The following is a 72,089-nucleotide window of genomic DNA, read 5'->3' on the forward strand; positions in this document are numbered from 1 at the left end:
TTTGTACTTTTGTTCTTGTTTATAAATGTTCCTTTGTGTTGTCTACTTGTAGACAATGCTGCATTGAGATCTCCTTTTTGGTATCTTCCATGTTGACTCAAAAAGGCATTTGTTTGTTATCCTGTGTGCTCTTCCTCCACTATGTTCATAGTTCCACTACCTTTAATGGATGGGGTCAATTAAATACAATTATTCTTGATATAAGTTATCTATCACAAGTGCATTATTGACCCCAAAGTTAATGTATCCCTTATGTTCTTTCTTCTATATGCTTTGTGTCCATTATCCTTTGATTTGCGTTTTCTGGTGGGGCATCTTCTTGTGGTAATGTGCTTGTATTTTGGATGCATGCTACCTTAAAGCTATTTCTCTCAATAAGGTATACCCAATAACTTTAACATGGGGGCATACACCACTCAATTTTACACTTTATGAACACTCCAATGATGTCTTTGCAATTTAATTCAATATTTAAGTTACTTTAAAAATTTAGCCTTTTTCTTTTGAATTTGGTATTTCAAAATATTTCTTTCTATGATTCATAGTAAACACAAAGATTACTAGGCTAGTGTAGTCATGCTCTTTCTCCTTTAGATGTTGTATGATTTATCTTGATATCATAGTAGTAATATCCTAAAGTCAATGGGGGTTTTTTTTGTGTCTTGTCTCTTTGGTATCTTGGTGAAAGTTTTTCAATGCAACTTTGTACTTTACAATGAGTATGGGTGTAGTCTCACACTTGCACTAGACTAGGGGCTAAATGTAGTGTTGTAAATTATATTTGCATACATTTTTTTCCTCACCTATACCTCACCTTGGCCTTTTATTTTTTAGTCTTTGATGTCTACCTTGATTCTTCTCACACCTTCCAAAATCTATATTTTTGACCCCCTTCCTAACTGTTATTCAAATCTGAGTCTCGTTTAACAAGATGAGGCCATTGGGAACACTCGGTTCCTAGCTCTGGACTAGCATTACCCTACTACCTTGGTCCTCCTAATCAAAACCTGAATTTGGTAACATCAACAGTCGTACTTCAAATGGATGGGAATTTAGGTCCTATGTTGGCTTGATCCATGAATTCAAATAATTTTTGGATAGTTAAGTATAAAAGGAGGCCTACCCCTCTCATTTGAAGTTTGAGATGCATGGATGTCTTTCAATTACACTCTAGTGAAATTCAATTCAAGTGAGCAATCAATCAATAATTTCTTATGCATTGAAGGAGAAGTCATGTCAAGTTCAAGTGTTTAAGATGATATCCATGATAAACCTTTGGCACGAGGCTTCTTGCAATCTTTATCAAGGTGTCAACTTCAATTACAAGGATTCAAATTTAGATCTCGCTTTTCCCTCATAAGGAAAGTATTATATTGCAATCCAATTTAATTTAATTTTAATTATCATTTTAGTTTCAATATTAATTACTAAACTGGGTTTTGACCCAAGGAAAACCCCTATTGATGTCAGTTTTCTCTCTCTCTCTCTCTCTATCTCTCTCTCTCTCTCTATCTCTCTCTCTCTCTCTCTCTCTCTCTCTCTCTCTCTCTCTCTCTCTATGTGTGCAGGGAATTGATTCTAGTAGTGTGATCAAAGATTTCAATAGAATAGATCATGATGAATAGTTTAAGCTTTTACAAACATGAAAATTGAAGGACTAGGTAGAACCACCACCTTAGTCTTGATTTTTTTGTTTGACCTTATGATAGTTGATCCTATTCATCTCTCTAATCAAGAAAAGATCCTACTTTCCCACTCAGAAGTTGCTAGACCAGGTCACCCTTCCCTCCTAGTCCTGATAGTTTGGCCTGAATTTTCAGCTACGAGTTATGATTTATTTTCCCTATTTACATTTTCTCTATGGATTTATGTGAAGTATGAAATATTTTTTTATTATTGTTTTTCTCTAATTATCTATTCTTTTTCCCAAGAACATCACAATTCAAATTCAACTTCAACTTTATAAAAGGGGAAACGACAAATAGGAAACTCCAATCAACATCATAGCCCTCTTCTCTAATTAAATTATGGATAGACCTATAAGGTTTCAATCCAATTTTAAATGTAAGGTTGATCTTGTGAAATTGGTGGTCTTACTATCCTAATTAGTGAAACCTGAATTCCAAACTTTACCTTTATAGTATCTACCAATAAAAAAGAAGTTTCTTTTTTCTTAAGACCTTGTTCGTAATATAGGAAATTAATTAAATTAACTAGTGGCCAATGAAAATGTTGAAAGAATACATCTACCCATTGTTTAAAATTAACAATTGAATAAATTGGAATGGAGAAAAGCGAGTCCAAAAACATTTCTTTTAAAGATCGAGGGAAAATATTTGCATGAAGCTTTTGGCTATAAGAGAATTCACTACATAAATTAGATTTTTTTTGCATTAGTGCGGAGGTAACCATGTCCATAATATTTCTCCAAATAAGGAACCTCAATATATTGTGGAAGTGGGGTGAAAAGGATATGAATGGAAAGTGGCCTACCTACTAAATATGTAAGGATAGTGGATTCAAGTATTGGGTTACTCTAGCCATTTATTTTAGTAAAGATGAAATATTTTGCAACAAGTGATTTATGGTGGCTTCAATGGATGCATTAGATTGTGAAGGGTGACTAGAAGGTGTAGTACGATACTTGTAGGTCAAACATTATGGTTTATGGATGGAGGAAATGGTTGAGAAATGAAGGGGATATTGGTTGAAGGTGGAATATAAGCATATTGATTGGTAGGATTCTCACCACTAACATCAATGAAATAACCGTTTTGTGTAGCCATAGGCATGATAGAATATGTGTATGTAGGAACATTCACTATTTATGTAAGAAAAGGCATAGATATCTCAACTTGGGTTGGAGAAGTCAAATGTCCAAGAACTTCCACTCTAACTATCCAATTTCATAGTGTTGTTATTCATCATGTGAGCTATATTGGTGTATACAACATCTACACCATGCTCATCAATGATGATGTTACTATGAGAAGGAAGTTGATTTAGTGGTGGACAGATGAGAAAAACTAGCATATTCTCATCAAATCTATTCCTTCCTAATAACACAATAGTAGATATAATTGTATCCAATAGTTTTTTGATGCAGGGACTTCGCGGGGTCATAACTTTTGACTCGGTTGTCTGATTGGGCTGAAATTTTATGTGGAAGTAAATATTGAGGAGTTGATTAGATTTCCAATTAAACCTAGTTCGGTAGAGCCTCCAAAAATTCAAATTTTCAGGGCCAGATTCCTTCATCTAAGGCCTTAAAATTGGCTTTTACTTTCTTTTTCATTTTTTTAGAAAGATAGTTTTTTAGTTAATTTTGAGCTCGTAATATTTTGAGATTAGAAAGTTGGTTTTTTTGTGTCTTAGCAATTTTCGGATTTTGTAAAAATCTGCCCAAAAAGGAAATTTTTGGTGATTGTTTAAAATAGGGAGTTTTTCATTGTAATGGCAGAATGGTTGGAGTTGCATAAGAATAATGAAGAACATTTGATCTAGACTTGTGTTTATATTGATTATTCTTTGTTATATTGGTTATGTTGTAACTAGCTACATCATCAAGTATTAGAGCAGAAAGATGGTTGGGAGAGGAAGAGGAAGAGGTCTTGCTCCAATGTATAGAGACGTGAAAAACCTCCAAAGGCAGGCTGCAGAGCTCATGAATATAATGGAAAATTAGAGACTGAGGCAAAGGGAAGAGAGTTCTGATGAAGGTTCAGATGAAGGAGATATAGTGTAGTCTGAAGAGTTTGAAGAAGAGCTAGTAAATCATGGAAATTTTGAAGAGAGGATACTTAGGGCATTAGAAGGGAAGAATTAAGGAATTAAAGTTGAAGTTTCAGAATATGCAGGTATTCTTAAACCAAAGGAGTTGATTGATTAGTTGAATGAGATGGAGAATTTTTTGGAGTGGAAATTTATGACAGAGGAAAAAAAAGTTAATTTTGCATGCACTAAGTTAAAGGGTCATGCAATGATCTGGTGGGATCATCTACAAAAGGAGCGAACAAGGAAAATAAAAGAGAATATCAAAACCTGGAGTAAGATGGAGAAGAAATTAAGAGAAAAGTTTTTGCCTTTAGACTATGCACAAACTGTGTTTTGCAGATTTCAAAATATGAAGCAAAACTTATCTATTGTACAAGATTACATAGATGAATTTTACCAGTTGTCCATTCGGGTTGAGCATCAAGAATCTGATCAAAAAATGGCTGCTAGGTATGTAAATGGATTAAAGTTTTCAATTCAGGATGAATTAAGCATGCACCGGATCGACAGTATGGAAGAGGCCTATCAGCTAACTCTAAAGGCAGAAGAAAAGAAAAACTGACAGTATTTTCAAAGGAATAGAGGAGGAAGAAGGGGTACTTCATCTCCTTCACGTGGTGGTTCAAGTTATGGTAGGGGAGATTCATCCCAAGGAGTAGAGAAGCAAGATGATACCCGCCCAGAGTCCTCTAATATACAACAATAACGAGGGTTTCAAAGAGGAAGAGGTTATGGTGGTAGTACAGGATGGGAAATCCAAAGGAGACCATTCACTTGTTTTAGGTGTGGGGAAGAAGGCCACAGAGCATTTGAGTGCTCAAACTTTAACTTGCAAGATAGAAATCAAGGAGGACCATCTAGGGTAATTTTAGCTAAATCTAAAAATGATGGAGCATATTTAAATGTTCTCCCAGACATAGGAGAAAATGTCATGATAAGGAGAACCTTGATAATCCCAGAGAAGGAGAAAACACAGATTCAAAGCTCTGATGACTCATGGATTCAAAGCAATATTTTTTGAACTAGATGCACCTCACAAGGAAAGGTATGTCAAGTTATTATTGATAGCGGTAATTGTGAGAATATGGTTTCCATACAGATGGTAGATAAATTGAATTTACAGTGTGAGAAACATCCTCACCCTTACCGTATTGCATGGTTTAAGAAGGGGAATGCTGTTACTATTGATAAGAGGTGCCTGATCAAGTTTTCTATAGGCAAAACTTACAAAGATGAGGTCTAGTGTGATGTCATCCCAATGGATGCATGTCATGTATTATTGGGGAGGCCTTGGCAATATGACAGAAAGGTCATGCATGGTGGGGAAATGAATACATATACATTTTGGAAGGAGGGATCAAAAGTCATCTTATTACCCCTTAAGGATGTAGGGGAAGCTAAGAATATGTTGTCTGAAAGAGAGCTTGCTAAGGATATGAAGGTGATAGGATTCTGTTATGCAATAATGGTACAAAAGGAGGAAGGAGGAGGGATACCAATACCTACTGAAGTAGAAAAGGTAATCAAAGAATATAGTGATGTTATAGCTGATGAGCTACCTGATGGTCTTCTACCAAAGCGAGATATTCAACATCATCTTGATCTAATTCCGGGAGAATATTTACCTAATTAGGAAGCATATAGGATGAGCCCTACACAACATGCAAAACTCAACAAGTAGGTGATTGAGCTTATGAAGAAAGGTGTTGTGCAAGAAAGCATAAGTCCATGTGTTGTACCAACATTCTTAACACCAAAGAAAGATGATACATGGAGGATGTGCACAAATAGCCATGCAATCAATATAATTACCATCAAATATCGGTTCCCTATGCCTCACTTGGATGACATGATGGATGTTCTTGTAGGGGCCCAGTATTTCAGTAAAATTGATTTGAGAAGTGCATATCACCAAATTCGGATCCAAGAAGGGGATGAATGGAAGAATGCTTTCAAGAGTAGAGATGGATTATATGAGTGGATGGTGATACCATTTGGGTTGTCTAATGCACCTAGTACCTTCATGCGATTGATGAATACGGTGCTTCTACCTTACATTGGTAAGTTGGTTGTAGTTTATTTTGATGACATTTTAATTTTTAGCAAGAGGAAAGAGGAGCACTTGTAGCATTTGCGGATCATATTGGATGTGTTGAGGAAAGAGAAACTTTATGCAAACCTAAAAAAGTGAAGTTTTATGCAAGAGAGTCTGGTGTTTTTGGGATTTATTGTTTCTGCAGAAGGTATCAAAATGGATTTAGAGAAGGTTAGAGTAATTATGGAATGGCCTAGTCCTAAGAGCATAATAGAGGTAAGAAGTTTTCATGGTCTGGGCACATTTCATTGAAAGTTTATTCAAAATTTTAGCAGTATTGTTGCACCCATAACAAATTGTACCAAAGGAAAGGAATTCATGTGGACCAATGAGCCTGAAGAAAGTTTCAAGTTTCTAAAGAAGAAGGTAATTGAAGCTCCCATATTAGCATTACCAAACTTTGAAAAAGTGTTTGAAGTTGATTGTGATACCTCACATGTAGGTATTGGAGTTGTTCTTAGCCAATCAGGTAAACTGATCACCTTTTTTAGTGAAAATTTGAATGAGGCAAGGAAGAACTATTCCACATATAATCTAGAGTTTTATGCACTTCTGCAAGCCTTGCGACACTGGAGGAATTATTTAGTGCCAAAGGAGTTTGTCTTGTTCACAAACCACATTGCATTAAAATATTTGAACACACAAAATAAGTTGAGTAGTAGACATGCGAAATGGATTTCATTCATACAAGGCTATACATTTGTTTTGAAACACAAAACAGGAAATAAAAACCAAGGTGCAGATGCATTGAGTAGACGTGTTGTGCTTCTAACAACAATGGAGAATGAGGTAGTTGGTTTTGATGCAATCAAAGATTTGTATGAGTCTGACAATGACTTCTGAGAGATTGTGGAACAATTGAAGAACCCAATAGCTGGACATATGTCTAATATTCAAGGTGAATACTTTATACAAGATGTCTATCTCTTCAAAGGGAAACAATTATGCATTCCAGTTGGTTCCATGAGGGAGAATATCATCAGGGAATTTCATAGTAGTGGTTTGGCTGGACATTTTGGCAAGGATAAGACAATAGCCTTAATCGAAGATAAATACTACTAGCCAAAGATGAAACAAGATGTAACTAGATATGTGGCAAGGTGTAGGATCTGTCAGGTTGCTAAAGGACACTCACAGAATACAGAGTTGTACATGCCACTTCTTGTACCTCTAGAACCATGGACAGATTTGAGCATGGACTTTGTTTTGGGATTGCCAAATACACAATGACGTAATGATTCTATTTTTGTGGTTTTTGACAGATTCAGTAAAATGGTTCATTTTATTGCTTGTAAAATAACTAGTAATGAAACATGAGTGGCCAAATTATTTTTATCAGAAGTTGTTAGGTTGCATGGTGTACCAAAAACCATTGTCTCTGATAGAGATACAAAGTTCTTAAGTCATTTTTGGTGAACTTTATGGAAGAAGATGGGGACTAAGTTGTAGTTTAGCAATGCCTATCACCCTCAAACTGATGGGAAAACAGAGGTAGTCAATCGTAGTTTGGGAAACCTGTTAAGGTGCATTGTTGGAGAGAAGCCCAAGCAGTGGAATTTGGCATTGCCCCAAGGAGAGTTTTCTTACAATAGCTCAGTGAAGAGATCTACAAGTAAATCCCCATTTCAAATTGTTTATGGTAGGAATCCTAAGGGTGTTCTAGATTTGGTGCAGTTGCCCCTTGGCGAAAGAATCAGTGATGATGCAGTAGAATTTGCAGAACACCTTCACCAATTGTAGGAAGAGGTGAGACAGAAGTTGCAGGAAAGTAATGTGAAGTACAAATCTATAGTCAATGTTGGTTGATGACATCAAGTCTTTAAGGAAGGTGATCTAGTGATAGTTTATCTGCGGAAAGAGAGGTTTCCTACAGGCACATACCACAAGTTAAAATATAAGAAAGTTGGTCCTTGCAAGGTTCTCAAGAAGATTAATGACAATGCTTATCAGGTTGATTTACCACCTGCTCTTGATATCTCTCCTGTATTTAATATTTCTGATCTATACACATTTCATGGTGATATTCATGATGATGGCAGTTAGGAGGAAGGAGATTGGCAACAGACACTCCCTAGTAAGAAACGGGAGAAGATTGCACAGATTCTCGACAAGAAGACTGTTCGCACTTAGCAAGGAGAATACCATAGATACTTGGCATAGTGGGGTGGATTAGCACTAGTAGAGATAACATGGATTATAGAGTGGGAATTGAAGTAGTTGGATCAAGTTCAGTGGCAGCTATTTGAGGACACCCACTTGCAAGAGTTGCATTCTTTTCAACCAGAGGAGAATGATGTAGGGACTTCGTGAGGTCATAACTTTTGATTCGGTTGTCCAATTGGGCTAAAATTCTACATGGACGTAGATCTTGAGGAGTTGATTGGATTGCCAACCAAACCTAGTTTGGTAGGGCCTCCAAAAATTCAAATTTTCAGGGCCGGATTCCTTCATCTAAGGCCTCAAAATTGGCTTTTAATTTATTTTTCGGTTTTTTAGTTAATTTTGAGCTCGTAATCTTTTTGAGATTAGAAAGTTGGTTTTTTGTGTCATAGGAATGTTTTTTATATTTCAAGAAGATTTCATGATTTTTGGGATAGATTTGAAAATTTTCCTAAATGGCAATTTTTGGATTTTGTAAAAATCTACCCAAAAAGGAAATTTTTGGTGATTGTTTAAAATAGGGACTTTTTCATTATAATGGTAGAATGGTTGGAGTTGTAGAAGAATAATGAAGAACATTTGATCTAGACTTGTGTTTATTTTGATTATTCTTTGTTATATTGGTTATGTATTTTAATATAAAAATTGTTCAACACCAACTATTGGAAATTGTGCTAATATAAAGCTTCACATAAAATAAGGAAATAGACTAGTATGAAATTGTATTATTGCATATTCTAATCTGATCCATTTCTCTTCAACTATCAGAGGTTCAAATTTGGGCCTAGTTCAAATAGTAGATATTTTAGGAAATTGTACTAGATATTAAACCTTCTATAGTAAAGAGAAAAGTTACTAAACTAAAATACAAGTATAAATTTTACAACTAGAAAAATAAAAGATATTTAATATTTAAATAGTCAATTTGTCAAATATTATTTTAAAATGAATGAAATTTGAATATGTTTAAGTTAAAAAATACAAATAAAAATTAAAAAAACATGTCAAATGAGAACAAAATATAAGTCTATCTCTTTAGGTCATTATCCAAAGCTATTCCAAAAGAGAAAATGAAGGGACTAAAGAATGTGTTAGTTACATAACATATCTTTGTTTTTAAAACAATCACATTATCTTTTCCTTTTTATTATTTAAAAAATGTGATTAAGTTGTAGAACATAAAACATGACCGTGTCGTTGATTCAATATTATGCTCATTTATTCTATTTGAAATTATGATTATTGCATTTTTATTTAATAAGACATAAAATTCATTATGAGACTATTCATTAGTTTTTTATGTCTTCAAATTGGCTCTTTATGAAATCTTAATTATTATAAAGTTGAAAGATAAGTAATTATTTTTTTATTCTTAAAGAAGCATAAATAGAACTCTTTGTGTTAATGATCATTTTTAGATTCTTTTCTTTAACTTCAATTTTACATACACAAACAAATTTGTTGTAAATTATATTTTTTCTCGTTATTTTAGAAATAATGTTTTTCATATGAAAAAAAGAGTCGGAAAAGAAATATATATAATGATTTATGAACAATTATATATAAATCCGTTAAGTATTCTGACTTATCTCTATTTATATGGTCAACTTTCACATCTCACATATTATTCTGAAATTGTTGTTATATATCTATTTCTACCCACCAATTTTAAATATATTTAATATAATCATTTTTCAAATTATAAAAAATATTTTTCATACCATTTACACACATAGCCATGTCAATTAACAACATTCCATTGATGACATTATTACGGTAATGAAGTTTATCAGGTGGTACATATCTTAGACAAAATGATGCACGAAGAACCACCAAAGACGTGCTAAATAGTAATATAACTTAGAATCACTCACCACAGAGACAACCAGTACATTCAGTGCTTGAGCATTTATATACAGCATACACAATTAAAAGGTGTATATATAATAGGAAGCACATAAATTTCTATGTTTATTTAGCATCATCATGGAAAACATTATACACTGATCTGTTGGAGTTAATATATTCGTCATATTCCTTGCTTATTTAGAGGATTATATGAAATCACATTAAGACATAGATGATTTCAGATAAATCACTAAACAAGTGAAAACTTAAAATATTCCATTTGAACATAGGCCATTCCCATCTACATAGAGAAACCTTAACTACAACATAAGAACTGTATAGAGAAAACACTATAATATGCATCCAAACATACACAATAGAGCAATAGACAAAATGGAAGTCTGTATACCCATTTATTGCTGATAATATAAAGCAAGTAATAGTGCGTGCGCTAAGGCTGCTTGTTTTTCACTTTGCGGGTGGAGGAAATGGAATGAAGGGAAAAGGGCGGGGAGAAGACGAAGTGCGTGGGAAGGTGAAAAAAGGAGGACGAGAAGGAGACGAAGTGCGTGGGAAGGTGAAAAAAGGAGGACGAGAAGGAGACAAAGTGCGTGGGAGGGTGAAAAAAGGAGGACGAGAAGGAGGAGCCTACAAAAGATGACGGCTTTTCTGTATATCTCTCGCACACACACAGGCGCTGAACTCCATCACCAACAAAACAGTAGCTAACACTAAAAAAGCCCGGTGAGAAAACATTTTAACTACAACTAAAACAAATTACAGAATCGTCAAAACTAGACAGTTTTGCTTTGGAGAAAATGTATGAGAGGTGGGTCTCATATATAATACCCTAAAAAGTGGAAACCTTTACTTTCTGCCAACTCATTTGCATGAATGAATAGAATGGCAGTGGGCTCAAAGGACAAATTTGTCTGGATTTCCATATTGTCCAGCTCATGCGTTACAAATTTGGTGATGTTACCTTAACCAGCTTCAAAAGCCATGTAACATGAAATAATCATTGTCATTAAAATTGAAGTTACAATGAGTAAGTGTGATTGGAAGAGACGAGGTCGCTGTCTTTGAGGTTCAATTAGATGTGCTCAGAGTGGCCTTTAACACCGGGTGACAGTTGTTATAGGCCCCTAAATGTATGTAGTTTGGTGAAAGATATTAAGTTTCTTAATCGAAGTAATATGATTTCGAATTGCTACCTATATTCCTTTCAGCTATATCAAAAACATGATTTTGACTTGCAACCTATTTTACTTTCGGCTATTTTTCTTCGTACCTTTTATTCTTCCAATTCTTTTGTATAATATATTAAAAATATGATTTTGACTTGACAAAAATGATTCGACTGACTAGTCTCTCCACACATACAGAAAGCACCTAAAGTTTTGGTTTATATTTTTATTTTTTAACTTTGTAATAAATATTATTTATTTAATTTTGTCAAGATAAAAATAGTTTAATATTCAAGTAAAAGGGGAGAGTGGTAGAGAGGCATATTTATATAGTTTAATTACACAATGTCTAAACATAAAACTAAGTTCAATCAAAGTGTGAGAAGGTAATATGATTCTAAAAGAACGGGATATTTATCATCTAGTTTTCCGCAAACATTACCAATGTTGACATAATCATTTGACTCCAAGCTAGTGAGTGGACCTTATTTTTCAAGAGGATTGCCCATGAGCTACCAAGTGGATAATTGAGGGATAGTACAACTAGTCATGGTAACTTGTGTAATTCAACCCACAAAAATATATTCCCTCCCACAAAAAGAGGAAGAGGAATCAACTCTCAAACATTGCTCATTTTTATTGTACCCTGAAGACTAGCTAAATCTACTCTTATGCCCACATTAAGGAGAGGATGGTTACAAAGGACTCTAGCAATAGTATAGGGTGTATTCCCCGAATAATATGATAGCTCCTAGATGAGAAACCTCAAATGCAAATTTACAATGGTCCATTTGGATCCACATAAGAACATCAGAATAGATCGTCACTTTATAGTAAAGACACAAAATTGTGTCACACTTCTGGCCTTGATATCAAATGCACCAAACAAAGTACGCTAATTTAGGTACCATAATTGCACTCTAAATATACTATAATTTATGATTCTAAGTGCCAACAGAAGATTGAAATCAGCACTGACCATAGAGAGATAAGGGAAAGCCACTAATAAATGTTAAGAGGTCTTTAATTGTAAAAGTATGTTTAGGTACCTAGTACCTTTCAACTCAACCCCAATTTTCTCAATCAAAAGAATGGGGGCCCCCTTTTCCTCTTTTGACCTTGATTTTTTATCTCCTTTTATTTTCTTTCATTCTTTATTTCCTTCTTTTTCTACCCTCTTTCTCATTTCTTCTGACCCATTTCAGGAATTCAAGGATTCATGTTAGTTGTTGCTTGTTCCCTTCTAAGAGCCCTCATTTAGGGATCAAGCATGGGGGTATCAATGCCCTCATTTAGGGATCAAGCATGGAGGGTATTATGTGCATGTACCTCCATGTGCATGCAATACCCTTGACTCCCAATAGTGGCTAGGCTCGTTACCTACCACTTGAAATGTATTTAATGCACTCAAGTTCTATAAAGATGTCTAGTTTGAAGGAGGGACAAAAACCCCTCATTTTTTCCAGAGATACTCAAAGGTATCTTTTGCTAGTACCTTGGGAAAGATGTATGCAAACTGATACTTTGTAGGCACATATCCCAATTTGACTTCTTTCACTGCAACCTTCTCTCTTAAGAAATGATGTTGAATAGATATATGTTTATTCCCTAAGCGCATTAGGAAAGAAGCCCTAATTTAATATAATCCTTTCTATACACATATTCCAATCTGACTTCTTTCTCTCTTAAGAAATGATGCTGAATAGATATTTGTTTATTCCTTGGGTGCATTAGTGGATTCTTTAAAATATTAATTAGGCATGTATTGCCACACATAATAGGAATTGCAACATCACATGTCACCTTGTTATCTCTAAGAGATTCCTTTATCCACATGACTTTAGTGCAATAAGATGTTTTTGCAATATACTTTTCCTTTGTAGTAGATAACGATATTGAATCCTATTTTTTTCTCAACCAAAGACCAATATGTCTCCCAACAAAAGTGCACCACCACTTGTACTTCTTCTATCACAAGCACATCGAACTGAATTAGTATTTGTGTATGATTTGAAAATAAAATCATCATTCTTCTTGCACTACAAAATCAATAGTCCCTCTCAAATATGTAAATATCATTTTCATTGCTTGATCATGTGACTACTTTGGATTAGCTTGATATCTGGAAACTAAATAGACAACATGAATAATATCTTGTCTTGAAGAAATCAAATATAGTAATCCTCCAATCATAGACCTATACTATTTTTGACCAACTTCTAAAGATCCATCATCCTTAGCTTGCAACTAGTAATCATAGGGGTTCCAATTGGTTTGGAATTCTCAATACCAAATTTTCTTAGCATGTCCTTGATACTTGGTCTAAGAAATGAAAATACCATCTTCTGACTGAGTCACTTGAAGACCAAGGAAAAATGATAATTCACCAATCATTGACATCCCAAATTCTTTATTCATTTCTTCTACAAATCTCTTACAAACACTATCATCTCCTCCAAAAATGATATCATTAACCTATGCAACAACTATTAATAGTTTATCACCCTTTACTTAATAATAAAGATTACTATCTATTGTACCTCTCTTAAAATTATGTTGGGATAAATACTTATCCAATATTTTGTGATGGTGAAAATTATGGTTTTACCAATTAAGGTAATAAAACCACCAATATTTCTTAAAAGACCATCACATTGAAAGAGGGATGGACCTGCTAGATCTAAGCTTAATCCTTTTGGGAAAAAGTCTTAAATTTTGATTAGGTTCACTTCATTATGGCTTAATCCTCTTTCTAAATTGAATTGTGAAAATATTGATATTAGGGTAAATAGGTGATTATTGAAGAAATTGAGCATAAAGAGCGAGCTAAAACCATCATATGGAGACAATAACCTGGATTTGGGCTAAAGAAGATGTTTAGAATCTGTTCCCAAAAGTTTAGCTTGATTCCTTGAGACCAGGTAGTATCAATTCACCATGGTCCTTTAAGTTTGTCACCATCAAAAGGTGAACTTATTTATCACTATGAATATTGTCAATCCTCCTAAATGCAACTTTGTACTTGTTTCCTACACACAAAATAAAAATGGGAAATTGTTGGGAATAGGGATTCACCTAAGTCAAGCCCCGATTTAGGAATTATCCTCAAGTGAATGAATTAATGCAAATACTAAGATAAATGCTAGAAAGATATATCTTAGATCTGCAATTACTGATGATAATGCTTTGCTCTTTGAATGTAATCATACATGTCATAAGATATTGCATGAACATGACAAAACCCTTATCATACACACATGTTTGCATTAAAATTGACATGAATTTTCTCCACAATGGTTGAATGATGAATATACAACTTTGAAGATCTCTGAAAATGCTCGATGATGAATGCTTAATGGATGCATGAGTGATTTAGGTAGATAATTAATGGAGAATTATATCTAAAATGAATTGATTAATGTCTTTATATAGGGGGTTGTAGGTAAATTGCCAATTAGGCCAACCTCCAACAGTCATACAAAGCACTGAAGATCAAATCTTATCGTTGAGACAAATCCCCAACCCCATTTCAAATTAGGTCCTACTTAAGTAAGACTAGTGTTTCAGTGTGTCGTCATCCAGACCAGGACATTCCATGCACTAGTCTTGCCTCAATCAGGACCAAAACAAAGATAAAAGAGGGAGGGTATCCCATTATAAGATCCACAAAAGGTTGTTTGTGACCTCAAAGTTGGAGAATTAGCACAAACAAACCCAAAAAGGTGATGAGAATAGAATGCTAAAGTGGGGGCACAAAGATGAGGTGCAAATTGGCCCAGTGACAATTTTCGATGCTACATTTAGATTCCACTATAATGGGAGTATGAGCCTATGCTGGTGAAAATATTAGGGTTTCCACCATTAGATGTGTAGACACCTATATTATCTTGTCTAATTAAATAAATATTTTTATTTATTTAATTATTTAAGCCTAATTCTTCTATTAATTAAATAAATCTTTATTTATTTAATTAATTCATTAATCCTCTTCTAAGCCTTATTTCTCATTTAAATAAATAATTTTATTTATTTGAATTGTCCTAAATAAATATTTCATTTATTTAATTGATCCCACTTCCTCTATCAATTAAATAAATCTTTATTTATTTAATTAATTCATTAGCCTTTTCTACCCATGACACATGTCATTCATCTCTTAATTCCTACACTACCTACCCTCTCATTATTTTCTTATTTCTTCTACCTACCCTCTAGTCCTAGCTGACCATCTATCTTTTACACCTCTTAATATTGTCCCTCCATTTCTTATAGTGTCTTCTATATAAGGAGATACTTCCTTCATTATCAACCCTCAACTACACTTTCACACTTTCATATGTGATCAAGCCTACCTGCAACCACATTTCTGTTCTTTGTTGAGCTCTTGTGCACACATAAAATCTGAGAGCAAATATATCAAGCAAGATCAATGGAGATAGGAAGAATGGAGATTCAAACCCTACTGGACATGTGATGGTATAATCTTTGTGATTTTGTTGATTTGCATTGTCTTAGGTAATCTTCATATGTTATGGTGGATCTTTGTTGTTGTTAGACTAGGGTTTCGTGGTTGAATTCATTTAGTCTTTCAATATTGTTGTTTCCATTTTTACCATAAACATTTTGGCATGCCCATCCCCTGTATCCTCTGCTACTTACCTGCCTGCCCTCAATGTTGTCTCAGCCTCCATGTAGCATTGAATAGCCCAATCTCTCTCTCGCTCAGTTTCCCTCAGCTATATCCTAAGCATAGCCCCATCCCTCTCTAAGTCATGAATCTCATCTGCCTATCCCTAGTAGATCTCTCGTAAGGATAATAGCTCATCCTCCTCCTCTCCTCCCTCCTCCCCCTATCCCTGTTGCTGCTCCTATGGCTATCCCTATCCTTGTCCCTATCCCTATCAGGGAACCTGTGTTCTTGGCACCTGTAAAGGCAATCCACCTCTACCCCTGACTACATGAGCCTTCCTCTCCTATCCTCCATCTCTCCTCTGAGCCACTCTCCTCTCTGCTAGTCCACCTCACGTCCATCATCTACCTCTGCCTCCACCATCCCCACTATCATCTCCATCCTCTCCACCGCCACCCTCTATCGGCTCCTCTGGATCTGTCAACCATGGAAATGAATGCTCTGCCTAATATGCACTATACTTCGCATCCATCCCTACATCCTCCACATCTGCCCAAATATCCCAAGGAATGGGAACCATCTCCAGCATCTATGTCACCGACTGATCATAAGACAATAGCGGACCTAAATGAGCCCGATCCCTCACTGTCTGCACATACATCCCTTACCCCTGTGGCATTTGTTATATACTATTGAACTGCTTTCATACTCTTTCAATCAACTGCCACTCAATAACATATGGTATCCGCCCAATCAAATACCTACTCCTGAACAAATATGAAAGCTCGACTGCATCATCCTCCCACTCCTCACAATCTTGATAAGGCCTCCATACTACATTGTCTACCTCATCGATCACTTAGCGCCAATACTCCAGCCTCCCAATCCATGGCTGAGAAGTAATCATATCATACAGATGCACTTAACAGTGCCCATGTCCCCTGCATCTAAAGTGTATCAGTCGTGTAACGGAAAGATGCTCATATGCCCATACCTGCAATAATGTCACTCTGCATCCCAATCCTACTAATCCATGATACACAAACTGATGTAGATCATAATACAAGTGTGCCAACAGACACAAACCCCATGAGAACCTAGTGTGCTTTTTCTCCAATATCTCTAATGTCCTCCCCCACCCCACAACCAACCCTCATGTCACCCTATCCGAATAGTGGAACCCACTGATCACTCTTGCCAGCACTAGATGTAGTGACAATCCTATCATTGTCATGGTATCCCAAGCCACATGTCTTGCCCTCATCTCCAGTCCTAGATCCTGAAACACTTGTCTTAGTGCATCCCTATCTCCCTCTCGATCATAAGGAACAAACTCCCCAACAATTGGTATCCTTAGTATTCTGAATACATCCTCCAAGGTGATTGTCATCTCACCCATCAACAAATGAAACATGCATGTCTTTGAGTGCCATCTCTCAGCTAATGTAGTCAGCAATCCCATATTCACTCGAAACTCAAGAATATACATAATGTATCGCAAGTTGATGGCTTCCACTGCCACTCTATCCTCAAATGTCAGCTCTACTCATAATCCCTTAGTCGAAGGGTATCTCTCATGTGACTCTAGCATAGATATGTCCTCCTGCAGTCAAGCAAGTCAACTGTCAATCCTAGTGGTACTCCCTATTCATCACAAAGTGCTACTTTTTTATCCTAGTTCTTATATCTATCATATGGAACTCTATCCTAGTAGTGCTCCCTGTTCATCACAAAGCACTACTTTTATCTTATCTTTTAGGGCACCTAATTGAGTGTATCCTCTTGAGAAGCTTATCCACTTGATAATGTATGTTCTATCACAGAATTATCAATTTTAGCCTAATCTAATTGACAACGTATGTTCTATCACGAAATTATCTATTTTTATGGTACTCGCTATTCATCACAAAGTGCCTCGCTCTATCCTACCCTAGGGACTTTGCTTGAGTGTATCCTCTTGAGTAGTTTCCTAATTCACAATGTATGTTCTATCACAGAATTCTCAATCCCAACCCTATCTGTTATCCTAGTCTTCCCTAGAGGACCTGCTTGAGTGTATCCTCTCAGAAGCTTATCTAATCAACAACATATGTTTATCAGAGAACTATTGATTCGACCTTGAAGACATAAACACTCTTTTACGACACAAACACGCTTACATACTTTATAGGCATTTCTGCATTTCACAGACGTGCTTGCAACATACAAACGTGCCTCTGTTCTGCACAGATGTGCCTGCGTTGCATAGATGCCCCTGTATTTCACAAACTCATGTGCATTTGACATAGACGCTTTTAGAACCATAGACGTGGTTACATTTTATGCAGATGTGCCTAACACCAATGCAGATGCATCTTTCCATCTTTTGACCCGCTTGACATTTTTTGCGACATACCTAATGTGCATTTATTGACCTACCTAACATGAATTTATGACAACAATTAATGCAACAAGGTACAAGAAGGTTTTGTGGTATTCACTGGCTCTCCTGCATCTCCTGGCCTCTGATATCGATGAACGCGATCGAATCTATGCACCAATGCCATCGCTGTGAATTGTTGACTGCTCTGTGCTCTCCATGCACTCTGATCTCTTAGGTGTGTGGATTAAAATGAGGATGTTTTCCCTCATAGTATATCTTATAGACTACCCTAGCTCTAGTCTCCTGAGTCAATCTTCTTTATCACGTGACTTTGTCACTTTATCCTATCTTGTTAGTCGTTTCTAGCGTTTCTTTCTTATCGAGAGGTTGTCTATGATCATTTTAGAAATTTTTATCCAATCTCTCGAGGAAGCATATCATTCCCATCTCGGGGAAACTTTATATCAATTTATCTTATCTTCTTTGAAACAACGCGACAAGCTACATTGTCTCAAAGAGGGGCAAAATGTAGACACCTAAAATTGTCCTGTCTAATTAAATAATTTTTTTTATTTATTTAATTATTTAAGCCTAGTTCTTCTATTAATTAAATAAATCTTTATTTATTTAATTAATTCATTAATCCTCTTCTAAGTCTTATTTCTCATTTAAATAAATACTTTTATTTATTTAAATTGTCCTATTTCTAAATTAAATAAATATTTAATTGATCTCACTTCCTCTATTAATTAAATAAATCTTTAGTTATTTAATTAATTCATTATCCTTTTCTACCCATGACACATGTCATTCATCTCTTAATTCCTACACTACCTACCCTCTCATTATTTTCTTATTTCTTCTACCTACCCTCTAATCCTAGTCGACCATCTATCTTTTACGCCTCTTAATCTTATCCCTCCATTTCTTACAGTGTCTTCTATATAAGGAGATACTTCCTTCATTATCAACCCTCAACTACGCTTTCAAACTTTCATATGCAATCAAGCCTACTTGCAACCACAATTCCATTCTTTGTTGAGCTCTTGTGCACACATAAAATTTGAGAGAAAATATACCAAGCAAGATCAATGGAGATAGGAAGAATGGAGATTCAAACCCTAGTGAACATGTGATGGTATAAATTTTGTGATTTTTTTTATTTGCATTGTCTTAGGTAATCTTCATATGTTATGGTGGATCTTTGTTGTTCTTAGGCTAGGGTTTCGTGGTTGAATTCATTTAGTCTTTCAATATTGGTGTTTCCATTTTTACCATAAACAAGATGTATTAATACCACCAATATGTTTCTTAGGGACTAATCACATTAAAGAGGGGTGACCCTAATAGATCTAGCATAAAATCATCAAGGATAGGGCTAAGAATTCTTATTAGATTCACAGGATCAGAAATTCATACCCTCTTTTTAGTTGAATTTTTGAAATTCTGAAATTAGGGCAAATGTGTTAAAATTCAGGTAAAAATGCATGAACTCTGAGCTACGATTTCTAAACGGAGATACGAACCTGGATCTAAGTAATATATGAGTAGTCAGTTCTATTCCCATAAGGTTGTCCTAAAATGTTGGAGCCAGAACACCCGTTGCTTTGGTCCTCTACACTTTTCAACATCCAAAGCGGAACCTGTTTGTGTTTGTGAATAATGTCAATCCTAGGAATCACAACTTTGTGTTGGCATTTTGATGATGTTTGTACATAGTTGTGATTGTCATTCATGGACACACACTTATTTTTTGTATGAGTTATTGTCAACCGGTAGTATGTGATGTATTGTTCAAACTAGTATTATATGCCAATGTATGCATAGTCTTTGTTTGTAGAAGACTATCGGTGTTTGCAAAAGGAGATTACTAGTCAAAGCATGACTGAGGAACTCAAGTGGTACAGGGACTTCAAGCGGTACAAGGACCCCAAGTGGCAGACAATCTTTTTTAGATCGAAATACTATGTTCAAGTTTACCATTTTTTGTTTGTAAACCGGTAATTGGTATACTTTGTTTTGTTAGCCGACAAACTTGTAAAGTGTGATGAGTTATCATCTACTGACATTGGTGTACTGATTCTATGGTGTGTTATAAATTGTGTCTAGATGCACTGTACCTAGGAAATTCTAGTATAATCTCATTGGACCGACATGAAATCAGATTCCTATATGAGGACATCATGTCTATGGTTTTGAGTGTGTTGTGTTTGAAGATTAGGTTTCTACAAAAGTATCTTGTGATAAAGATTGAATGTGTGAAGGACAGAAGACTGAAGTAATGCTGTAATGCATTAACAGAGAGCAATCAAGGATCTAACTAAGCATTTTGTGCTACTTTATAGATCACTTACTTGTTGATTACTAATCTCTTCGACAAGTCAGAAAGCCTTAATCGAGTAGGCTCAGTTAAGCTTGTTCTAAATTCTCTAACAAGGTGGTTCAGAGTTGTGGATCTGAAATCCTTTAACAGGGTAGTCATTAATAGGACTTATCTCCTAACAAAGATCAAGATTCCTAACATGATCTGTTCTGGTGAAGAAAATTGTAGGGCCTTAACCGGTCTGACCTTAACTAGTTTGGTTGCTATTCTATAGATAGTAGACTTGTGAGTTTTACTCACCATGTTTTTTCCCATTAGGGTTTCCACATCAAAATATCTCGTGTTATGGTGATTGTGTTATTGTGGGTGAATTCTTTATTTGTTATTTGGCTTGTTGACATATTAACTAGTTTGTTATTGAAAGGGATATACTGGTCTATAGTAAAATTGCTTAAGTGCTTGATAAGGTTATTGGGTATAATAATTCACCCCCCACTCTTAGTATTCATCAATGATTGGTATCAAATGCCAACCTTTCTTTAAGTCTAACCGCTTCAAAGGAGATATGGGGGAATATAGCATGAGGGAACTCACTCACCATCTGGCTGAATCTGATAGAGCCTATGATGAACTTAAGGTCAAGTATAAATCCTCTTTATCAAAAAGAAGAGAACTTGCTAAGCAAATGCTGGAAATTACTGAAAACAGCTCTTTTGATGAAGTAGACATGGATGCCCTAGTCGAAGAAGTTGAGAAACTGAATGAGTCCAAAAATAACCTGAGGAAGGAGCTACAAGGACTGACTATGAGGATGAGTCAGGAATTGGAAAACCAAAGAAAAGTTGAGGATCTAGTGAAGGACAAAGAGCACGAGATCTTTAAGTTGAATCAAGAAATTGATACCATTATTGCTTATCTACAATAAGGTGAGGAAGAGAAAGAAGAAATGCAAGCAAAATTCAGTGCAACCATCTCTTAGAATGAAACCCTAACGAAGACCAATGAAGATCTTTTCAAAGAACTTGCTGAGATGAAGGAGATACTTGCAAAGTTCAACCTGAGCTCTACAAAACTAGACCAACAACTGGAATCAATGAATCCATCAAGGAATACCAATGGACTTGGTTTCTCTGCACATGAGAAAGGTGAATCCTCTGGAACCAAGATTGATGCACCAAAAGAGCAACTAGTACCTGAGAACAATGGCAAAAGCAAAGGTATGTCAAAGTTCAAACCTATATACTTTAATTGTCATAAGGAAGGACATACTGCCAATGTATGTAGGAGAAAGACATAATAATTTCCCTTACATGCAAAACAATGTGTATGACCACAAGGCTAGAACTGGTAGATTTAATGGTCATTGTTATGCTTACAACAAGTTTGGGCATAGATCTTTTGAGTGCAGATCGGTTATGAACAACCCTGGAGTTTATACATCGAGATCAAAAGGAGTTGTCCAAGAACCTCTTATGAACCAAAACCCAGACCGGTATAGAACCTATGACCAATGGTCAAATGCTTATGGAGCGACAAACAGTTGGTGTGAAAACTGTGTGATCTATCATGGTAGTGGTCACACTGCTGCAACATGTAGGAGAAAGAATGGAAAGGTGAACACTAGACCATGGAGAGCACCTAGTATGGTATGCTATCATTGTCAAAAACCAGGACATCTTGCCAGAGAATGCAGACTGAGACAGAATCCATCGAAAGACAAACCGGTTGACCCAAAAGGCAAAGGAAAGATCAATGTTGAAACTGTTCAAGAAGATATGAATAAAACTTGGTAAAATAAATCTGAAGAGAAGCCACAAGATGTACCAATTTCCTCACCCTGTGTGGAGACCCCTGAATTGGCAAATTGAGCTTTGAAAAGCTTAAGGGGGAACATATCGGTAACAATGTTTTGGACCCCTAGAGTATATTAGTAAAGTGCTTTTATTAGTATTGGTTACCTGTAAAGCGGAAAAATCAAACCCTAGTCATTCTCCCCTCCCCAACTCCGAGGAGAGAGAAGGGAGAGTCACTAGGGTTGATGGTTTTCACTTAAGAGGGACTTTACATTCAAAAGAGGGGTTGAAACCCACAAGATCCAATCCCACGCAATGCAAGATTGGATTCTATATGAGTTTCAAGGGTTGTGATAGCAAGGATACCCTCTTTTGTACAGAATGTAGATAGAAAGATTGAACTAGGAATGCATGCAAAGTAGGAAAGATTCACTTATAAACAGAGATAGGAATATGATATGAAGCTACGGACCTGGAATTAGCAGTAAAATAGCAAAACGGCGCTGTTCTGCAAATTTGAGTGAAAGTTGACGGGACGATGGCGCCCAGCGTGCACACGGTCCTCCGAAAAATCCGCGAAACGAAGGGGGATCTGTTCGTCTCTGCACAAGGATTCCAGATCTTCAATTTCAGCCGCGTACCTGCAACCTACACACAGAAAAGCGAAGACGATTGGGGGGTTAGGGATTAGGGGTTTGCCCTTAGGTCAAACCCCAGTTTTGGAATTAACCAAGAAATGAGAAATGCTGTAAATGTAATGTAAAACAAGTACTAATACCTTGTTGTAAGGATGTTTGTATCCTTATATGCGAAGGTATAGATGTTGTTGTTTGTTGTATGTTGTATGTTGTAGCATGTAATAAGTGATCTCCTCTTCAATGGTTGAATCCTTGTCTTGAATGCAACACTTAGCCTTGAATGGAGACTTAGAATGATCAATTGCTTGAAGGAATGCTTGAATACTTGAATGCTTGAATGTCGTTTCCACGTCTTGTACACATATGTCCTTTCTCTTTTTTCGACCTCCAAAATGGGAGAGGAAAAGTAGTTTTTATACTTGCCAATTAGGGTTAAAAGACTGATTTTCTCGACCTTAGGCCGACCAGGAAATGTTATTTTCCAATTTGCAAACAAAAAGGCCCGAAGTCCCATAGGAGACCGAGCCCAAAATAGGGCCAGGGACTAGGGCGCTGGGCGCCCTGGTCTTGAAGGACCAAGGTGCTAGGTGCTCTGGTCCCACCTCCCAGGACAACGGGGTGCAAGGAGGATCAGGCCAGGGTGCTGGAAAAATGCAGTTTTTGGTGTCATGAGCAAGTTTCGGGGTCTCCATTTAGGTTCAGTGTTGTGTCGCCATCGTGAAGACCCAAATGCGGTTGAAATTGCAAGTGTCGCCATTTTATGATGCTACATTTAGCCCCCACTTTAGCGGGAGTATAAGCGTACGTTCATACTTCCGGTAAAGTACAAGAAAACAACATTGAAAAACTTTCACCACGTCAAGGAGGCAAGATACACCAAGCCCCCAGTGGAATAAGGATCTTACGACTTCGATTGACAAAGTAAAAGGGAAGATCACGAGGGAGAACCATGACTTTCAGTAGTAAGGTTCCCTCACTATGAGTCATGCAAGAAAGATATAAAAATTTTTCAAGGCAAGGCTAAATATGTCAAGAAATTTTCAAGTATCTTGAAAAGATATGAACGGGATGTATGCCCCCCTACGTTAAAGCGATCGCACACGCCTCGTCCGGGGTGATTGCTTTAAGGTAGTGATACATATAAGAAATGAGAAGGAGCACGTTATCACAAGGATTTAGCCCCCAAGTGTGAGATAAGCCCAAGGATAATAGACACAAAACACAAAGCACAAGGTGACTTCGCTTTCCTTGGGGTCAGTATGTCGTATGATAATTCATGTATATCATATGTATGTATGCATAATTGTTCTTCATTCCCCCATCAAGGAAGGTCACCTAGAAGAAGGGAACACATGTGTCTTTTGAGTCAACATGAGAGAGATCGAGAGATCTCAATGCTTTGCATCGTCCTCAAGTAGACAACACTAAGGACAACAAATAGAAGAATGAGAGTAACATATAGAAGAAGTAACAAAAGAGAGGAGGAGAGAATCTGCTATGCTAATGAAACTAGTGTAGCACGTCATCTACCCCCCGATCTTGCTGATCAATGTTTCGGGAAGGTAGGGAACACGCTAGAGGAGGAACATCCAACACAGCAGATGGAGCTATCACAAGATCCAAACAAGGGCTATGTTCATATCCCAAGCCGTGGTGTTCTTGTCTGGGAGCTAGGATAAGTGCTTTAGAAAATGCGTTAGATAAATGGTTATCAACATCAACATATTCATATTCACTATTAGAATGAACAGGAGTAACATTTGCATCATGAATAACATTTTCATCTATATCATCATCAAGATTTATAAAAATAGGATCTTTAACTCGCACGGGATCAAGACCATCATGCATCTTATGTTTAGGAGATTTCGGCTCAATCGTCGGCTGAGGAGAAAATGGAATAATGCTTGTTGAAGGTGTTTTTGGGGATTGCAAAGTTTGAGAAGCAGCTACCTGAGCTCTAAGACGATGCTTTCGTCGGCGTTCACATGCAGAATGATTTCATCTAGTCTTAGTAGGAAGTTGAGAAGATTGAGGAGGAGGAATGTTCTCATCCTTATCACTTGGGTGTTTAGGTTGTGGTCTCTTAGGTTGAACAATAGGAGAAGAGGAAGGTCTCTTCTCTCCATAAGAGGAAGGAGGAGGAACTGCTCCATATAAAGGAGGAATATTTGGTTTAGGAAGGAGACCAAGTCCATCATGATGAGGAGGTATAGGTCTACTCTTAGGAAGTTTATTAGATATAGGCATAGTCACATCCATAGGAATGGGTTGGGAATCTTCTTGAGGAAAGACATTAGTTTTATCTTTCAATGGAAGAACTTCCTTCTCAAGAATGATAGGAATGTCAAGTTTGGGTGTTCTAGGTTCACTTAGAGATAGGATCATATCTTTTTTCCACTTTTGATAAGATTTGAAAAGATGATCACTTCGCAGAGGAAGAGATTGGAATTGTTTAGGCCAAAAATAATCAATAGAAACGCTAGAGGTTCTTTCAGCTAGTTTAAAGAGACTATGATTGACAGTAACAACTTCACCATTATGGGGAAATTTCAAACACTTGTGAATAGGAGAAGCAATAGCTTTCATGGAAGATAGCCAAGGATAGCCAAGCTTCACACGAAATTGTTCGGAAGATGGAATAATAGCAAAGTTCACATCAAGGGATTTGTTACGGACCTCAATAGGTAATGTAATAGAACCAATTGCAGGAGAAGAAAATGCATCAAATAATTTCACAATCACATTTGTTTTGTCATAGATCACTTGATTCAATTGCAAAGTAAAAAGAATTTTTTTAGTAATGACATTAACCATACAAGAAGGATCAATAAGCACTCCACGGCAAGGTGTGTTCTTTAATTTTGCAACTATATATAAAGGACCATCAGGTGCCCTGATAGTTTCACTGGAATCAAATGTGATGGAAGGTTCTTTAGGGATTTTCTGTTGCTCCACAAAATTAATCACATTCGGAGTCATAGACACGAGATCATCAGGTGAGATAGAGGAATCAGTAGTATCAATCGCATTAGAGGTATGAGAAGGCAATGGATCAGTAAAAATATGAAGATTTTGGTTAGGAAGAGCTACAGATTTGTTGCCTTTATCATTCACACCAGAAATAGAGATAGTATTATTATCAATCAAATCTTGAATTTTCCCCTTTAAAGCAAAACATTTTTCAGTATCATGCCCAGGTTGACAATGAAATTGACAAAAAGATTTGTTATCAAAATAGGGTGAATTAATCTTTGCAGGATCAATTTTCCTTATAGGAGGAAGAGTAAGCACATTTTGTTCCAATAACTCATTCATAATACTATGCAATGATTCATTCAAAGGAGTAGACTTTCTTTCTTTCTTGAAAAACTTAGAAATAGGAGACACACCTGATGCTGTATTCACATTGTTGTTGATGATGTTTTCATTGAATTTAATGGACTCTCTGTTCGATTTAAACTTCCCAAATGGTTGTTGACTACTATCACCCTTATCACTCGGAGCCATAGGATGTGATTGTTCCATTTGACTCATAGTCAGTTGATAATTGTGAAGAGTTGCGCACAACTGTTGGAAAGAAGTAAACTCAGAAAACAGGAGTTTTTCTCTAATGTCTTTTTGTAAATTAGAAATAAAGATTCTTTGAATATCATTGTCAGGCACTGGAAAAGAAATTTGAGCATACAAATGCTTATATCTACCAATGAAATCAGTCACTTTTTCTTTAACACCTTGTTTACAATGCATTAAATCAATCAAAGTAACTTTAGGACTTATATTGTTTTGAAATTGTTGAATGAAAGCATTTGCAAGTTGTTCGAAAGAAGTAATAGAATAGGAAGGCAACGAGCAATACCATTGTAGGGCTTTGTCTCTTAATGTTTTAGTAAACAGTTTTGTAAGCAACCTTTGGTCATAAGCAAAATCAGTACATATTGTTTGAAAGGTCTTAACATGTGTTAGAGGATCACCCTTACCATTATAAAGCTCCAAATGCAGAATTTCAACATGTTTAGGGGGGATAGCTCGAACAATGTCAAGAAAAAGTGGACTCGCAACATCAAATGTGGGCACACTAAACTTAGATTGATTCATAGAGGCAATTTGTTGCTGTAAAGAAGAGACAGTTTGTGCAAGATTGTTAATGGTCACTTCAGTCGAAGAGTTCATATATATTAGACGTGTTAGATTGTGATGGAGGTGTTATGTTACTGAAAGAAGGTAGAGAGTAAGGTGGTGGGACACTATGATAGTTAGTCATAGGAGATGATTGGACAGGAGGAACACTACAAGGAGGAATGGAATGGTTAAATGAATTGCCCCCTTGCGTCATGTTCATTTGTGGTGATATAATAGGCACACTTATTGAAGGAATGAATGAAGAAATCGGATTGAATGAAGGAAGAGGGTTGATTGGAGAAGAAGGATTGCCCCCATGACTGGTGATCATAGGCGGAATGTCTTGTATTGAAGTAGTCATTATGTTTGATGTAAAAGTAGGTATACTAGCAATAGGAGTCGTCAAAGGAATAGAACGATTGTCTTGAGTAGGAGGTTGTGTATAACCTAAGGTTTCAGCACAACTCTGCATAGGCATCACATTCGAATCCACAATGTGTGCAATACCATGAAAAATATCAATTCCATTCTTATCACTTTGAAGCATACGTTTTAGACCCTCAATTAAAGGAAGAGCTCGACTATCAGGGTATTCTTGAGACATCCACTGTCGAAAATCATCAAATTGGTTATCCAATTTTGAAAGTTGTTCTACAGAAACCTCATGGAGAGCTTCTTCATCATTAAGAGGATTAGAGGAATTACCCATGTCCTCGTTAAAAAGACCATTCAAATTAGGTTTCATCTCCTCAGTAATTAAACCTTGGAAGGACTTAATTCTAAGGCTTCGTCTAACGGGAATAGTGTAAGTAGGGCTTATTGTTGTAAAACTCATGCACTAAAGAAAGAGAGAAGATTTTGAATTTTAGAGGTAGCAAATTTCAGTAAAACCAACCAATCTTCTAGATTTAAGCTGTTAAATACAATCAGGACAATCTCCCGAAGTTTCGGAAAAAATGTCCGGGACCGTGGCGCTCGGAGTGCACACGGTCCTCGCAAATTTTTTTGAAATTTGTAGGGATGAAAGTTATGATGATTTTACAGCTAACCTAAAAAAATTGAGTGATTTTACGATCTATAGATAGGCCAAATTAAAGTTGCAATTTCAAAATTGAACCCTACCAAGATTGTCGAAAAATGCAAAATTTGAATTTTGAAAAAGAGAGGGAAACTAAAATTTTGAATTTTATGATTTTAGAGGGAATACCAAAAGCAATGCAAGTTTTGAAATTTGAAGGTTGACTCAATTTCACGCAAAATTCAATTTTGAAAGCGGAAATCAAAGTTGTTGTAATTAAGCACTTAATTTCAAAAGTCACAAATTGCAAAAATTTGAATAAAGCATTGAAATTTCGAATGAATGCTAACACACTTTTCAGATTTAGGACAGTAAGAAACACAATTTTGATATGAATTTTAATTTCAAAAATTTTTGAATGATTAGAAGCCTCAATCCAAGCAATCGCTAGACCAACTTTAACTATAATTTTGAAGGTGTTAAAATTGATAAAATCAGCCAAAATTCTGGATTTTAGCAGAAAAATACAGTAAGATCTAGCTCCCGAAATTTCAGAAAAAATGTCGGGGACGATGGCGCTCGGAGTGCACACGGTCCTCGCAACTTTTTTCCAAATTTTCAGGGATGAAAGATATTATGATTTTATTGCGGAATCCAAAGTTACAGCTGATTTGGAAATGTTTTGATCAGTGAAATTGTCGGACAAAGGTTGAATCAAGAGGGTTTCAAAAATTAGGGTTTTGACACTTAACCACTTAATTTTCAAAATTAATGCACAAATATGAATTGACAATTTGTAATAGAAGGGTAGATCTGAAACAAGCATTTAACAATTAAACATTTCACAAGTTTAATTACTTAAAAAGAAAATTTAGGGTTTTTATGCAATTAACCTCTAAAATTTTGCAAAAGATCAAACATGGAAATGTAATCAAGGAATCCAATTTTCAGATCTAACTATGAATAATCAGAAAGGATGTTCACATCAGGTTCACCAAAATGTAAAGCGGAAAAATCGAACCCTAGTTGTTCTCCCCTCCCCAACTCCGAGGAGAGAGAAGGGAGAGTCACTAGGGTTGATGGTTTTCACTTAAGAGGGACTTTACATTCAAAAGAGGGGTTGAAACCCACAAGATCCAATCCCACGCAATGAAAGATTGGGTTCTATATGAGTTTCAAGGGTTGTGATAGCAAGGATACCCTCTTTTGTAAAGAATGTAGATAGAAAGATTGAACTAGAAATGCATGCAAAGTAGGAAAGATTCACTTATAAATAGAGATAGGAATATGATATGAAGCTGTGGACCTGGAATTAGCAGTAAAATGTCGAAACGGCGCTGTTCTACAAATTTGAGCGAAAGTTGACGGGACGATGGCACCCGGCGTGCACACGGTCCTCCGAAAAATCTGCGAAACGAAGGGGGATCTGTTCGTCTCTGCACAAGGATTCCAGATCTTCAATTTCAGCCACCTACCTGCAACCTACACACAGAAAAGTGAAGATGATTGGGGGGTTAGGGATTAGGGGTTTGCCCTTAGGTCAAACCCTGGATTTGGAATTAACCAAGAAATGAGAAATGCTGTAAATGTAATGTAAAACAAGTACTAATACCTTGTTGTAAGGATGTTTGTATCCTTATATGTGAAGGTATAGATGTTGTTGTTTGTTGTATGTTGTATGTTGTAGCATGTAATAAGTGATCTCCTCTTCAATGGTTGAATCCTTGTCTTGAATGCAACACTTAGCCTTGAATGGAGACATAGAATGATCAATTGCTTGAAGGAATGCTTGAATGCTTGAATGCTTGAATGTCGTTTCCACGTCTTGTACACATATGTCCTTCCTTTTTTTTTGACCTCCAAAATGGGAGAGGAAAAGTAGTTTTTATACTTGCCAATTAGGGTTAAAAGACTGATTTTCCCGACCTTAGGCCGACCAGGAAATGTTATTTTCCAATTTGCAAACAAAAAGGCCCGAAGTCCCATAGGAGACTAGGCCCAAAATAGGGCCAGAGACCAGGGCACTAGGCGCCATGGTCCTAGGGGACCAGCATGCTGGGCGCTCTAGTCCCACCTCCCGGGACAACGGGGTGCAAGGAGGATCAGGCCAGGGTGCTGGAAAAATGCAGTTTTTGGTGTCGTGAGCAAGTTTCGGGGTCTCCATTCAGGTTCATTGTTGTGTCGCCATCGTGAAGACCCAAATGCGGTTGAAATTGCAAGTGTCACCATTTTAGGACGCTACATTACCTATTGACCGATAGAAGAAATAAAGTGGTAAAAGGTAAAATTAAGGTTTGTACCCTAATGGTAATGCATTTATTATGGTAGGTAGGAGCATGTATAAAGGCGACGTTTGTAGTCATTTTTTACTTGCCTATTTTTGAAGAAGCATTTGTCTAACTTGAGCAACGTAACAAAAGAGATCAATCTTGCATTCGAAGAAATCCAGAAAGAAATCTTGTGCAAGACCCAGCAGTCATTTCAAGTTATCCAAAGTGGAGGTTAGAGTGGTAAAGAAAGCTTTTGGAGAAGTGTTTTATGCTCAACATCATCGAATCACTCTTATCATTCCAAATTATTTAGAAATGGCCTCTACATCCAAAGTCTCTTCTACTTCTTCCACACCTAAGGAGTCATCCAAATCTCTTAGGAAGAAGTTGAAATACAATGCCCTATCTCAAATTCCCACTAGAGTCATTGTTGAAGGGGTGTTTCTAGTTATATTGATTGCAGACTAGAAGACCTAGGGTTTCTAATGATTCATTCCCAGTTGAAATTGTTCTGTGGAGAAGATAAGAAGATTAAACAAGAATACAGCATGATCAAGAAGAAGAAATTCCACAATGCCGTATATTTTCTTGAGGAATTCATAGAAGATCATATAAGAATTATTCTTAGTAGAGTTCATGGTGACAAGATGTATCTTGAGCGAACCCATGATATCACACCGAAGGCAATCCATGTCGTGACCAGTTTCTGCAATATTAGAGAAGTCCCTATTATTTGTAAGATTACAAAAGCCAAAGTGGAAAAGCTCACTGGTTCTATGACTGACAAGTGAGAAATTACTATAAACACCATAAGAGATGACTTGGTGAAGTATGCATGCATGGTGATTGGATATAGAGTATTCTATGCTAGCAGGATGAATTATGTTCCTATAACTACGGTGCATGTCACTTATCGAATGATCAAGGAAGACGCAGAGTGTGACTTGTGTACCTGCATGCAAAAATAACTCATGAAGAATTTGAAATCCATCAAACAGGACAAGGCACTAAGGTTCAAGTTCGGTCAACTACTTATTAGGTTGTTTTCTACTTTCAAGGGTATTTTCCAGGAGTTGGTGATGTTCAATCGTCAAGTGACCTACCAGTTACAAGAAAAATCAAGGAGACTTTGCAAGCAATGGGATCTAATTATCTAGAGACTTTGAATAGGTATTTTGATAAGTTCAGATTAAAGATGAACCAGAGAACAAGGCTATCAGGTGACCTGGTTAAGAAGTATGAAGATGATATTTGTTTCACGATCAAAGTGGATCATTGCATAATGGAAGCGGTTGAGCGGAGATAAGATGAAGTTGAGCCAATGGGCTATGAAGTGGTGAACGATATACTCACCCTATATGCCTCTACCCTACTTGCTTTTCACTTGATCCAAAGAAGAAGAGGACCAGTACCTACTCTCAGAGGGTTAATCCTACTAAAATACCGAAGCGGAGGAAGAAGAAAGTTGTGCCATCAGCATCAACACCAGTTACATCTACTGCCAGTCCAAAAGTGACCAAGAGGTCTGTTAGGTTCAATGATAGTACCAAAGACATTGAGAGGGGGGGTGAATCAGTGTCTAGCCGGTTAGTAGAATATTTAAACTTATTTATAACTTTGCAACCCAAAACAGTGTACCGGTAAATAAGAATTATTGCAGTTAACAGAAATAATAGAGACAACATAGAAACACACCATAACAAAAGATATTTAACAAGGAAACCCGATGTGGGAAAAACCTCGGTGGGATTTGTGACCCACAATAATTATGCACTGGCCAATGAATTAATACTATTTACAATAAGGGGCCTGCAAATGCAGGGAGACCAACAGCCTAGATCTCACTGCTCAATGAAGAGTCACATTGACTACAAAATGGATAATTAGATCTAATACAATGTACTACTCAAAGCAACATCTCTAATGCCAGGTTTAGTATCGATTTAAGCTCAGATAGATACCTTATCCAAAAACCTTTGCTGCCACTAAACAATTATTTTCTACCATATATATTATCTCATCTATGCACAAGATAACCTATAAGATCTCATACATATATGAGTCTTTTATAATATACCATGTCGGCTCATAAAAGATAATTATATTACAATAAACAAAAGTTCATCCCATATCGACTGGAGTGCCAGCATGCTTTGTTGTCGATGTAATCTGAATATTGGTGTAAGTGCCTGTCTGTGCCGATGTCTGCTAGCGTATGAAGTTTGTGATGCGAGACATGTAGAAAGCAATTGTCGGTGAGTTGCTAGTTGGTTGCCATCAATGACAACATAAACTATTATCATAAGAGTGTAGAATGCCAATAATCTCCCCCTTTGGCATTGATGGAAACACTCATGGTAAAAATCAAAATTGTTATCCAAAAACTGAAATCTAAAAAGATGTGCTCCCCAATCCAAAAAAGATGTGCTCCCCCTGAGCAAGTGATCTCCTCTGTACATTCATTTTTATCTCCACTACTCCCCCTTTGACATCAATGAGAAAGGATGTCATAAATTATCAAAAGAGTAAAAAAGAATGCTACCTCAAAGTCTGTAACTAGTTGGTTACTATCTAAAAGATGTCCACCAAAACTAGATTCAGACTCTACATAAACTTGTTGTTGTCAGATAGACTTGCCTCGGTTTGTTTCTCTGTCTATACCACTACCAGTTTCTCAGATTCTGGTGGCCCTATGCTAGTTTTCTTGTCCTCTGTTTGTTTCTCAGTCTTCGGTTGCTCTATTTGAGCTGGTATCTCAATGTTCTGAGAGTCAACTGTGTGTGCTAGTTTCTCTGAAATCTTGCTATCCTCAACACTATCTACCTTAACCTCTATAGTTTCTTTGCCCATAATGAAGTTTATATCCTAAGTATCTACATTCATTGTAAAAAGTATCTTAGACTCTAGGTTAGTATCATCATGAGTTATACCTTCAGTAGCTATATCCAGTGGATTAGTTGTATGTACCGATGATAAAGGTGCTAATGGAGGGGTGTCCTAAGTTGGTGGAGGGATGTTTTCTGTTACTTTTATAGAAGGTACACCACCTACTTTACCTTTTCCCTTGTCTTTCTGATATGCCTTGAATGTCTATTCCATTTTTGGTCTACTTCTTTCCTCTTTCTTTTCCTTCTCTACAAAGAATATGTCTCATTTATCTGTAGTCTCATCTGCAATTTCTTTAACCCTTCCAACCATTAGGCTCACTTGCCAGTGTCCACTAACAAATACTGACTGGTTAGCTTTAGAAATAAGCTCATCTATCTCTTCCTTAGAATTTACCAGATGTACAGCCAAGAGTGCTTCAACTTTCAACGTGTTGTCCAGTTCCATCACAGGTAGGCTTTTAGCTTCCAATCTCATGTACAAATAACTGGGTAACTCATCAATCACTTCTATCAAAACTTTCTTGTAAATATCTAAATGTAAAATAATGCTTTCTTCAATTGTGTTTTTGTCAGAATCATTTGAAGAGTTATACCATTTATTTATATTTACCAGATTACCTTCCTGTGTAATCTCATTCAGTAGATCATCTAGTGTAGGTTAAACTGGTGTCTGCTTCTTCTTTGGTGTAAGCTTCTTCTGCGGTTCCCTAACTACTTGTTTCTTCTTCCTTAGTGTCCTAGTTTTCTTAGGAGTAGGAGAAGGTACCGGTGAGGTTTTCCTTTTCCTTTCCACTCTCTTAAACTCAGCAGACTTACCACTGTTAGTATCAGAGGATGTTACAACCGGTGAAACATTTGCTTCAGGTTGCAGTCCTTCAAGCTCACTTGCTGATATACCACTGATATTCATGACATTTTCTTTGATTTCTTTGACCTTCTTGGTGGCATCTTTGATTAACTTTTCTCTTCTTTTTGTCCTCTTCTGCATAGATACATTGCTCTCAATAGTTTCTACATTACCAAACAATGGATGACTCCCTTGGTGCATCAAGTGGAACTTTAGCATATGTCTCTAGAATAGATAGGTCTACCTCATAACCCATCTCAGTAATCCAAATAGTTCTAGGGCTTACTGCTTCCATCCAAGTTTCATCTCACTTAATGACAAAACAGATTTCCTTGTCATACTTATCAATTATGCTCTGTGGTAGTCTCTCTCTTGCTCTAATCTTAGTTTGAAATATTTTTAAGTAGTTTGTAATGTTCTTATTGAAGTTAGCGCCCATATTGGTGAAAGCTTCATGTATTTGTTTTCCTACCGGAATGTCATAACCAAAATCCTTGTGACCTATATTGGATATCTCTTTGGTAAAGTATAGCATCAGTCATACTAGTAGGTTTCCATTTAATGGAAACTACCTTTCTTGTCTCCCTTAATCTTCCTTAAGTTATCAATTAGTTCATCTTTAAGCCATTCACACACATCAATCTTATCATTATTTTTCACCATCTCCTATGCACTGTGAATACAAAGGCTAGAAAGAGAATTTAGTCTATTTGCATGAGTTGCTTTGTATCCTAGTACCATACTCACATATCTCACATTTATATCCTTAACATCATTTACTCTAAGTGATCTATTATTAGATGTGGCTACGGTTAACTCCATAACTCCCTTGATAGGTATTTTCTTGGTTTTATTAGGCCTACTACAGGTTGAAGGTAAACTAGTAACTGACTTAATTGGTTCCTTGGTTATCTTGCAAACTGACTCTAACCACATGAACTCTCCATGGACTATGCGCAATAAAATTCTTACAACTTCCTTTGGAAATTCGGGAATGTTCAGAATCTCTACAAAACCTAAGTCTTCCATAATCTTATGTTCAGGTTTAGTCACACCATTTCCATCAGTAATAACCTCATTAAATATTTTCTTCAAATCCTCAGTCCCTAGGTTTTCTATGTTGCAATGTATGTAGATTCTAGGGTCTTCTGCAAATGCTACACCCTTCGTAATTTTCGCAAAAGCTTTGACAGAATCATCTTGTTTTTCAATCTCGGGGATAATATTAAACACGGGTCTAGGGAATTTGAAATTTTCCACAATGATAGGTTTTGCAATAAACTCAGGAACAAAAGATGAGGTTTCCATTTGAAAAGATAAATACCTCTTAACCAAAATTTTGAATGCCTAAAAATCACTACGCAACTTCGTCTTAGAATGCCCTTGCTCAATTTCACGCTCTCTAATTGTTTGAATGCTCGGTGAGTTCGAAATGAGGGTTTTTCGGTGCTTTATAACCAAAAAGGTTCTTTAAAACCGCATTAAATGCTCACCAATTAAGTGAAAACTTAACACATCTACTGGTAAAGAAGAAATGTATCTTCTCACCATCAACCAAGGGTAGAATGCATGATTTTCAACTTTCTGCAATACCACCTAAGGATTATTCCTTAGTTAGATGAAGAATATCCTATCGGTGGTGGGTTACTCTGTTCTACCAGTGCAAAGATAGATTCATTAACTTTTTGATTTGCCTTCTTAATCCATTGTTTTGAAAATTCTTTCTTTACTTCATCTACCTTTTCTTTTCCCTTCAAACTAGATCCTTTATTGTTCATCGGTGTATTCTTGCTTCTACAGAATTTTGCAATGTGTCCAATCTTTTTACATGCATAACAAGTTACATTATTCCTCTGAATAGCCTTTCCATATCCTTGACTAGTTTGTGATCTGCATTGGTTAAATAAATGCCCAAATCTTCCACAAACATGGCATTTTACATTCATTCTACAATTTTCTGAATTGTGACCAACCTTGTTGCATTTGGAACATTGACTGGTGGGTGATTTTGTATTCTGATTATTTCTAAATCTACACTGATTTTCTCTGTGACCATATTTGTTGCAATTAAAACATTTCCCATTAAATTTATAAGCATTAGGTTGTCTTACTAGTTTGTTCTGATCTTGATTATTTGCAGTACCGAAACTTACTCCAATTTCAAATCCAAGTCCATTTGTATCTCCATCAGGCTTTTGTCTTTTAAGCATGTCATCAAGTTCTTCTAAACTTTTCTTGAATTGGTCTTTGTGTTTATTTGCAGTAACCAACTCATTTTCTAGAATTCCAACTTGTCTCACAAGCTCATCTTTATCATGTTACATGTTAATCAGATCTATGTTTAACATATCATTTTCATGACCAAGTCTCAGACTTTTCATTTCCAACATCATTAAGTCTCCTAGTCAAGTCTTCTTCATTCTTCTTCCTATCTTCAATATCCTTACATAACCTCATAGTCATATCTTGCATTTCATTCTTCATATTATTGCTTTCTTGTCTCAGCTTATTTGCAATATTTCTAAGATTTTCCTTTTCATCATCATCAATCTGCATCTTCTCATGAAGTTCCTTTCTCCTATTTTGTGCTATAACCAGATTTCCTTGAAGTCCATTAATGAATTCCATAGCAGTCCTCAGATCATCTTCAAGTTTGATATTCTTCAATTTTTCTGCATCAAAATCTTGAAGAGCTCCTTCAAACCATTTTCTTAAGTTCTCCATCTGTACCGATGTCGGAATCTCCCTCAAGCTGTTAGGATTTTGCAAATAGAGGACCAGGCTCTGATACCAATTGTTAGATTCAATGACAGTCTCAAAGACATTGAGAGGGGGGGTGATTCAGTGTCTAACTGATTAGTAGAATATTTAAACTTATTTCTGACTTTGTAACCCAAAATAGTATAACGGTAAATAAGAATTATTGCAGTAAACAAAAATAATAGAGACAACATAGAAACACACCATAACACAAGATATTTAATGAGGAAACCTGGTGTGGGAAAAAATTCGGTGGGATTTGTGACCCACAATATTTACTCACTAGCCAATGAATAAATACTATTTACAATAAGGGGCCTGCACAAGCAGGGAGGCCAATAGCCAAGAGCTCACTTCCCAATGAAGAGTCACACTGACTACAAAATGGATAATTAAATCTAATATAGTGTACTACTCAAAACAACATCTCTAATGCTAGGTTCAGTACCAGTTTAAGCTCAGATAGATACCTTATCCAAAAACCTTGGCTACCACTAAACAATTATTTTCTACCATATAGATTATCTCATCTACTCACAAGATGACCTATAAGATCTCATACATATACTAGTCTTTTACAATATACCATGTCGGCTTACAAAAGATAATTATATTAAAATAAATAAAAGTTCATCCCATGTTGGCTGGAGTGCTGGTATGCTTTGTTGCCTATGTAATTTGAATGTTGGTATAAGTGCCTATCAGTGCCAGTCTATGTCGATGTATGAAGTTTGTGATGTTAGGCATGTAGAAACCAATTGCTGGTGAGTTGTCAGTTTGTTTCCATCAATGACAACATCAACTATTCTCATAAGAGTGTAGAATGCCAATAAGGTCACCAGCCAAGAAGAAACCAGAGGCTATTCTGCCAAAGGTATTTGAGAGGAAGAGGAAAACCAAGAATGAAGCATAGGATTCAGAAGACACAAAACCAGAAGTTGAAATGAAGAAGATGAGGCAATCAAGTAAGAAGACCAAGCTAAGAGGTAATGCACCTGCAACCTCTGCACTGGTAAATATACATGTTGCTTCTTACAAGCCTATGACACATTTTCAAAGGATTATAAAGAATATTAAAAGGAAATTTTTTGATGATATAAAAGATTATTTTGATGATCTTAACGATACTGAAAAGCAAGAGGTAGAGCAAGAACTCGTTAAGTATTTATGTGATAAAGATCGGTCTCCAATCGACATTAAACATATAGTTTCTAATTATTTGTATGATTCTTTCGATAATAAATGGCACATTGTCATTGAAAAGGAACAAACAATTAGGGAACAAATTCTTGCTCAATATTTCCCAGATGCTTCCAATTCTGAATTATTTGAGATTCTTGATCGATACAAAGGGATATTTTTCATGAGAAAGAGAAGACTCAATTACATGAAGGTAAAATCTCTGAAGTAAAAAAGGACACTCATCTGCAGGCTCAAAAAGTTGTCAAGATGCAAAAGGTATCTGAAGCAAATCTACAGGCTAAGCAAGTGTCTACCCAATCAAAACCAGATGAAACCTTCAATGATGAGGGAGAAAGAGTATCTGAGAAAAATGACCTTATCAATGTGGATGCATTAGATGCTGAAGGTACTAAACCGAAGGCTATTGAGAAGGACAAAGAAGATAAGGAGAAAGATGAAAAGGAGAAAGTAGAGAAGGAAAAAGTGGAGAAGGAGAAAGAGGAAAAAGAGAAAGCAGAGAAAGAGAAAGTAGAGAAGGAGAAAGTGGAGAAGGAGAAAGAGGAGAAAGAGAAAGTGGAGAAGGATAAAGTAGAGAAGGAGAAAGAGGAGAAAGAGAAAGCAGAGAAGGAGAAAATGGAGAAGGAGAAAGCAGAGAAGGAGAAGGAGAAAGGAGAAAAGGAGAAAGTGGAAAAAGAGGAGAAAGAGAAGGTCGACAAGGAGGCAAAGGAGAAAGAAGAACAAGAGAAGAAGAGACAAGAGGAGATCAAAGAAAAGGAAGGAGGACAAACTTTCAAGATTCCCAAGGCAACTGGAGATCAAGTCAAGCTAAACAGGTTGATCCCACCGGTCACAGTGAATTGACTCTTGCCTGTCTTACCAAATCTATAGATGAAAATGAGCTACTTAGAAGTATTCAAATTGCTCAAGAAATATTGGAGGAACTAAGAAAGAAGAAAGAAAATGATGTTATTTAACTTGATGTTGATACTCTTTCAACCTTAGTCCCTGATACTGATCTTTCCAGTACTGATTCCTCACTAGCCTAGTTGATCAAGTACAATCATTGGGTGATGTTGCCTAGGATACTACAGACAAAAAGCATTCAAAGGCACTAAAAGTTTCATTCATGAAGCAATTTAATGAAGATAGAGCCAAGTTGATCCATCAAAGAGATGATATCAGTCTGGCAATGGCTGAAGCACATAAACTTTTGAGAAAAATCTTCCAACCCAATCTATTTTATGATGATGTTATGAAGAAGAAATGTCAACTTCAATCAGAAATAAAGAAGTATATAGAGAACTTCAAAGTGCCATATGATTCCTTCACAGTGTATGGGAAGACTATATAGACTCACAGGAAACAGATTGCCAGGATTGATTCAGAGATCTGCAAGCAAACTCAAGATCTGTAGAAGCTTCAGTTGCTTTTGTTACCTAAGTTGCAGATTCTTTAGAATTTCTTTCAGAACATGGACGCCATTATTGTAACTTGGGAATTGAGCACTACTGATGCCATGGAGGATTTAGCATTCTAGATGAAGACTCAAAGTAAAATTGCAGCCTCACTCCTAGATACTTGGTCTACAGACATGAAGGAATTTCTGAAAAACTTTAAATTCATGTTTGAAAAGTTTTACTCATTATTGTCATAAACATATACTTTGTTTTCATGTTATGCAGTATGATTTTGGTAAATCTTTGTGGCATGTTTGCATTACTTTGTCATTGTTGGCAAAGGGCGAGTGGTATTGATTGAAAATTTTATGCAAATGGAAGTAGTACATGCTTGTAATTTTGGCAAAGGGAGTAGTGTATATGCTTAGGGGGAGTAATTTTTTTTTGTAAGCCCTTAGATGTCAATTTTTCCTAAGTGTTGCCATCAATGCCACAGGGGGAGATTTTTGGCATTTTGATGATGTTTGTATGTAGTTGTGATTGTCATTGATGGACAAACACTTATTTGTTGTATGAGTTATTCTCAACCGGTAGTATGTGATGTATTGTTCAAACCAGTATTATATGCCAATGTATGCATGGTCTTTGTTTGTAGAAGACTATCAGTGTTTGTAGAAGGAGCTTACTGGCCAAAGCATGACCAAGGACCTCAAGGTGTACAAGAACATCAAGCTGTATGAGGACCCCAAATGACAGCCAATCATTTTTAGATCGGAACACTACGTTCCACTTTACCAGTCTTTATTTCTCAACCAGTAATCGGTATACTTTGTTTTGTTAACCAACAAACTTGTAAAGTGTGATGAGTTATCATCCACCGACACCAATGTGATGATTTTGTGTCGTGTTACAAATTGTATCTAGATGCACTATACGTAGGAAATTATAGTCTAATCTCATTGGATCGACATGAAATCAAATTCCTATATGAGGACATCATGTCTATGGTTTTGAGTGTGTTGTGTTAGAAGATTACATTTTTTCAAAAGTATCTTGCGACAGAGATTGAACGTGCAAAAGGACAAAAGACTGAAGTAATTCTGCAATGCATTAACAGAGAGCAATCAAGGATCTAACTAAGCATTTTGTGCTACTTTATAGATCACTTACTTGTTGATTACTAATCTCTTCGACAAGTCAGAAAGCCTTAACCGGGTAGGCTCAGTTAATCCTATTCTAAATCCTCTAACAAGGTGGTTCAAAGTTGTGGATCTGAAATCCTTTAACAAGGTAGTCTTTAACAAGACTTATCTCCTAACAGAGATCAAGATTCCTAATAGGATCTGTTCTAGTGAAGAACATTGTAAGGCCTTAACCGGTCTGACCTTAACCAGTCTGGTTACTTTTCTGTAGATAGTAGACTTGTGAGTGTTACTCACTGTGGTTTTTCCCATTTGGGTTTCCACCTCAAAATATCTTGTGTTATGGTGATTGTGTTACTGTGAGTGAATGCTTTATTTTCTATTTGGCTTATTTTCATATTAATCGATTTGTTGTTTAAAGGGCTATATCGGTCTGTAGTAAAATTTCTTAAGTGTTTGACAAGGTTATTGGGTATACTAATTTACCCTCCCCCCCCTCTTAGTATTCATCACTTTGCACCTATTTCCTACACATAAAAAAGGGGAAATTATTGGGAATAGGGGTTTGTCTAAGTCAGAAGTTGACTTAGGAATTAATCTTGGATAAATAAGTACAAATATTGAAATAAATAATGGAAAGGTATACCTCAGATCTGGAATTGTTGATAATGATACTTTGCTTCTTGAATCTAATAACATATGTTGTATAAAATGGCATGAAGAGGAAAAAAGCCTAATCACACACACATGTTTGTATATGAATGATGTAATTTTCCTCCATGATGGTTGAGTGAAGAATATGATGCAAGGATGCTTGATTGATAGCTTGAATGGATAGATAAAAGTAGGTTGATCAAATGTCTTTATATAGGCATATCTAGGTCAATTACCGATTAAGCTGACCTCCAACGGTCATATAGAGCCACAAATTTCATTTCCCATAGGAGAGATAGGGCCAATGTCCCACTTCAAAATAGGACCCAACTAAGGGGACTAGGGAATTGGGAGCCCTCGGCCTAAGACCAGGGCACTAGTGCCCAGGTCCTCCTTAGTCAGGGACCATGGTTTATCTCCAGAGAGAATGACATCCCTCTAGGAAATCAATTGGCAATTGTACATGACACCAAAAATAGGAGTTAAGGCACTGATTGGAACCAAATAGGAGATGAGAGAGAGACATGCTAAAGAAGGGGTACAAACATGAGGTGTAAATTAGTTCGGTGACAATTTATGATGCTACTTTTAGCCCCCAATTTAACATGAGTGTGAGCCTATGCAAACTTACGGTAAAGTAGAAAAAATAGATGAAAGAGAGGAGGAATAGAGGAGAACAATCACAAAGAGTATAAATATAGTATTATTATCAATCAAGTCTTGAATCTTATACTTCAATGCGAAACATTTATCAGTATCATGACCAGGTTGACGATGAAATTGAAAAAAGAAATTGTTATCAAAATAAGGGGATGCAAGTTTAGAAGGATCAATTTGTTTTATAGGAGGAAGTTTGATAACATTTATGTGCAACAAATGAGATATAATACTATGTAAAGATTCATTCAAAGGAGTAAATTGTCTTTCTCTTTGGAATAATTTTGAAATAGAAGGCACACCTGTTGTAGCATTCACATGGTTGTTGTTGATTTGATCATTGAACTTGATGAAGTTTTTTGTCAGTTTGAACTTGGCAAACAATTATTTAACACTCTCCCCCTTATCACTCGGAGCCCTAGGAGTGGATTGCTCCATTTGACTCATAGCCAGTTGATAATTGTGGAGTGTTGTGCACAACTACGGAAAGGAAGTAAACTCAGATAAAATAAGCTTTTCCCTAATATCTTTTTACAAATTAGAAATAAAAATTCTTTGAATATCATTATCAGGTACATAAAAAGAAATTTGAGCACACCAATGCTTATATCTACTAATGAAATTAGTCACTTTTTCTTTAACACCTTGTTTACAATGCATTAAATCAGTCAAAGTGATTGTAGGACCCATGTTGTTTTGAAATTGTTGGATGAAAAAATTTTCTATTGGAAATATGAAGGAATTGATTATGTGTTGCATTTATGTTTTGTCATTGATGTCAACACTAGATGTTATGATTGGTTACCAATAGATAGATTTTGGTTACCAATAGAAGAACTAGTGTTACCAGCAGAAGGTACTATCAGTTGGATAGTACTGACATGTTTGGATCAATGGAATATGTTTGGTTTGATGTTTCTGGAGTATGTTTTGGTCAGTTGGTATTGACTTGATGATCAGATGCTATCATACACTCTAGTAAGCCTAAACCAGTAAGGGTTTAAGGTTTTACCGATAGAGCTTTTACTAGGAATCTTTGACATGACGCATAAGTGGTGTTGGTGCGGCTTCTAGATGGAATTCAGGATGCAGAAGGAGGTCTTTGTTCGTGCCTTGATTGATTGGAGACATCGGTTTTGTGTGGTGAATCTATTTAGGTCCAAGTTATGGACCGGTATCATGTAACATGTTCTCTACGCATTACCGGGATGATTTATGGAATGGTTAATGTCGTTTTGGTCTAAAGGCGACATGGCATAGCATTGTAATGTGGATGTATGTAATGATCTTACTGTAATATCTTTTAGGTGGATGAACTAATTGGTTTAGGCCTTAGGGTTTCTATAAATTGATGTAAGATCTCATTGTAGATCATGGTCGTGGTCATCGAATGAAATAGCATATATGAAGGAGATTTGGTCAATCATTGAAGATCGAATTGGGTTTATGTAAGAGGTAAAAGGCCTTTGGTATTGAGATTAACTGGGACTATAATCTGGCATGGTAGATGCTATCATTGGCAGTTCATTATTCTATATTGTTGTCCAATTATATTGAGGTGGTTATAACCTCTTTGTAGTTAGTGTGACTCCTTTTGTAATGAGCAGTACACTCTAGGCAGTGTGCCTTCCTGCATGTGTAGGCCTCTTATTGTATAACATACTTTCTACAGAAGTATCATTTGACTATGGGTAGGCTTCCCACCATGATATTTCCCTTTACCAGGTTTTCCATGTACAAATCATTGTGTTATGTGGTATGGTGGCATTATGTTGGTTGTATATTTTATTCTTAAGTTTTATTGCTTATCGGTATCTGTTTCTGCTATTTCGGTATTTAATGTTTATGTTCTCCGGTTAAAGGTTATAAAGTGGTTTGATTAATATAATCTATTGACAACTGATTCACCCCCCCCCCCTCTTAGTTGTGCACTGGTTATTCTAACAATTGGTATCAAAGCTTTGGTCCTCTTTTGCTAAAGCTTAACCGCTTGAGGTAGATCCTATGGCAACTAATAATTCAAATCCACCAACAACTATTTTCAGAAGAGAAATCTCTAATCTTGATGGAACAAACTATGGGATATGGAAAATCTAAATGGAGACTCATCTTAGATGTCTTGGCAAGGATATTTGGGAGATCACTGAGAAAGGATATACACCTTAAGATCTGACATCTGGCAATCCTACTCTAGCAAACTTGGACAAGAATATTGAAAATGATTGTAGAGCTAGAGAAGTCCTCTTGTGTACACTCACTGATCAACAAATCATGGGATTGACAGATAAATCATCTGCAAAGGTTATGTGGGATAAATTGCAAACTTTGAATGAAGGTGACCCTACTGTCAAAATTTCTAAACTTGATGGTTACTGGGTAAGATATGAGAACTTGAAGATGGAAGATAATGAAAGAATTTCTACATTTATGGAAAGAGTAAATTTGAGATTGTCATTGGAATTCAATGTTATGAAGGATCTCTAGGTCAAGGTGAAATAGTTTCTAAAGTTTTGAGAGCCCTACCACCGGCTTACAAGATGATGGATACTACAATTAATGAATTAAGAACAATGGTAAAAACTTCAGTTAATAGAGACATTCTAATTGGGAAATTATCTGCTTTTGAGCTTGAAGAATTTGGACCCTCTAGAGCTACAAAATCTGAACTTGCTTTTCAGGCATCATCATCTACAAGCAAAAGTGATTAGAAAGCCCTATATGAAAAGGAATTGGAAGATATGGGGAAAGAGGATGAAGAATTTGAGCAACTTGAAGCCCTATTTTCTAGAAGAGTACCTAAAGGACTATCAAGAAGTAAGTATGAAGGAAAAGCACCCTTTAAATGTTTTAAATGTAATAAGATTGTTCATTTTGTATCTAGATGTCCTGAAAGGAATGCAAGATTTGAAGAAAGATAATAAATCATTTAAGCCTAATCAAAACAAATATATATTCAATAATAAAAAACTATGCTACATAGCGGATGAGGAAGGAGTAAGTGATGACTCAGATGATGAACCGATAGGAGACTATTCTAGTGGATCCGGCAATGAAAAGGAATGGGTGTTCTATGCTTTAAAGGAAGATGAATTGGAACTGGTTATCTAGAATGAAGAAAAGGCCTTGGTAGAAAAAGTTGAAGACAAGGATGAGTGGATAATTGATAGTGGATGCTCGCATCATATGACTCGAGATAAAAGAAAATTTCTAACCCTGCAAGAATATAATGGCGGTCAAGTTAGATTTGGAGATGACAAAGCATGTGCTCAACCCAACAATAAGAATAATAACTCTAGTTTAAGTCTCAACCCAAAGTTTGGACATCCACTTGGTAAAGTCACTACTTCCATAGCTAGTGTTCATTTGATTGTCAACCCAGGGACGTAATACTTGAAATGGGTCAGCACTATATATCCACTAAGTTTCTGCAATAGCTACCCTGCATTACTGCAGCAACTAACATCTATACAAAAAGGATAAGCTAGAATTGAAATTATTGAAAGGCTACAAGAAAACTTCTACATTAACATAAATTCATTCAAGCAATACTGGCTAAGTTCAATGCTACTAAACAAAAATTACTTTGTTTTGGTTTGGCTACGGGAATAGTCAATGGATCTGTTTCCAATGTCTATAGGAATAGTCAATGCAAGAATGTCTACTACAACTAAAGAAGAAAACTAATCTTAACAAAGGCACAGGAACACTCACCAAGTGGGCCCCTTGGATGAGTGATTCTAGGCTTCCGAAAAACAACTCTAAGTGCTCAGAATAACATATTTTTATTCATTTTTCTTTGGAAGTCATTACATGATTCAACATCAAAAGAAAAACAAAACACTTGTAACTTTATTTCTAAAATTGTCTACTGTCTTTTTTCTTTTCTATCTAACCTACGAAAAGAGATAAAGACCTTTATTTAAAAGAAAACAATTACTTCCTATTACACAGATCATGCCAATTAGAAGAGGCAGATAACCAATCAAGAAATCAAACAGCTGGAGTTAAGTCACCGATAATATGGATCTAAACCGAACCACAGTCATAACACATCGTGGCGGTATTTTCAACACTAATGTCTACTTGAGTAAGACATCAGTAAACATTCCGCAATTAGTTTTCCTCTTCCGTTCCTTATGCTCATCAACATTTCTATTGATTTGATCTTTCAGTCTCCTCCTTAAATATCTCCTACAGCAACTAGCGTGACAGGGGATCCTTCCCAACAACATCAATTTATTCATGCAATCTCAAAAAGAAAGAACATACACATCTATTTTAATTAATCAAAAAATCTATTAATTTCACACATGATATTGCCTAAACAATCCGCATGGCAATAGGAATGAATAACATGGTTGCACGAATAAACTGGCAAAGACAAAACATGTTTTAATAGGTTCAGGCTAATATCTAAAATACATATAGTAAACTTCCGATACCTCATTACTACTATGTAAATCAAAATATGAGAAAAACTTAAGAGTTCTAAGGATAAAAATATGCTAATGTCTCAACTCATCATGTCCCCCAACTTTAAGGTCTTGTTGATCCTCCAACAAGAGGAAAATTCTTAATTCTGGCACTAACTCTTAAGTCACCAATGGTTCCTTAACCTGTTCCTCCTGAAGAAAAATTCCAATAAAACCCCTTCATCTTTTCTAATCTAGACCATCTAGCCTCTTCTGTAACTGCTTGATAGGGGTGATCTATAACCTTACATCCCAACAATGGCCACATAAGTATAGGGGGCTGAAAGATCAATGGTAACCAGTTATTGGTTTTGATCCTGCCTAGCTGGATATATTTAGGGGTTCTTTGCATAGCTGCATAAAAATTTGGCAGTGAATGAGGTTCTCCTTGTTTCAATTCTTCTGGCAAATTATTCCAGCACTGAGTTAGGCCTTCAATTTTAGTTGTACTTTCATTTTGAACTAAATTCTCATATGCTTGGAATATTTCTTCCCTCATTGGCAACACTTGATTCCTCACATCTTGCCTTACCAATAGCTTCTGCCATTCATAATAGAGAACTCTTGGCTCTTTTGCTTCCTTCCTTAGTGGTAATGGATAATCAAATTCAACATCCCTATGTGTTTTCGCCTGTGCTCCCTTGTTGATCTCATTCTGAATCCATGACATTAAGGCTTATATGTAGATATCACCAATGTATAACAAGGGATTCCACTCACTATCAGAAGGTATAGCATAGTTATGCAAGTAAAGCTCATGCAATAATTTTTTCATAGTTGTTGGGGAATTCTGATAGACATCATGAAATTCCTCAGGGGTTTCTAAAGAAGGGCTAAGGTCTTTGATAATGAGGTAAATAATTTAAAATTTAAATACCGTTCTTTCAAATGCAAAGCATAAACACTTGGAGGTGCCCTACATTTCATTAAATCTAGGACCATACTAGTGATTGTATCAACTTTGGCTTCTAATTCTTTAATTTTATCATCCCTTTTTTCAATTTCCTTCTATTGTTTGTCAATAATCCCTTGTAATCTATCCCTTTCTATCTCCCACTACCTATAAAATGTTAATGCAATAGATAAACTACTAAGAGATGATGGAGGTCTAATAGTTGTTACCTTTGGACGTGGAATTTCTTCAATAGATTCCTCAAGCTGTCCTGCCACATATGCCAGACTTGAAAGTCTATCAACATCATCCTCCTTCTGAATTTCAACCTCTATTGGGCTCTCTTCTTTTGATGCTTCTACTGAAATAACTTCTATTGCATCACTTACTGGACGGAATTTTTTGGTAGTACTCCTAGTTCTTCTTGCATAAACCTTTGGAGTGGCTGTAGGAACAATTTCTACTAGTGACTTTTCTACAGGAGTATTTCTCTTTGGCCTACACCTCTTGGTTGCACATGAAACTTGAGTTTCATGTGTCTAAACCATAGTATAATATTTTGCATTAATTCCTTCTAATTCCTTCCCTTTTCTTTTAGAAGATGTCGATTCTCTTTGAAAAGAAGTAGAGGGATGCTCCATGTTTGTCTCAACCATCTCTTCCTCCATAATAGTCATAGCTCCTTCAGTGATGAGCAACCCATTCTTCGCATAAATTATAGGAGAAGAGGGTTCTTCCATTTCCTCCTTTTCAACTGCTAACTCATCTGCAACAAGAGCATCTTCAATCCTAAAATGCAATATGTCTTCAAATACCCCCCATTCCGTCTGTAAAACATCCCTAAGAGAACGTTCTACCAGCAATTTTATCAAACCATGATGGCTGATAGAACAATTTCCACTCTTTTGTGTTTCTTTGGCACTTGTGGAAATGAAGTGATATAAAAAATTTGGAACATTCACTCTCTGACTATGCCATAAATTACTAAGCAATTTGAAATGGGGTGAATGTAAATTTGAATACCTCCCTTCACAAGTAATGTACTTCATTACATATAAAGCCACCTGGGGCCACTCTGCTAGAAGGGAAACCCTCATGGTTCCTTGCTTGTCCACTATTAGAGGTCCATCTGTGGGACATGTAAATTCTGCTCTAGCACTTCTAGCGTCTTTTGATTCTGGAAACAATTCTCCTTCCTTCACCAACCCTGTAACCTCATCTATCTGTTGCTCTGTAGCAATGACCCTTACTCCTTTAACAGTAGCCTCTCATTCCTTGAATGAATGCATAAACTCAGAGGAAATTTCTTCATTATAATCCATTATTTTCATAAAGTAGATAATCCAACCATGCTGCCAGAAATAACGCTCACAAAGGGAATCTTGTAGTAACACATCATGGATTATTGGTTCATGGTGGATTGGGTCTCCACCCATTTCTTAATCTATTAATGTAGCAATCCCTGCAGTTAAGAAACGAAGAACCAAAATACTCTACGAACTGAGAATTGAAACTTCCTTACCTATTTCCAAATTTGGTGGCAGAATTCATTACTTTCTTATGCCAAAAAATATCTCATTAAAGGAATGATGGCAAGCAAGCAATTCAAGGTACTGAAAAGGATGATTAATTACTAATTTTGGAAACTGGACAATAAAACACCCCCCCAACTTACTTTGGCACGTGTCCACACAGGATGAAAGGATTTAGGGAAGTGTATGCGGATTTAGTAAAGGCAATAATCATAATGAAATCATAAATGGCTAATTAAATTAAAATAAAATATGTACATACCTACAAGCATGCGAAAAGAATGGTGAAATGAAATGATATGATAGATAAGGAAATGATATGGGATGATGTGGATGGAAAATTTTATTTATGGAGAATAATATTTCCATAAGATATGGAAATATTATTGTGAAATGATGTGTGGAGAATTATGAAGTGGCAAGTATGTTCACTACAGAGGCTGCAGGAACCTTACCTCCAATACTTTGTTCAATTGTAGAAGGAACTTGACCAGTTGCTGTAGGAACTTGTGTTTGATCCTTTTTAGCAAATTGCTGCAGGAACTCCTCTTTGCTGGTAGGCTTATGATAAAGATGCAATTTGTGACCATTTACCAAAAGCTTGAACTGAACTGGGTCAATTATGGTCAAATAAATAGCTCCATTGTTGAAAACTTCCTCTATCTCATATGGACCTAAGCATCTGGTTTGCAGCTTTCCCATATTATCTTTATATCTTGAGTCATACAATAGTGCCCAGTCACCTGCTTTGAATTTTTTCTCTTTTATGTATTTATCATGTCACTTGTCTCTTTGATTTGGTATCAGTTCTATCTGTTGGATGACTATTTTTTTCCATTCATCCAAAGAATTCAATTGTTGAATACGATCTTTTTGTGCTTCAGAAAGTGTTATATTTAATTGTAAAGCTGTCCTCAAAGTTTTATACTCAAACTAAATAGGCATCATTGTTGCTTTTCCATACACCATCTCAAAAGGTGTAAAATCAATCGGTGTCTTCCAAGTTGTTCTGTATGCCCAAATTGCTTCTAAAATTCTATGAGACCAGTCTTTTTTATGAACAGCTATTGTCTTGGTAAGAAAAGGCTCAAGATCTCTATTTGTAACCTCTACTTGTCCATTAGCTTGTTGATGATATGGGGTAGATTTTTTGTGCCTTATATTGTATTCATTGACCAAGGCTGCGATCAATATTGAAGTAGATTGTGGTCCTTGGTCTAATACAATTTCCCTTGGTACTCCATATCTTGTAAATATCTCCTCATAAAGGAGCTCAGCCACCTTATAATCCCTTACATGTGTCATGGCGTGAACTTCCACCCATTTGGTTACATAATCAGTACATACTAAAATATAAGATTTTCCATTAGAAGGGGGATTAATCGGGCCAACAAAATCTAATCCCCATTTATCAAACTGTGCAACCAATATTTTTGGATACAATGGCATCTCATTAGATTTAGTAGGTCTCCCCATGTGCTGACATCTATCACATGTTCTTGTATACTATGTTGCATCCTTATATAATGTTGGCCAATAATATCCTGTATTTAGTATTTTGAGTGATGTTCTTTTAGCAACCAAATGTCCTCCACATGGCTCATCATGACATGCATACAGGATATCATATGTTTCATCTTCTCTTACACATCTTCTCATGACTTCACTAGTACATTTGGGTCAAAATTTTGATGGCAAATCATCAGAATTCTGACACAATTTCGTCACACTACCAACAAAAAAAGTCATCGAAAACTTTGTGTCGGAAGTTCCAACTATCCTTGTGGTCGTCACAATTCTGACATCACCTCCAACCTTTCCAACAGCTGCCATGGATGCTCATATCCCAAAAGAATGCCGTCGTGATCTCGGCCTATCATCGGAATTCCGACTCTAAAGGATAAAATTCCAATAGAGGAGTGTCATTGGATGCACAACATCCTCATCGAAACTCTCCTGGAGGCTTTTTCAGAAAAAAAAATTTTATAGAAAAAGATTGACATTGGTATCTCTCTTCTATCTCTCTTCTCTATCCCTCTCTACTATCTCTCTTCTCTCTCCCCTCTCTAGGTCTTGTTCTCCATCCCTCTCTTCTTCTCTCCCTCTCTACTTCTCTTTCTCTACCCTCTCCAAGTCATTATCTCTTCTTCTCACCCTCTCTCTCTCACCTCTATAGGTCTCACCTTCCATTCCTCCATCATTACCCATGTTGTCAAGTTGCAAGATATTTCCCAAAGTACTTGGTTGCTAGGGTTGATTTGCATAAGTGTTGGAGTCAAAGTTAGATAAGAGCTGCATGATTAAGCTGTATTAAGTGATCAAGTCACGAAGATCTCAATTGTAAACATGACTAGGTTCTAGGGTTTTAGGGTATAGTATAGGTCAAGATTGAGGTATGGTGGTCAAGAATTACCTTCCAATGACAAAAGACATCCAAATGATGAAGGATGAAGGCGATGAACTCATAGAAGTTTGGACGAGATAGTTTGACTAAGTTAAAATTTTGTTTAAGTCATGGTCATGATACAAGCTTGCTCATCAAGAGCAATTTGTGCGAATGAACCCTAGAAATGTGCCCATGCTAGAGAAGCAAGAATTCCAATAAAACCTAAGGCAATGCTAGTAAGGGGTCAAAATTAAAGAATTAGGGTACAAAAAACAAAATTTGGCTAAGTCGAGATGTTGCTCAAGGATGACCTAAATCATGGAGTGTAAATCAATCATGAAACATGAGAATGGATAGGTCTTGACCCAAGCAGCGTAAGTCCCCCTTGTGATTCCAGCAGATATCACATCACGATCATTGAGTCTATCATCAATATGAATTCAAGACCTGACTATTGGAATCTTGGAGTCATCCCATTTGATCACGTAGTTTAGCACTTGGGAGGATTTTGCTCAAGAGAGGATAGAATACTTAGTATTTTATTTTGTGTTGCATAGTGCATAAAAAACACATCAACAGAAACCATTGAAAAGTTTGGTTAAAGCCTTCGAATCACAATCTCTATGAGAAGCTATCAAGAGTTCCCAGAATATGGAAACTTTAGTGTCCAAGAACATAATTCATAGGGAACCACTTTTAGAGCAACCAAAGAAGCCCATCAATGTAATATTTTATTTACCTTGGATATCTTTTATCCTAAGTGTGATATTCCACTATTAAAAGGCTTAATTAGGTAATATTTCTACTTAGGTAGAATAACATAATGAGTTGCACATTCTCCTTCTTTGATTGAGATTCTACTTTTTCCTTGTCACAAATTTGGAAACTTGGATAAGCAATTTCTTTTTTTGGTTTTCTACCTCTTCATGATCCTCATGGATTTGGAATCTTGGAAGCTATATATTGTAGGTTTTTCCTCGATTAAAATATCAAATGAAACTATTGTGAGCTTTCATATCTTAACATACCAAGGGCTTAAGTTTGGGGATGATAGGGGGATGACAAAGGGGGCGGGGTGGGATGCAAATATATATACAACTTAAAAAATTAATTATAAAAGGATGTGTATAGAATAAGTATAACAACTATAAATAAAAATTTGCCACACTATGTAAATTTTACAATAAACATTAAAAATATGTCAATGATTGCATTGAAATTTGAACATTAACAATGGTGGTAGAGTTTTGGAATTTTGGGAACAAACTAAGAATAAGTATAAGAATTGCAAATGAAACTTTGGCATACTAAGTGTTTAAACTACTCAACATAAAAAAATTGGAAACGATAGCATTAACAATAAGAATGGTGGGTAGAGCTTTGGGGTCAATGGGTAGTGCCCCTTTTGGGGGGTTTGGGGCAGAGCCCCCATCAAGGTTAGGGGGCATTGCCAAACCTTTAATACGGATGACATTTTCACAATAATTTCACCATTTTTGTTTAGAATTGGAGTTTCTAATTGGGGGGCATGGGAGACTCATAGGCATCCTCAAGATGGTCAAGAGACTCCTTGGAGTCCCTAGGATGTCCCTAAGTGGTGTGGCAAGGGGATGTTTCCCCTAAGTATTGCATCCTGAAAAAATAGGGATTTTGGAGGGGGGGAAGGGCTCCCCATGTTTCAATGGTTTCAAAAGATTCTAAGTTTTTTTTTTATCTTGTCATAACAAAATATACTCCTCTTGCATCCTTGGATGATTTGAAAATTGAAAACAACTTGATAAGAAAAAACTAACTTCTAAAGTTTAGACTTAGTTTTTTTTTTTATCCAAGTCACTACAATATTTCAATGATCAAAGTAGCTTTTTTTTGGTGGTTTCAAAGCATCCAAAAGGCTTGAGAAATTCAATATTATCTTTCATTCCACCAAAATTGGAGATCAAGAAGCATGCTCACAAATAAGGATTTGTTTGTAACTTAAGGCAATCGACTAGTTTTTGGGGCATTTTCAGGTCTAAAGAACCTACCATTGTGTCAAAAAGGCCCATAAGACCCCATTTTCATCTAAAACTTGTCTCTTTTGGTCGTAGAAGCATTTAAGGAAAAATTAAATCACACAACGAATGATATGCCTATACCATACATATTTGAGTTAAAATAAAAATAAAAAATTGACAAGGTTTGGAGACCATTGAACAATTTGGGAGATTGCTAATACATACACTCAATTTATAAAGTCTCAATTTCATGTACTTAATCTTCGAGAGGCCTATACAAAAGCATTTTGTAATTGAGAACTAAGATAAATTTCCATTTTTGGTAGTTTTCGTCATGGATTATGGAATTAAATTCCGACATTCTATTGTCAAGATAAATTCAGAGAACCATTTGTACTTGAAACAAGGGATAGTGAAAAATTACATTATGTAGGATCTCCAATCTTGTCTCATTGAATTCATTCCTACACCAAGTGACTATGAACAAAAGCGTAGGTATTTAACAACAATGACATGGTCCATGGACTTGTGATCCTCCTCTTGATACTCCATCTACAAATGAGAACATCTCTTATACATGTTGCTACTTTAGAATTAAAAGTTTCTTCTTCTAGAACTTTCCATGATTCTTTGCAATAGGATTATATGTCTTCTAGATTCACCCCACTAGGACACATTCCTATCAAGCATCTTTACTTTTTTGAAAAGTAGACCACATTTCAGATCTAGATGACACCATAATGACTTTGTTTTCCTCTTGCAAGATATTCCTCCATCATGTATTGCTTCATCGAAGTTCAAATTTGCTTCTTCAAGGGCTCTCAATGATTCTCTATATAGGATTCTTTGTATCTATGAGATCCACTTCATTGGGATGCCTACTTAAACATTTCACATCTGTTTGTGGACTCTCACCTTTCAAATATTGATGAAACAATTGAGAATATTTGTCTTCTCATTGATGACAATGCCCATCGAGTTACATCGTCTCCCATTGTAAATTCATTTGTTCTATCCCCACCATATCATGCAACATGACACATTCTATTTCACATTAATTAAGGTCTCACACTTCAATGATTGTAGTCCCTGAATCTTCTATGGAACAATCACAGCTTAACATCAACATCAAGACACATGAGTCACTTCAAAAACCATACATCTGAATTCCTTTCTACATTCCACTTGAATGGGAATTCAACAATTTGACAACTCAAGATTTCCATATTGTGAAAGGAAGGTGCATCATTTGTTGCAAATGAACCTACTACAACATTCACCATTCAACATTTTGCATTGCTTTTCTCTCTTCTTTGTGGAGGCACCAACTTTAGGGGATGGGGTGGGTCTATATTATCCTTCACATATGTCACTTGGGATGGAGTTTTGTCCTATGGATTTTCTAGTCTCTACTTCGAGAGGGTGCACTCTTTTTATAATTTGGGGTTATTTCATATTTTACATGGATACCTAACCTTGTGACCCATTTCTTCTTACCTCAATTGCACTTAAGGGGGTGTGCCAATGTACCATTTTATTCACCAAGTGGATATGTTTTATCGCAAGTATGATATTGCATTTGTTTGTTTAGTTTACTTAAGTAATTTCTTTTAACTTGAGATAATGACTTGCACATTCTCCTTCTTTCATAGGATTATGTTTTTTTCCTTATCCTCAAAAATTTGGAAACTTGGATAAACAATTCCTTGTCTTTTGGTTTTCTATCTCATCCTCATCTTCATCCTCATGGATTAAAAATCATGGATATCGAGTGAAGATATTGTGAACTTTTTCATTTTCTCTCTTATGAAATCAACTATGTTATGCTATTTTGATTTTATTATCATTTATATTTAACAATTTTAAAAATGTTATCACTTACATTAATTTCTAGGTTAATATTTATTTTGTAGATTCTAATAGAATTGAATACCATACCCAAACAATATCTAGTATGAACTAGTTAGTTATAGGCTAGGTTCCAAGCGTACTTGGTAACATAATTTTTGAGCTTGTGTTTGTTTATGATTTAACAATTGTTGCATCTAGCTTTGCTACGCATCTACTTTGAATACAATGAGAGGGTGATTTTGTCTAAGCCAAGAGACCCTGCTATCTAATATCACCCAAGAAAGATATTGATATTTTACCTTGGAAATATAAGCTTTTTGTAAGTATAATTCAATGAATTGTGATAATAACTTAAAACGAAGTGAATTAAAATTTGATTGAGTTCCTCATTGTATTTTAACAAATCACCTAGGAAGATGTTCATTCCTAAAAATTTCCAATTCTCTTTCCAAAAGGATGAAAAAGAAGAGAAAGGAACTAATTAATGTTGGGACAGAATTTAGAAGACCTATGTTTTGTGTCTAAAAGCTACTAGCCTAGAGAGCATGGAAACAATCTGAAGTCATGGGAGAGAGTTTCAGTTCTATCTCTAGAAATTATGTCCAGTACTCTTGTATTGAATTTTTAAATCCTTCTAAGTTTAAATGTTCATGAGGAAACTCTATAATTTTAATAAAATATATAAATGAAAACCAATTTTGTTTTCGTCGAAATACTTTTGAAAATCACATCACCTCAGTAGTTGAACTGTAACAATAAGATTGTATACAAAGTGCAGGTTTACTATGAAACATGTTAAAAAGGTTAAACTATTTCAATTAATACAAACACTAGAACTATTAAACAACAATATCTTGTTAGTAATCAAGATTTTGGACTATACCCACATTTTACACCTTTTCATACAGTTACAAAGAACATAGAAAACATGTACGTGGAACTACAGATTCCAACATATGTAAAAATACAACAATCTAAATAAGAATGGGAAGCATGTGGAGAATGGTTAAGACATGCATAAATAGAAGGAAAACAAAAATCTCTCAATGTGTATCACAAACAAATCAAGGAAAAAAGCTTTTAGACAGGGGATCGATATGATCATAAAAATTTCAAAACTTCCAAAGTATAGAGCATTTGAGATTTTACAGAGAATGCGCTAATTCATCTTTATTCATGATGAGGCATATTCACAACTTTTGCAGTCGCACATGGTGTTGTTCGTGTTGGCTCTATTGGACCCTACAATTAAGATTCAATATACGTACATTATTCAATAAGATTAACTGTGCAACATAATGAAATATTGAAAAGTGTGTTATCTTATTGAGCTTCGCTTTGTTTTGAGAATAGTTTAATATTCTCTACTTAATAGGGCCAACCACGTGAAGGTGGAAGCTCATTTGCCCCCCCCCCCTAACATCACTCTAAATTCCCCGTTAACATCTAACATTCATTCATTCTTTCATCCATTATTAAAATATAACATTCATTCATTATCACATAATGCTCATTAACACATAAAATTCATTAACTTTCATTAACACGCAACATTCATCAATAATCATCAACACATATCATTCATGAACATTCATTAGCACATAATTACATTCATTAACACCTAAAAATCAGTCATTATCAAATAAGGTAGATTACAATCATTTTGTTCTTTGTTTTTTTTTTGAAGCTATGTAAAGTCTAAGTGGAGCATCATCTTCTTCATCATTTCCCCCATCTTCAGATGTTCTGCCCTCTTCTCATGCTCTTGATGTATGCCTAGTCCTATACAAAGGATGAGGATGCTGAACCAAACGGGGGTCCTCTGCAATAACAAAGAATTGGGTTAAATTCAAAACATTTTTTTATTATTGTTACAAGTATTTCATTAATTTAAAGAACACAACCATTACACTCTTTACCTGATGGGGCCACATCATCTTCCACATCATTTTGTCTAGCCTCAACCTCGACATGCTGAATACCCTCTAGATCCTCTGGAGTTGAAATACAAAACGTTACATTAATCAATACACCAATTGCAATTAAATTTGTTTAAAGCAATAACAATGGTCCTCTTTACCTGATTGGGGAACATCATGTTCCTGATGTTGTCTACCCGGATCATGCTCCACTTGGTCACCACTGACTACATGCTCTAAAATATTAACATTAAAGGTTACATTAATTACTACACTAATTTTCAATTTAAGATGTTTAATTGTATTAATAATTACATAAAAAAAATTGAATAGAAAATGAATACCTCCACTACTAGGATGCACATCTGGACCTTCATGTACAGGTTCTGTTCCATGATTATCATGTTGCATTCCAATGTCACGTGCAGTGTTATCATTGCTTGCTTATTTAAAAAAAATATAGTCACTTTATGTTGAAACTTAACATCAAATAGATTATTGGTTAAGTATTCAAATTGAAATAATTTTCATTTAGCTTATTTACCATTGTGACAAATGCATCAGAATCTCATGTTTTCCCACTCAATTCTTGTAGCTGTTTAGCCACAGCTATATAGCCTTGCTGGTAGCCAATTCTCTTGTCATCTTCTGTGGGTGCTCTATTGAATTCAGAGCCCTGCATTTTTGCTTAGTATTGTGAATTTTGCTTGTATTGTTTGATAAAAAAAAATTGTTTACAATTTATAAATATTTTGATGTGATACTTAATTTACTGATTCTTACAATTCGTGCGGCAAGTTTCATATAACCACCAGAGTCGATTTTGTGTTGCCCATGCTTTTCCTATCTTGCCTTGGTTGCCTTTGATGTGTCACTCAATCTATGAAAAGTTTGAAATATGTTAGATTATATAAATATAATGAATAATTAGTACATATTCACATTCTTAATAGTATCACATACCTTCTTCTGGTGTCTGGTGGTGTATTTCCTTTTTTCCTTTCAATTCTCTCCTTTGCATCCAAAATCAAGTCCTTCCACTCCCTCTTTGGAATCATGGGGGGACTCTCATACTTTATGTTCTTCTCTAAATGTGTCCTATATTGGTCCCTCACATACTTTAGATATGTGCCAGCTTTTTTCAGGAGCTTAGTCTTGTCGAATGTGTCATTTCCAAACAACCCTACCATATGGTTTGTGAGTTCATCTTTTAACTTTTTTCCTTGGTCATTCCACCTTTAAAGCAAAAACAAACCTGTTAGATTTAGAAAGAAACTGAAGCTACCTTTGATATAGTTCAAGAAATGGATAAAAGGAAAACTATTCTAGCAATGATATGAAATCAAAATAGTGGATAAGGGTTAGTTCATGTATGATGTTCCACCTTTTACGTACGGTGGGCCCAAATATCTGCAACGTAATGTCATTAATATTTTTATAATTGCAAAAAAACAATGGGATCATTAGTCCAAAATGAGTGATCAGTAAGTAAATTACAATTAGACTATATATAATAATAATTTTAAAGTACCTGGAACCTTCTGTATCTTCAAGGGAATCAATTCTTCGTCGCCCACCACCAATGTGGCCTGCAACATTCCCGTAATAGCAATATGGGAAGATCCAGGAAATGATGGTATGTTATCACCAGTAGTCACCTCTGGCGCATCCTCATGTGCATCTCCTGCCATAGTAAATGAATCCACTATGAAATTCCTCCAAGAAAGAACACTTGAAGGGTAATAAACACATAACGAAAGAGAGAGGAAAAGAGGGATCTACCACTAATGGGCGGGTCAACACGAGTCGGTGCAATAGACGATGTCTGCATGCTATGTGTTGTCGACATTGCAATCGACAATATAGTTGGGGTCGACCTCGGACCCATGTCAGCACCTGAAGAGTAATACATTAAATATATAAAACATTAAAAAATCAAGTTCACAAGTCCAAAGGAGTGGTTTTAATATATAGAACATGGTCATCACCTGAACTACCCGCAATACCCTGATCATTGCCACCAGGATGATGAGGCCTTATAATTTTTTGTAAAAACAACACATACATATTTTAGTTAATGACATTAAAGAGAAAAAAATATAAACCATTCTTGAACTTTTGTTATGATTAAAGCTTTCATTATTGCTTACTTGCAAGTTTTCCACTGTCGGCAATAATAGTTGCACCCTCTCTGTTATCTCATTAGTCTGAGGGCTTATGGTTGCCAAATCAACAATCTCTTGGCTAATTTTTCTAATAATCTTTTGTACCAATTGTATAGTGTTTGCGCTAAGTGCGATGTCATCAGCGCATAACACTATCAAGTGCCCCACATCCCTATGGAGGTGCTGAGGTACTGCAGGTTCCTTTCCCTTATCCCAAACATCCGTCTGTGACAAGAATATAATTAACACTATCAAAATTACTTCAAAACACTCAAGAAAAGATCATAATGTAATAGTTTGCTTCTATCTAATTTGTACAATTACAATGAGGTTTACCTGCTCCGTAGAAGTGTCGGGACCTACACCCCTATCTGTGCTATGTGGTGGATCCATGTGGCCCTGTGACAAAGAAAAAATATAAAAATGTTAGCGAATTGAAACCAATAGACTTAGCAAAAAAACTTAATAATACAATGGTTTATTGGAATCATTAATTGGAAGTTGGCTTAAATGGTATATATATAGTACGTACCACCCCCACGATAGTAACTTTGTTTGTATCGATACGATTCAAATTGTAATTGATTAGCAGCTCTTCCCCTACACTTATTGATTTTATCACACATACAAACACACAATTTCCCTCATGTGCCTCAAATATGCAATTGGGTTGCTTATTAGTTGACCCAGGTCGTGTACTATTTATAAAACCTGCAATATTCCCTATTGCTTTTGGCCTTCCATCAATGTATATAGCCACTCATTTACTTTGATCATTATCTTTTTGTTGTATATAATTGGCTGACAGTGCATACCTACGCATACTTTTTTTATATCGAACAATCTACATCCAATCATTATAATTGTAACAAGGTCCAACAAACTCCATCAATTTAGCAACTTTGTTGTAACAGACCTTTATGCTATCCATGGAAAATAGGCCCAAACTATGTAACGACAAAGGTGCTATGCAATATATCCTCTCATTAACAGAAAAATCAGTGTTTATTGGAGGAAGTTCCTTGGGTACACATTGTTTCAATAGATGTTTGTACCTCAAGGGCACCTCAATGTCACCTTTGGTCTCATCATCATAAGAACATGATCCCCCTTGAGCAAGAAAAAATTCCATGCGTTTATTGAATTTTATTCTAATCTTTTGACCTCTAGTTGATCTCCCTATTTGAGATCTACTACATGTCTCACTTTCCTCTTCTATTCCTGCATTTCCCTCACTCGAGGAAGACACATCTGACAAATACCTATTTGCTGATACCTATGCACCATCAAATGAGAGAGCTAGTTGGTAATGAGAGAGATATTTTGCAAATGAGGGTAATATTGATGAAGAAGTCAGCCATAAAGTTGATGTTGAGATTAAAATTTGAGTAAGTCCAACTGGGGCCTTAAGTGTTGATAACTGTATTAGATTTTCTGCTAATGTTGAGGTTTGAAAAACTGAGGAAGTTTGTTTTTCTTGTAATTTTTAAAAAATATATTATTTCTATAAGGTGTATTGACTTATACCTGTTGATCCATAAGACTTTGCAGGATCCTTGTCAAAGGGGTTTAGGTTCCTGCACCAACAATTGAGCATCATAAGCATTACATTTTTAATTTGATAAACAATAAATACTACAGTATCATAAGCATCATAAGCATCACATATGTATCATCATATATGTAATTGAGCATCATAAGAATCACATATGTATCATCATAAACATGTAATCCATCACATACATATCATAAATCACCATCCATCACATAGCTAATAAGTAGTCCACATTCCATAAATAAACACAAAGTTCAAAAAATGTCACATGTGTCATGATAAGCATGTAATCCATCACATATGTATTTTAAATCACCATCTATCACATAGCTAGAGGTGCATCATGAATTAATTAAGTAATGGTATTAGAATTAAAAACATATGAATTATTTACGTAACCATATAAGTCAAATCAATTTCTATCAAAATATCAATATTAAATAGATAATATAATAATCACATCTCATACATTTCATTCATGTCATTGATCTTCTTCTTCATCCAACTCATCATCATGACCATCATCATCATCATCATCATCATCATCATCATCATCATCATCATCATCATCATCATCATCTTCATCATCATCATCATCATCATCATCATCATCATCATCATCATCATCATCATCATCATCGTCATCATTGTCGTCATTGTGTTCGTCATCGTCATCATCATCACCATCACCATCACCATCACCATCACCATCACCATCACCATCACCATCACCATCACCATCATCATCAGCAACAATAGCATCATCATCATTAGCTTCTTCTTCGTGTACATTTCTGTTAGAAACATTATCGACTAACTGTCGATCGTGATCATCATCTATATCATCTTCTACTTCTTCGGTATCTTCTTCTTCCATCACATTATACATTATTGGCCTTCCTCTTGGATCATGTCTAACAACAATGACCAACCCAGTTTATGTGGAACCTCCGAGTAAAATACCTGCTCACAATGACTTGGAAGAACATAGGGCTCATCCCCAACTCGTTCAAATGACCTTGTATTAACCATTGTAAATCCATTATCATGTTCGATAACAGTTCTATCAAGATCATTTTTATTCAGTCGTAGCCTATACCATTTGACGACGAACAAAACTAATTTGAAGGAATTAAAGTCACACTCAAGTATATCATCCAAAATGCCATAGTATCGATTTTGAGACTCTTGAGGATGTATGTCATTTCTAGATGAAATATTGGTCACCTCAAAGACTACAGTTATCCCAGAATCACAAGTTTTATTCATGTCATCCAACTGTTTGATGCGAAATTTATGACCATTGTAGCACATAGCCTTGTGGTGTTTGACCTGCAATAGGTCTAACATATTAAAATTATTACATCATGAGTTGATAAACATATGGGTGATTAATAAAATTATACGTACTGTTGATCTCTTAAACCATATGCTAAATCAATTTCCCTTTGTGTAACATTGGAATCTCCATTATGATGAGCTTCTTTAACCAATGAAGTGACACCATCCCATTTTAATGTGTGACCAGAATGTTGACATCGTTCAATCCACACTGTCATCCAATTAAGATTGTTTGCAAAATACAAATGTAGCGCATCCCACTTCCGACGAACTGTACAAATAATTAATAGACCACTTACAACTGATTTATTTAGAAGATGAAGAATTAATTTACTACAATAACATCTTATAATTACCTCTCACTTTCTTCAATCTACCTTTCCCCATCAAGTGCTCCCCTTCAAATTTATTAATGGGGTTGGGATCCCAAATGTGATCTACGTGGATTTTTGCTACAAACTTAGGAAGATATTCAGTAATGTACACCATAGTTTGGTATACCATATATCCCTCCACCATAGAACCCTCAGGATGTTCTCTTTGTCAAACCAAAGCCCTCAAAAATTTTAAGTACCTCTCAACCATCCACATTGACCTAGTGTGTAAAGGTCCACACAATTCGATCTCCTCAACTTGTTGTATGAGGTAGTGTTCTTGTACATTGAAAAAAGTTGAAGGTAGACACTTTTGCATTTCACACATTAGATGAGGGATTTTTCTCTTCCAATATTTTATATCTTCCTTGTGGATTTCTTTAGATGACAACCACCTAAAAGAGATTGAAGATGCAAAAATATATAAATGAGACTTTACAAAATAATATACAATATATTGCATAACAAGTAAAACAAATGGCAAATATAATATCTATACAACAAATTGAACAAACATCACTACTTACCTCATGTATTTTCCAAGATCATATATGACTTGCTTGATATTATTGTCGAAGTGGTCTGGGAGAGATAGAGGTAGAACGTACTGCAACAATTATAAAATGATCTTTTCATTGTTTTCTAACATAATACAATGAAAAGTACATGCGTAGTATACAAATATATAGTAAATACACAAGAACGCAAATTGCCTTAATGAAGGTATGCCAATCATGCATTTTCATCCCTAGCCCAAATTCACTCTTCTTTGATACGAGATTGTTTATGCTCGCAACAAATCCTATGGGAAATCGAATTTTTCATATGACTTCTTTTATAGAATTGCTTTGCTGCTCTGTTAATAACCAAGGAAGGGCACTTCTATTAATCTGATCTCCATTGCTATTTGATTGAATGGCATTTTTCATTGCATGATTGGATTCCACAATGTCATGAAAAATTTTGACAATTTTTTCTTTGTCACGGCTTCCATCCAATATTTTCCATAATGTCTCTATTATATTCTTTACAATATGAATTGTATCAAACAAATGCACAATTTGTAGTTGCTCGTAGTAAGGCAACCTACTGAATTGTCTGGGATAACTTGTTAGTCCCTTTCGAAGGTGGTCATCCATGCCTTGACGACCTTCAGTATCATCAATTACATCATCAGTAAACAAAACACGATAGAAAAATTCAAATTCCAAACATAAACCATTAGATGGAATGACATTACCTTGACAAATAATTCTATTATATTCCAACTTCCATAAGTGAGGAGTCATTCTTCATGGCTTTGATGTAGTCTCTTCTTTCCCATTGAAAAGATGTTTTTCAGTATTCCGGTACTTATGATTTTTGTGAAGGAAGTGCCTATACTCATCAAACACCTGCTTTCCTAAACTTTTTCAATGACGAGGTTTCATCTTTGGACCACAAACTGGACATGCAAATTTTCCCTTTGTTTGAAGACCTACAAGATAATGTATAATTCTATTAAATCTGTTAATATTTATAATTATAATTATCATGTGCAACTTGAACACTATAATGTACCACAAAAATGTGTTAGCCCTGGGGCATCATGTATTGTCCATACAAGCATTGCATGGAATTGAAAATGTTTCTTGTCCTATTGGTCTAGAGATGTCATACATGGTCACACCATTCCACAACTCCAGCAACTCGTCGATAAGAGGCTCAATATATACATTCATATCTTTAACTTGGTACTTGCCTAGTGGAATGAACAAAAACATTACATAATTATTGTGACCATTTTACTGCAATATTTATAATTAAATGTAGATGACTATTAAATGATAAAATACCTAGAACAATCATTGCCAACATTATGTGCTCCCTCTTTATTGATATCCATGGAGGAATATTATTGTTGATAACAAAATAGGCCACACCGAGTGAATAGATCTCAACACTCCAAATGGATTGACTTTGTCTGCTGCCAATGAAAACCTAAGATTATGAGGTTCTTCTTTAAAGTGTGGCCACTTTTCCTCTATGTCCATAAATGCTGAACCATCTGTAGGCATTCGAATAATGTCATCTTGACTTCTATTGCATGCATGATAATCCATAAATTGTGCCAAGCTAGTGCACCTGAATAATCGTTGCATACGTGGAATAATGGGAATATAACGAAGAACCTTGCGAGGCACCTTTTTTGTTATTTGATCTATTCAATATCTACTGATATGACATTTAGGGCATTTTGTTCCAAATTCATGTTGTTTATGATATATAATATGATCATTGGGACAAGCATCTATTGTTTGATACTCCATTCCAATATCTTTCATAATGGCAGATAATTCTTGGTATGAGCGAGGTAGAATATTTGATGGTGGTAAGAAAAACTCACCTATCAATCTATAGCAAAAAAAAAGGTTTGGGAGCCTTTGTAAAGGGGCTCATATGCCTTCTCAAGAAGAGGTAAATCATGAACATCAAGGTCATCCTGATCATCATGATCAGTTGTGCAAGTACTAAATGTGTCATGGATCAATGCATTTGTACCATCATCTTCAATTGTGTTTTCTGGTGCATGATCATCATCTTCCATGGGATCATTATCTTCAGCTTAGATATTCACACCTCCATGTTCCTCCACTTAAAAAACCATATTCTTTGGGTTGTGTTGGTCCATATCATGTGCCCTGGGGTGCTCGACCTATATAAAAATGATCAACATAAATAAACCATGATCATGATCTCATTATCAAGTGATTTCTTATGTATATAAATTGTTAAAATGATATAATGAACAACTTACCAGTGGATGATAATCATGTCCCCCTTCAATGTGACCATGCTACCTACAATGTTTCTTAGCTGTTTTGATTAGAAGTCTTCTAGTCTTTAAGCCCTTACAAATTTTGCAGGGACTAACATTTCCCATCACCTTTTCTTTTCAAGTTAGACCATAATCTAGCAATTGTCTCCTTATTTTGTTCTTTGCTGATATTATCTGACATGGTCTTTCTTGACAGGAAAAAAAATTAGGCTATGGAAACTTCAATGCAAAAGCTTCACAAAAATTGCAAATCGAACCAAAACCATTTAACTCTTCTTTTTCATCTTAAAACATTGAACTTAATAGAGAACGTATTTAATGTAGCTAATTGTGTGAAATTTTGAGCATTGTGTCTGCAAATTCTTACTAAAAGTTTGCCTGTTGCAGACTTTCTGAGAGACATTTTTGAGTATTCTAATCCTTGGTTCTTGTATTTTCATTGGTGATAAGTTGGAAACTTTATGGTAGACCTATAGCCAATCGATCTAATTTTGACAAGTTATACACCAAGCAAATAGGCATCTAGAACTAGCATTGTTTGCAGGTCACCCCTATCCTATGCCATGGGTATATGACTACCCAGAACTCCAGTTTAAGCATTAAGTTACATCATTATTGACCTTACTTTGGGATGCTATGTATGAGATTGGAACCTTTTGTAAGGTGTGATCAATGTGCTATCATAAATGCAAAGCCAAAACCATTTTGATGAGATCATGATCCCACTAATACTAGTTTGCCTTGTTAATTTTGCACCCACAAAAATGATAGAACCAGATATAATATGCCATCAATTCCCATATACCGACAATGCTCAAGATGAGCCACTTAGAGGTAGAGTTTAACCACTTTCCATATAGGTAGATTATCTCTAACCTCATTTTCCCTATAGGTAACTGATTAGGTTCATTTTAGAGTCTTATTTCCAAATATGTACCTCTATGTTAGCTTTTTGCTTTATTATTTGCCTGTTTATGCTTAATCTTGTCAATTTTGCATAATTTTACTTAGTTCTTGCATCTTCAATGAAATTATATCTAATCATATCCAATCACATCAAAATGGAACAATTAATCATATTGTTGGTCTCTCCTAGAGGAATAAAATTGAACCAAATTGACTATTCCCCAATAAAATGTTTTGAAATGGTGAATGTATAAGTTTGTAGTTTACTTTCCTAGAGTAGGACCCCATTTCATCAGCATTTCACTATGAAAGAATAAATATTTTTTCTTGAAGAGAACATCTTACAGATTATGCTTCAATGTATAACACATTTTCATAATCAATCATTTGACTTCACATGGATAAAATAATTCACATATTCTAAATCATGATTTGATGATGTGAACAACTCATATGCAACTATATGGCATGCAAAGCATTTATTTTAACATACACTTATTCATCCACATTGTAGGGATAACAATACAAGGCTCACATATTGGTCTAAGAGGATGCCATGGTCTCACAAAGTAACCAAGAACCATATGAAATGATGGTCTTGAATCCACACACAACTAGGGAGGATCCATACGATTATGTATGACTTCCCCCTTTTTTGTTTAATGGGATTAGCCTCCAAGACATAGCCATCAATAATCACTAAGAATGTACAAGTGGATCGTAGCTACGCATACAACAAACACTTACCCCTATCCTCAAATTTTCCCAATGTTTGATTCCTTATATACACTCATCCAAGATTATCTACGTCGATCTTGGTGGGGAATCACATCACAACAAAGAAGACAACATTTAAAAATAGCAAGAGTTTCACTAAACTACCAAAGATCATAAATATTGAAAGATAGAAAAAATAGTACCAATAATAAGTCAAATAAATGTGTTCAATTCCAATAGCAAATCAAACATAGCCACAATAACTACATAATAGAGAAAACTCACAATAGTGATTAAACTAATTCAAACAAGATAAAATAAAATTGTTGGCCCATGCAACAAAGATGAGAGATCATCAATAATTGAAGGAAACTTCACAATCCTTAAAAGTGCACATTACATAGCTATACAACTAGAAATTGTGGCTAAATAGAGTGAATATTCATCATGACTCCAATAATAGTCCCTCATGTGTGCATTTGTGGCATGAACACAAAAACTCCCACATGGCATGGCCATGTACCTAATGGAGAAGACATGCCTAGGCTACATGCCCAAAAACATGACTATAATAATAGTCCCTCATGCATGCATTTGTGGCCTGCACACTACAAATCCTAACATATCATGGCAATACACCTCATAGAGAAGACACACCTAGGGCCACATTGCACATAGCAACGTGCCTCACAAAGATGACATGCATAGGGCACATGCCACATAGCAATGTGTCTTATGGAAAAATGTGCATGCATGTCACACACCAAAGCTATATGTATACATCATGAGGCACATTCATATGCTATCAAACACAACCTATTGTATCTAACATGAGTTCCTCTCTACATGTGTGCAAATCTTCCAACACTAATCGCCACTAAGAAGGAATAATATTAAATGCATCTTCAAATATTTGTGTGTGTGTGTGGAATTGTATCTTTGAACCCAAATCACTACCATCAACAACATGTAACCATCACCTACACTATATCAAAACATAAGTATGGTGTGACATCATATCTATTTGCATAATGTCAAAACACATGCAAACATGAAAATCATCATATCATGACAAAAATCAATCTCCACATGTTGGAACAAAGATATAAATAAGATAATAGGGTAAGAGGAAACCCGTACCAAGAACCACATACCAACTATCGGCAATGCCATCAAGATAAATGTAGGATAGGATACCACTATGAGCCATCCAATGGTCCATTCTATGAGGAGAACTAGGGGATACTATCTTTGAAAGATGTGGTCAATAGAGATAATTCCTACTAATGCCACAATATGTCACCATAGCTTCTTGAGTTTTCCATTCTTCTACTTAACACTACATTTATTGAGCTCCTCAACAGCGAGGTTGGTTCTCAATAGGATGCACAAGCATGTAAACACACAAGCATGGTTTCATCATACTTGTACAACAATACAAATTCATTTTTCTAGTTAATTACTTAGTGTAAAAATAACTCCATTACATAACATAGGGCAATAATCACCATAAGTTTTCAAATAAACTGCCCAAACATCAATTCGAGTTACCCTTTCTAAGGTACAAACATAATTTATTTATAACTTCAAAATTAAAATAATCACAATACATCAAAATAAGTTCAATAGTGCATGGAAATAGACAACATGATCCATAATTAAACCCATAAATTACCCTAATTGGATATGCTAATAAAATGGTGTCTCAAATAATAGAGATTATGTTGGACCTATAATAGAGATCTAGACTTTGTTTCATCATACACGAGCATGGTTTCATCATACTTTTATCCAAATACACCATCCATAGATAGGTACTCAGTACCACAATCTCATGGGTACCCTTTTAGCTGAATTTACCCTATATTTAGGTGAATCTACCCTTGTATCATTCCTTGATCTAGTATGTCATTCCACCAATCAATAATTTTTCCATATTCTTGGGAGAATACACTATCCCTTAGGTGAATATGCCATATCCTTAAATGAATCCTCCTTTTCATCATCCTAAGTCCTCTTTTTGTTAAGTCTTATCCCTTCATCTTTAGGAAAATCCACCTATCCTAATGTGAATCTACTTTCTCTTAGGTGAATCTATTTCACATAAATCATTTATCTTATCCATCTTTCTTACGCAAATGGTGAATTTTTCCTATCCTTAGATGACTACACTCCCATTTAGGTGAATATATCTAGTTTTAGTCTCCTTCCATTATTTTGTCCAAATTTTTATCCTCTAGTTTACATGAATCTACTTGTTCTTAGAAAAATCAACCCTATCATTCTAAGGAAAATTCACCTTGTCATCATCCTTAATCATCTACCTTTCAAGTGTATAGTCCATCCATCCTTGGGAGAATCTAAAATATTATTGGGAAAATTCACTCCCTCTTAGGTGAATCCACCTTTTCCACCTTCTCATTAATCTATTATTTGTTCTAAGAAGGACACAAAAGTGGATAGAAAAAAATAGAGGAGATAGTACTCAAACAAGTACTAAGGAATTGGATTAGTGACATGTCACAAATGTGAGTTATACATGTTCCAAATTGATTGATTCTCATGAAGGAACTAAGTTATCTACAATAAATAGCCACCCAAGAAACCCATTTGCTTTAGGCAAACTATCTTCTTAGTAGTAGCTTAATTCTTGAGACACTTGATTTAGATATGATCTTGTAAATGGTGTTAAAAAGAGTAATTAGTCACCAACCAACCACACTCTTCATTTGTATATTTAAGAATTAGTTTGGTCAAACCTTGATTGTAACAAGCATAACCAAATCCTCCATGATAAAGTTAACAACAAATATATTATTGCATAACCAAATCTTTGTGGTGGGTGTGTTCAACAAATATATTATTGTGTGAATTGCTTTTGTCCAAAATGTAGGAACTTGATCTACATATCCATGAAGGCATGATTAGGTCTCGATACAACACTATTTTGTTGATGCATATATGTAGTGGTTAGTTGTTTTCTTTAAGTTGTGGATAAACCATTTTGAGTGAATTTCTCATTTACTTGAGCATTTTGCATTTAGAGAACTGGATGACCATTCAACAAGGGGTTTAAACTCTTTGAACCTCACAAATTCTTGAGATTTTCTTGTCAAGCAATGTACCCACATCTTAAAGACATCAAACTATGAAAGATGATAGTCCCAAATCTACAAATGACTATCACAACATAGTGAATAAGGGAAATCCATAGATACATTAATGAGTAGCCCTAGATCAATACAAAGGGAAATACAGTCATGTTTATCTCAATGCAATGTTTGCCAACATCCTCCCTACGTGTGCCAAAATAGGAGCTTTCGAACAAGGTATGGACATCCATCAAAGCATAATCGAAGGGGGTTTTTTGTTAGAAATTAGTTGCAAATGCTCCAATAACAAAAATCGCAAAATGGGGTAGCATACACACAGCATGTGAACTATATGATGGAATACCTCAAAGAGATGTCATTTCATGGAATTTTAAGATTGCAGGATATGCACAAAATGGATTAATTCACAAAAAAAAACTAGTTGCCCTTGATTGCGAAAAAAAATTAGTTGCACTTCATTGAAAAATAAAGAGTTCCTTTGATTGCAAAAAAAACCTTACCTTGCTTGTGCAGAGATCGCTCTGGTGGGGGGGGCAGGGAGGCAAGACGGTTGTCGCTTGTGCTTTCAAAATGAAAATGCATTGTGTTTTCTTTTTTAATAAAATTCCCGAGGTCATCGAAATTCTGACGAACATGGGCATAGGTCATCAGAATTTTGATGAACATGAGCATTTAAAAAAAAAAAAATCAAATTTTCACACAATGCTCCTTGTCCATCGGAAACCCCCGTCAGAATTTGACCCCAAATGTATTAGTGCTTGGTCAAGTCCAGTATAAAACAAACAATCAGGAATCCATGAGAAGTTAAAGCTTTTCTCAACTAGCAACCTTCTTTCTTTAAGGGAGAAATGAAGTGGCATTTTAGCAACAGCTAAATAATTAGCAATATCAGCATAGCAGAGAGTGGGCTTGTATAAGGAATATATGTTCATCCGGAAAAGCATCATCTATGGCTATAGGATCTTCCTATAACTAAAGCCTTGAAAGACAATCTGCAACCACATTGAACTTTCCTAGTTTATCAATAATTGTGATATCAAATTTTTGTATCAATAATAACTAGCAAGCTAATCTACTAGTAATTGAAGGCTTATTCATGAGATATCTGATTGTAGTATGATCAATATGCATAATTATGGGATACCTTGTTATATAGTGCCTGAATTTGTTGAGTGTATATATAACTACTAACATTTCTTTTTCAGTGACTGTGTAATTTAACTCAAGCCCCTGCAAGTTCTTGCTAATATAATATATTGCACTCTCTAAGTTATCAACCTTTTGTCCTAAGACTGCTCCTATTGCATAATCAGATGCATTTGTATGAATTTGAAAGGGTAAAGACCAATTTGGACCTTTAAGAACTGGTGCTTGGGTCAAAGCATGCTTGAGCTTTAAAAAAGCTTCATTGCATGAAGAAATTCATTTAAATTCCATATCCTTGGTAAGTAGAGAATATAAGGGACTTGCAATTTTGCTGAAATATTTGATAAACCTTCTATAATATCCAGCATGACCAAGAAAACTTCTGACATCTTTTTGCTTTACCAGTGCATTGATATTTTGAATAACTTTAATTTTTGTTGGGTCAACCTATATTCCTTTTGATAGAGATATGATGACCAAGGACTATACCTTCCTGCATTATAATGAAGCACTTCTCGCTATTTAATGACAAACTATAGTCTTCACACCATTGCAAAACTTTCTTTAGGTTCTCTAATACTTCTTCAAATTCAAAACCATCAGTTGTAATTTCATCCATATAAATTTCCATGATGTCTTGGGAAATATCTAAAAATATGGTTATCACTACTCTTTGAAAGGTAGCTGAAGCATTACACAATCCAAAAGGAAGAACAAAATATGCATATGTTCCCCAAAGACATGTAAATGTAGTCTTCTATTGGTCCTCTAAAGCTATCTGAATCGGGTTGTGGCCACTGAATCCATCAAGAAATGAAAAGTATCTCTTTCCAGCCAAAGAGTCTAATACCTGATCCACAAATGGCAATGGAAAATGATCTTTTCTTGTTGCTAATTTCAAAGCTCTATAATCAAAACATATTGTCCATTTTCCTCCTTTCTTAGGAACTATTACCAAAGGTGATACCCATTTACCATCAAAGATAGGATAGATAAACCCAACCTTTAACAACTTCTGCAATTCCTCTTTAACTATTTCTTTTAATGCAGGATTGATTCTTCTTTGTGGCTGTCTAAGTGGGCTACAATCTTCTTTTATGTAGATATGGTGGGTACAAACTGTGGGATCGATTCCATGCATATCCTTGTAATCCCATGCAA

Source organism: Cryptomeria japonica, chromosome 7, assembly GCF_030272615.1.
Source record: "Cryptomeria japonica chromosome 7, Sugi_1.0, whole genome shotgun sequence".
NCBI lineage: Eukaryota > Viridiplantae > Streptophyta > Pinopsida > Cupressales > Cupressaceae > Cryptomeria > Cryptomeria japonica.